Here is a 72,089-nt window from a genome sequence, read left to right as displayed (position 1 = left end):
ATGGGTACATGATTTAGACGTAAAAGGTGATACTGTAAGCAAATTAGGAGAGCAAGGAAGAGATCTATGTCAGATCTATGGAGAAGGAAAGAATTTGTGACCAAAGAAGAAATAAATAACATTATAAAATGGAAAATAGATAATTCTTATTCCTTTAAATTAAAAAGGTTTTGCAACAAAGCTAATGCAACCAAGATCAGAAAAAAAGCATGAAGCTGAGAAACAATTTTTTTCAGCCAGTATTTCTGATAAAGGCCTGATTTCTCAAATTTATAGAACATTGAGTCAAATCTATAAGAATACAAGTCATTCTTCAATTGATAAATGGTCAAAGGATATGAACAGACAGTTTTCAGATGAAGAAATTAAAACTATCTATAGTCATATAAAAATAGCTGTAAATCACTATTGATTAGAGAAATGCAAAATTAAAGGAACTCATAGGTGCCACATCACAACTATCTGATTCACTAATATGACAAAAAGGGAAAATGATAAATGTTGGAGAAGACATGGGAAAACTGGGACACCACTGCATTGTTGGTAGAGTTGCAAACTGGACATTCTGGAGGACAATTTGGAACAATGCCCAAAGGGCTATAAAACTATGCATATCCTTTGATCCAGCAATATTAATAATAGGTCTGTATCTAAAAAACATCATTTAGAAGGCAAAAGTATTCACATGCACAAAAATATTTATAGCAGTTCTTTTTGTGGTGGCAGAGAATTAGAAATTCAGAGGATGCCCATCAGTTGGGGAAGGCTGAACAAGTTGTGGGATATGAATGCAATAGAATACTATTGCACAATAAAAAATGAAAAGCAGGTGGATGTTGGAGAAACTGGAAAGACTTACCTGAACTAATGCTAAGTGAAGTGAGTGGAAGCAGGAGAACATTATACATAGTTATTGCAACGTTGTGCAATGATCAACTATAAATGACTTAGCTCTTCTCAGCAGTACAATAATCTGAGACAATTCCAAAAGACTCCTGATAGAAAATGCTATCCACATCCACAGAAGGAACCCTGGAATCTGAATGCAGATCAAAGATTAATAATCACATGTTATTTGCTCAGATCCTGAATTGCCTGGTCCATTATTCTCAAAGAGTAAAATATAACTACAGCACTTGGTGTGACAACTTTGTTAATTTTCTAATGATCTACTGAAATTACCAAGTGCAATCAGAGAAGTTTATATAGTGAAGTACTCCAGGCTCATCCATCTCTTTTACTAGGACTCCTTCACAATCTCTGGAGCTGGATATTTTTAACGATACTAGATGGTTCAGGCAATTCCATGGGCTACCATTTAACCTTTCCCACAACAACCTGAATGACCAGCTGGGTGGCACAATAGATAGAGTGCTATGGCTGAAATTGGGAAGACTCATCTCCCTTGAGCTCAATGTAAGCTCAAATCTGGCCCCAGACACTTGCTGGCTATGTCACCCTGGGCCAGTCACTTAATCCTGTTTGCCTCAGGGTAAACATCTGTAAAACTGAGTGGAGGAATGGCAAACTGCTCCAGTGTCTTTGACAAAAACAAAAAAAAACCCAAATCCAAATGAGGTCACAAAGAGTTGGACACAACTAGAAAATGACTAAAGAACAGCAAGAAAAACCTGAATAGAATTACTATAAGGATATAGAATTATATCCTTGCAGGGTACTATATGTCACCACATAGTCACTGCCACAGCATCATCTTTGTACCCTGTGTTTTCAGTCCAAAAATTGGTTTATAACCTTTCATTGGGTAGTCCTCACATGTTATAATTCCGTTTCTGATGCCTCTTAAAAGGTGAACAGGGAAGTAATGTATTCACCAGGGGCATATGGATTTGCATTTATCTTTTGTACTTTGTGAGCTCCAGGCCTAGAATTCTCAGCACACTCGCACACTCGGATTGTCAGTATCTGTGAAGCCAATCAATGATTAAAGATCTCTCCCCACCATTTGATAGGATTCAGGTGGGGCTAGTTAAGGAAAGCTTGATTAGAGAAGCTTGTTTATAGGAAGACCCACACCCTTTTGCTAACTAGGTACTAAGCCCCAGGCCAACCCACCTCTTGTTAAGTAGGTGGGAAGTCCCAGGACCACACCTTTTTTTCTAATTAGGTCATGAGAGATGTGAATCCTTTGGGCCCTGAAAAAGGGTATATATACCCAGAGGATAGCCATTGAATTTAGAATCCAGAGAACTGAATATGGAGAACTCAGAAGTCAGAGAAGGGATATTCCAGAGATTTGAAAATTGACAGAGTGCAGAAGTAAGAATTTACAAGGAGAATTCAGCCCAAGGAGAAGGAGAGAATTACCAAGAAACCAGAGAAGGAAGACTACAAGGACTCTGAGAACTGCAAGGGCTCTCAGAACTGTGGGAGGAGAGGACACAGGAAAGCAGACAACTAGGATCTGTGACTCTACCTTCTCTGGCCTCTGCCCCTGGTGCCTTGAGGAAGAGGCAATGGTTCCTGTGCTGACAGCCAGGCCCCAAAAGCAATCAGTGACATTCAAGGATGTGGCCGTGGAATTCACCAAAGAGGAGTGGCTGCAGATGACCCCATCTCAGAAAAAGTTGTACAGAGATGTGATGCTGGAGAACTATAGGAACTTGGAGTCTTTGGGATTTGCAGTTTCCAAACCAGATGTGATCTACCATTTGGAAAGAAAGGAAGCATCTTGGATGCCAGAGGCAGATATTCCCAGAAGCAGCTGTCCATGGAGCAGAGAATTTACTGGTGATAAACATCCAGAAGGTAATGAATGTGGGAAGGCCTTCAGATATAAGACATACTTGTTAAAGCATCAGAGATTTCATAGGGGAGAAAATCCATATGAATGCAGTGAATGTGGGAAGGCCTGCAGGGTTAAGACTAAACTTACAGAGCATTACAGAATTCATACTGGGGAAAAACCTTATGAATGTGATAAATGTGGAAGGACCTTCAGATATAAGATACAACTTACAGTGCATCACAGAATTCATACTGGAGAGAAACCTTATGAATGTAGTGAATGTGGCAAGGCCTTCAGGAAGAAGGCACAGCTCACAGTGCATCATAGAATTCATACTGGAGAGAAACCTTATGAATGTCATGAATGTGGGAAGGCCTTTAGAGAGAAGATGCAACTTACAGAGCATCACAGAATTCATTCTGGAGAGAAACCCTACAAATGTGGTGAATGTGGGAAGGCCTTCAGTACCAAGAAGCCCCTTGCTCTGCATCATAGAATTCATACCGGAGAAAAACCTTATGAATGTAGTGAATGTGGGAAGGCCTTCAGGAGGAAGGCACACCTTACAGAGCATCACAAAACTCATAGTGGAGAGAAACCTTATAAATGTAGTGAATGTGGGAAGGCCTTCAGACATAAGAGTAGACTTACTGTGCATCAGAGAATTCATACTGGAGAGAAACCTTATGAATGCAGCGAATGTGGGAAGGCCTGCAGGGATAAGACTCGACTTACAGAGCATTACAGAATTCATACTGGAGAGAAATCCTATGAATGTGGTGAATGTGGGAAGGCCTTCAGGGATAAGAGACACCTTACAGTGCATCGTAGAATTCATACCGGAGAGAAACCTTATGAATGTAGTGAATGTGGCAAGGCCTTCACGAAGAAGACACACCTCACAGTGCATCATAGAATTCATACTGGAGAGAAACCTTATGAATGTCATGAATGTGGGAAGGCCTTTAGAGAGAAGATACAACTTACAGAGCATCACAGAATTCATTCTGGAGAGAAACCCTATGAATGTGGTGAATGTGGGAAGGCCTTCAGTACCAAAAAGCCCCTTACTCTGCATCATAGAATTCATACTGGAGAAAAACCTTATGAATGTAGTGAATGTGGGAAGGCCTTCAGGAGTAAGGCACACCTTACAGAGCATCACAAAATTCATAGTGGAGAGCAACCTTATAAATGTAGTGAATGTGGGAAGGCCTTCAGATATAAGAGTGGACTTACTGTGCATCAGAGAATTCATACTGGAGAGAAACCTTATGAATGCAGTGAATGTGGGAAGGCCTACAGGGATAAGACTCGACTTACAGAGCATTACAGAGTTCATACTGGAGAGAGACCTTATGAATGTAGTGAATGTGGGAAGGCCTTCAGGAGTAAGACACACCTTACTGTACATCAGAGAATTCATTCAGGAAAGAAACCTTAAGAGCATAATGCAAGTAGGAATGCCTTTAAAAGGAGTACACTACTTTATGTCCGTCAGAGAATTCATCCTGCTAAGTTTTCTCATGAATTTCAGCAGTGTGGAAGGCCTTCCATTGCAATTCTATTAGATATCAAAAACTCATGATGAAGAAAACCTTACATATGTAGTGAATGTGCGGAGGCCTTCAGGAAGAAGCTACATCCTACTGTGCATCAGAGGATTCATACTGGAGAAATTCTTTATGAATGTGAGTAGTGTGGGAAGACCTTCCATCCCAAGTCAGACCTTTCTCAACTTCAAATTATTCAGAGCTTCTGAATGTAATGTACAAGGGAAGGCCTTTCACCTGAATGTATCTTTTGCTCAACATCAGAGCATTCATACTGGAGAGAGACCTTGTGAACTTAATGAATGTGGGAAGACCTTCATCCTGAAGACACTACTTGCTCAACATCTAAGAATTAATTCTGGAAAGAAACCTTTGAGTTTGGGATCACCTTTAAACTAAGGACACTTCTTTATGTCCATCAGAGAATTCATACTAGATTGGTTCTTCACGATTGTGAGGAGTAGGAAGATTCCCCCAGCTGATTAGATTGTGATTCTGAGTCCCTACATGCAGTTGAGAGATTCCTCATTCAGGCACCATGGTAGAAGGAGATATCCCTCACCTCTGTAGTGGATTGTAAAGGGTCAAAGATTTAGTGTTATCATCCCATGGACCTTCAGGGAAGGAGAGATTGTGCTCGAGGCTGAGCTAGAGATTACTGAGTTGATGGGTTTGAGAGCCCTAGTATTAACTTTGATCCCTGTGCACATAGCATTCAAGGCTCTTGGGGGTGACCTCTTGGCCATGAGATGAGCCTGAGCCTAATGTGGGATGAATAATTGTTGCCAGTGCTTGAGGATTATTTTATAATCTGAACTGTGTTCTTGATGTTGCTGGTGCTGCTTCTCTTCCTCTTCATTTGGGTAACCACTATGGAGTGTGAAGATTTGGAATCAACTTTTCTGTTTGTAATTTCTGTTTGCATTTGCTCTGAAGTTCAGGGTGCTGACTTTTTCCCTTGAACTAAGTGAATGGTATATGTGTGTTTAATTAAAGTGAGATTGTAAACCCCTTAAATTTGCTTTCCTTAGAAAAACAGATCAAAGAGGGGTGGAGCCAAGATGGCGGCTGGAAAGCAGGGACTTGCATGAGCTCCCCACCAGGTCCCTCCAAAAACCTATAAAAATGGCTCTGAACAAATTCTAGAATTGCAGAACCCACAAAATAGCAGAGGGAAGCAGGGATCCAACCCAGGTCAGCCTGGATGGGGGGGATGATAGAAGTGAGGGCAGAGCGGGGAGGAGGTAATCAAAAACAAACACTTTCGAAAGGGGACAGGGTCAAGGGAGAAAATTCAATAAAGGGAGATAGGTTAGGAAGGAGCAAAATATAGTGAGTCTTTCACAACATGGGTATTGTGGAAGGGTTTTACATAATGATACGCATGTGGCCTATGTTGAATTGCTTGCCTTCTTAGGGAGGGTGGGTGGGGAGTGAAGAGGGGAGAGAATTTGGAACTCAAAGTTTTAAAAACAGACGTTCAGAGCTGTGAGCTCTTCCACCCAGCGTGCACTTGCCTCCCCCCTGCCTCCAGGTGTGGCACCACCTCCTCTCTCTCTTAAGGGTTTAAACTTGCCACTTCTGGATGATGATATTGCTGCTCTCCTTGTCGACAATGGCTCTGGAATGTGCAAAGCTGGCTTTGCAGGAGACGATGCCCCTCAGGCCATCTTCCCTTCCATCGTTGGGTGCCCCAGACATCAGGGTGTGATGGTGGGTATGGGCCAGAAAGACAGCTACGTGGGGGATGAGGCCCAGAGCAAGAGAGGTATTCTGACCCTGAAGTACCCCATTGAGCATGGTATCATCACCAACTGGGATGACATGGAGAAGATCTGGCATCATACTTTCTACAATGAGCTCCGTGTGGCCCCTGAAGAGCACCCTGTGCTGCTCACAGAAGCCCCGCTGAGCCCCAAAGCCAAGAGAAAAAAGATGACTCAGATTATGTTTGAGACCTTCAACACCCCAGCCATATACGTTGCCATCCAGGCTGTGCTGACCCTGTATTCCTCTGGTCGTACCACTGGTATTGTGATGGACTCCAGTAATGGTGTGACCCACACTGTGCCCATCTATGAAGGTTATGCCCTTCCCCACGCCATCCTCCATCTGGATCTGGCTGGCCGTGATCTGACGGACTACCTCATGAAGATCCTGATCGAGAGAGGGTACAGTTTCACTACCACAACTGAGAGGGAAATTGTGAGTGATATCAAAGAGAAGCTGTGTTATGTCACCCTAGACTTCGAGCAGGAGATGGCCACTGCTGCATCTAGCTCTTCTCTGGAAGAGAGCTATGAGCTTCCTGATAGTCAGGTCATCACCATTGGCAACGAGAGGTTCCGATGCCCGGAAGCCCTCTTCCAACCATCTTTCTTAGGTATGGAATCCACGAAACTACCTTCAACTCAATCATAAAGTGTGATGTTGACATCTGTAAGGATTTGTATGCCAATACCGTATTGTCTGATGGTACCACCATGTACCCAGGTGTTGCTGACAGGATGCAGAAGGAGATTACAGCCTTAGTTCCCAGCATAATGAAAATCAAGATCATTGCCCCACCTGAGTGTAAATACTCTGTCTGGATTGGTGGCTCCATCCTGGCCTCTCTCTCCACCTTCCAGCAGATGTGGATCAGTAAGCAGGAGTATGATGAATCTGGGCCCTCCATTGTCCACCGCAAACACTTCTAAATGGACTGTTTGTGGTTTTTTGATTGTCTTTTTTTTTTTGTCAAAGGGTGTGACATGATAATTGCCCAAAAAACAGATGAGATTGGCATGGCTTTATTTGTTTTTTTTTGTTTGTTTGTTTGGGTTTTTTTGGGGCGCTTGATTCAGGATTTAAAAACTGAAACAGTGAAGGTGATGAGCAGTCTACGTATGTTGGAGGCAAACATCCCCAAAGTTCTATAATGAGTCTCCAGGACTTGGATTGTACATTTGTTTTGTTTTTTTCAATAGTCATTCCAAATATTGTATAATGCATTGTTACAGAGTTAAAAGCCTCTGTGAAGTTCTGTCCTCTGCTAGAGCAAAGGAGCTACGTAACAAAAATCCAGATGGGTGGGGGGGGGGGAAGGTACTAGTATTGCTTTACATGTAAATTATGTAATCCTTTAAAAAACAAAAAAAACTTTTTGTATCTTCCACCTTAATACTTGTTCCTTTTTTTTAAAATTGTCAGCCATAATGAATGGCCCCCTAAATTCCCTCCCTGCCCCCAACATAGATGTGAATGAAGACTTTACAATCTCCCTGCCGGTTTTTTGAGATTGGTGCCAGTACTTGGGGGAGGGGAGGAGCTTTACCTGTACACTGACTTAAGACCAGTTCAAATAAAAGTGCACATGTTAAAGAAAAAAAAAACAGACGTTCAAAAACAGAAAAAAAGTTTTTGCATGCAACTAGGAAACAAGACACACAGGCAATGGGGCTTAGAAATTTATCTTGCCCTACAAGAGAGGAAGGGAAAAGGGGATGGGAGGGGAGTGGGGTGACAGAAGGGAGGGCTGACTGGGGAATGGGGCAACCAGAATATATGCCATCTTGGAGTGGGTGGGAGGGTATAAATGGGGAGAAAATTCGTAATTCAAACTCTTGTGAAAATCAGTGCTGAAAACTAAATATATTAAATAAATTGAATTTAAAAAAAAAAAAAGAAAAGAGAAAGCCCCAGTAAAGACAGGACCTCCAGGGGCAGAGAGGCTCTGCCTAAGGGAAGTGCAAACACCTCCAGGTCAACTCTGCAGAACCAACAAACAACAAGCCCTAGGGGCAGCTGGGTTAAGAGTCAGTTTCAGAGTTAGATACTTTCACTTTGGTGACAGTGTGGGGGAGCTGACAGCTGAGTAGAACACTGAAGCACCTATTTCCCAGCACAGCTGTGCTGAACAGATGACTTTGAGAAGAAGGAGCTAGCATGTTCCGAGTGAGCTCAGTAGCAAAGGGGCAGGGACACCCTGCTGGTGGCGGGTACTTGCAGGAGAGTAGAGTACTTGTTTTCAGTTCCAGTGCAGAGAGGGCAGCTGTAGTTTGCAACCACTAGAGGGACCCCAGGGAACAAGATCGTTTGCTGGACAGTGAGGCTGGGGGCCCTAGCCATAGCTTAGGAGTACAAAGGAGATCCCAATGTTGAGCCCCAAGGCAGTCCTCAGAAAATAACAGTAAGAAGGACCTGAGACTTGGGGTATCATTCCCCATTCCTTGGGACTACAACTTGATTACACTAATAGCAACTAAAAACGAAACAGAATAAAAAAATGAAAAAAAAAAAAACAGATCAAAGAACCTGTGCTAGCAGCCCTCCTGTGTGCTAGTGTTATTGGCCTTACCCTCCACAGCAGCCACAAGCAGTATTGTTGTCACAGTATATTTCTGAAAGCTGACTTACATGGTTTGTTTAGAGCACTGCGGTACTAATGGTATTGTCACTCAACCCAATGAAGAGCCATAGGTGCAAGGGGAGCAGGTGGGCAGATGAAGCTGCCATGAGTAAGTCACTTAATATGGTTAAGACTTCTATCTTCCTGCACTGGCTAAACTGTACAGTTCATCTGCCAGTGATACATTAACATGAGAAGTATTTCTTTCTGATTATGGGTAAATATAAAAACTATTCTGTGGACTTCCTGCTGAAAGTGATTGTGTTTGCTGAACAGCATGAAAACAGAGCTGTGGAAAGAGCTTTCAGTGAGTGAAAAGTTGGCGCAAGACTAGTAGAAACTAAAAGACAAGCAATACCAGCACAATTTTTAACAAAAAAAGGTTTCACATCATAGTCACACACCACTTTTTTGCAAAAACATTTGGCATAAAATCTGCAATGATTATGTGGTGAAATATGGTACTGACTCCCAAGAACTCATAATATTTGTGTCCATATTATACTTCCTGTGATTAGCCATCACAAATGAGACTCAAGAAAAGGTCTTCCCTTCACCTAAGTAAGAGTACTCTCTTTTCTGGTGGTCTTCTCCTCAATACTCCCAGTAAAAAATTTGGAATATTCCTTTGGAGTTATTGAGTGTCCCTTGGAATTAACAGTAATGTAGCTGTTAGTATCTAACACTTCCTTATAGAGTTGATGTTCCCACAATGACTTGGAGCCCTCCCTTCTTCCTCCAAGTTACAATAGCTCAAGCCTTTGGGAAAACTGCCCTTAGGGGGTGGTGGTGAGGGAGTATTCAGTCCATCTCTCCCTTAAATCTTTATACAAAGACCTGGAAAGTGTCACATGAGCAGAAAGGGTGGAGGAGGAACCAGATGGTTATTGGAACAAACCAGATATGGTAGACACCTTCTGTGATGTCCTCAATTTTGATCTTAACGTAAGGGCCCTTATTGCCCTGGTCCTGGATGTCCTTATACAATTTGTTAACACCTCTATATGATGTGGACACAGTCTATGGTACCTTTTGGGTTAAGGAAAATATTAAGAGATGCTTTTCCAGTACTTTGTGAGGCCCCCTCCTGTAACTTGAGAACATCCCAAAATCCTTTCCTCCTTATCTTTAAACACCATAAAACTACATCCTCATCTGGAACATTTACAGGCCATGTGGTTTCCTGACAGAATTCTGCCACATAAGCTTAGCTCCTCTAGATACCTGTTACCTTACTTAGCCCCATTGCTACAGATCCATTGCTTTAGCATCAATAAAGCTCCTGCTGGCTAAGAGAACATCTAAGTGAATTCTTTCATGCCTGAACCTGCTCTCCCACATTCCAACTTCATCATATAGAATGACTGATCATCAAACATCTTGTTCATCCCATATTTTAAAAGTGAGACCCAAAGAACTGTATCAGAAAGAGCATCATCTCACTCTGTTTATCTAACACAAGGATAAGCAACATATCTCCTCCCATAATCCCAGGGAGTGCCTATAAGTGTGGATAGCCCTATTTGCCCCAATTACTGCTGGGTCTGCACCAAACGTCACCAGCTTATCTGCTTATGCTTTTATGGTGGTATTGATGGGGTGCTTGGGTGCCTGTGCTTGGACCCTAATTCTAACATTTCTCCTTAGCCTCTACTTGGGTGCCTCTGCCTGGACCCCAATTCCAGAACCACATCCAGTTCTAAAATCATATCTCTCCCTAGCCTAAAAATATTGTCTCAGGCAGTTCCTCTCCATTTCAAGGGCAGCATGCCCTAGCAAAATACTTATCTCTCCTCCTGATACTGTGGCCAGCTGCACCTATAGAATTTATTAGTTTGGACTCCCTGCGTATGTGCTAAACTGGCCAAGTACTAGGTCATAGAGATATTTACTACTCATTGGGCTATCATGTGCATGCTAGACCCAGATATATGTATACTCCCTTACATTCATCTTGTCTAACAAGACATTTGATGGAAGCAGCCTGGATATTTCCAGTCAGTCCTGCCTATTAATTGACTTAGTGATGTTTCAAGGCAAAAACTACACCCCCAGGTAGCCCCCCACCTTGGGCTGTTTCCCAGTGAATTTTGGATAAAATACCTGCGCAGTAGATACAAAAAGTGCATGTTCCTTTAAGAACTGACCACCCCTTAACCGCTCCTTAATCCCTCCAATAAAAATATTTAATTGACATGTTTCACCCCAAAATCTCTTATAAAAACTTTACTTGCACCCCTGTAAGTTTGCAGGCTCCCTAAGAACTCTTGCCCTCTGTAAAGCATAATAAATCTTTGCCACCATGACTTGAAGAATGCTTGGGTCCATGAATTCATTCCAGACAGCCCCAACCCTCTCTAGTACTTGGGTCCTTGAGAGATACACCCCCTCAACAACCCCAAGTGGGAACTCCCGTCTTGGGGTTCCTGGACCTCGTCTTCCTCAACCTTCAACATTTTGGTAGGAAAAGCCCACAGCTAAATCCTGACACCAACAGGTGGGGTTCTCCTCTAAATACAGGATCTAGTCACACCTACAGCTCTTTGGTTATAAGGGGAGTTAATGGTAGGGAGGCTACCAAACCCAGCTATTCTATAAGATTCACATCATCCCTCGCTGTCCTTCTTTAGCGGACTTGCCATAGAGGTAATTTATCTTTATTGGGCCAATATGCAGAACTCACCATTTTATACTTGAAAAAAGGACGAAAGTATTTAACCTTTTTGCTAGTTCTGTCTCCTCTAGGTTTAAGTACCCTATGCATGTGGAGGAGTGATTGTTTAAGCTGGACATCACCCACTGTCCATGACTGTGCTCTGTCATCCCTGGACCTGGAGTCATTCAAGTTCCAGGTGCCAGCTTGCTAATGAACTGACCTCTTGAATGGGACTCTTAAGCTCTTGGGGCAGGGACAGCCCTACATCCAATTTCAGCAGGAAGAAGCTATGGAGGATGAGACCTTCACCCTTTACACCAAGATTTTGAGCCCCATTCAGCTGAGGGGGGAATGATGATATTATCCTGTATGCTTATTTTTATGTTATCCTTGTTGTATTGTCATACTGTTAGGGCATTATTAGCACCAGTTTCCCATTGACAATCCCCTTTTCTCCTGTTACTACCAGATCCATTAGCCAGTCTCTTGCCTTCAAAATGTTGAAGTCAGGGAACCATATATTGAGGTTTACCAACATACCAGATCCTGCTAAATGAATTTGACTCAAGCCTTCATACAGCCAAATTAAAACAAAGTTTATTAAACAGTCACCATATTGGGTAGGCTCTACAGAGTCTCAGCTGTTGTGATGCTTGTGTTGATAAGCAGGCCAGATTGAATCTGAATTAGATTGAATCTGAGTGCTTTCATGGAGGCAAGATGAGGTTTATATACAGAAAGTCTATGGGAGGGATCATGGTGTGGTTCTGGGGTGATGGGAGGAGGGGTTTAGGGAGGGTCTTGAGGAGTAGTCTAGGGAGTATCTTGATGGGACTGAGGTGACTAGATATCAGATTCCAGGAATCAAGAAAATGGGATTTTGAAGGGATCAAGTGTGGGAAGATGCTGGACACAATCCAGAGGTTAACAGACAATGGAGGGCTAGGCTAGTTTAAGGGTAACAGATTTGGTCATAGATATTTTGATAAGATCAAGGGTGGGAAGTAGGTGGACAATGGAGGGCTAGGCTAGGTTAAGAGTAAATAGAGATTTGGGCCTAGGGATAAGGAAAGGCTTATGGCCTCAGGCAAACACTTCATCAAGTAGGAAGATTCAAGGAGAGTTCAAGAGGGCTCCCAGAGCCTATACCCCATCAAAAACACGAATTTTTTGAAAGTTAAACAAGAGTTTATTAACACCACAGGACAACCTCTTGCCCAATTCAAGATTCAAACCAAGGGAATAAGCATCTTCCATATGAAGGCCAAGGTATTTTGGTTAGATCATGCAATCATGAGGGGATGGGATTAGTGCTGTCTCAGCTTCTCCTGAAATAGATTGACTGTATACCATAAATTTATATTACATAATCTCCAATGGACCCTCCCTAAGCACAGGTAATCTTTTTGTAGCAGCCTAATAAACTAGTATCCCACTCACTCCAATGCCTCTTCCAAACTTTTTCATCCCTCTTGAAATTTCCCTTGACTCCTTATGCCCTCTTATCTGAGAAGCTAACTCACATTTCATGGGAAAATGAGGTCATTCATTTATTACTGATATAGATTGTGAGTCCTTTGAGTGGAGGGACTATCTTGTGCCTCTTTTTGTAATCTCCAGTACTCACCACAATATCTGACAATTTCTTAATAAATCTTGTTTGATTGATTGATTGAGAGTTCTTTCTTCTCCCTACTGCTTATCTTAAATCACCTAGATGCCTTCTCCACAATCACCCCTTCACCCCCTGTCTCACCTGAAGAGGTAAAAACCCTTGAAAATCCCTCTATGTGCACATAATCCCATTCTATGCATTTTCTCCAGTCGATTGATTCTTCTATCATCCCCAGTCTCTCACTTACCTTTGTGATGTTTACAAAGTTTGAAAGACTGATTAATTATTTTATTAATAGTGATAGCATTTTATTAATACAAGGGTCAGTGATATTCTTAAATGCCAAATACCCTTCATGGTGGTAGGCTCACAGTGTATATGCCCTTGGAAAAGTGGGTGATCCTGATGCTAGCAATCAACACTGATTGGTTAACAAGTAATAAGAGAGAATGAATATTGCAATGGGAGGCGGATCTATTAACTTTGATTATGTCATTTATTTCTAAATTACCCAGCCTTGAGCAATCTAATCAAAAAATTTATCCCCACCCAAACCTGAGTAGAACACAATGGGCAGAAATTCACCTAGTTAGATGGTTTAGGTGGGATAAATTTTTAGCAGAGGTCAGAAATGTCCTTCAAAGGCTGGGCTTAGAACAAAGAAATGGGACAGGAAAAAACCTGGACCTCCTCAATTCTCTGATTCTATTAAGAGACAGAGTCTCCTCAATGAATCACTCACTGATATGACAAGCATTTCATTAAGTATTTCTAACTAAGGGGCTTGTGAGGGAAAACAATGTATGGAAAGGAGGGAAAGATTGACTGGTGCTTTGACAAAATCAAATGGGCAGTCCCCTTTGATAAGTAGTCCTTACAGATAAAAGGAAGAAAAAGAAAAAGAAACAATAAAAAATAAGATCATCCCTTTCACAGAAGTCTCATACCCTATAGCCTTCTAATTCTTTGGAAACATCTGATGCAGCCCTCTGGTTTAGGTTTGGTGTCAGCATTTTCCAGCTGACTGGCTTCTCTGGTTCAGGTCACTGGTACATATCCTCTTCTCTGCTAAAAATCTCCTACAAAATTGGTCTGAACACAATTTTAAATTTACTTTGCCAATAGCCAAGTCAAGAGACCTTATGTCTCTATTACTAGAAAATAAAATTTGGAAACTTTTAGACCAGAGAATTTACAATTTTAGGTTGGCCAACTGTCATGTTGCTATATCAAAAAAACTTGGATACAAACCAAAAATTAGAACCCAATTTTTACACTTGGCATTGTTCATTCCCCCATTAGAAGGGTGGTATTGTGCTAAGGAATTAGTAACAGAACACTTTTTATGAGAAGATATACTTCAATACGAAAAGAAATTCATTTAAAAGTTGCCAGATTAACTTCAGTTGTAAAAAAACACTCTGAGATGGGATACATAAACACATTGAGTAATCAATTTTCAACACAATGCTTATCAACAAATTATTCATAATAAAAGATTTTAAACTTCTAGTCATATTCAAGTGAATAATCTCTAGCAAAAGTAGGTCTCTCTTTAAGTCCTGTATAAGATAGACCACAAACCATTCTTCTGTCAAAATAACTAATTGTGCTGTGATTTTTTTCATTAAAACAGCACTGAAAGAGCTATGATACTAACTTCACCAAACAATAGAATTATATCCTGGTTTCCCAAGTCTTTACATCATTGACCTAATTATCCCTATAGTATGGCGAGAAATTAAAGAACCTTAACTTAACACAGGAATATGTAACTAGTAACAGATAGAGGACAAGGCCAAATACTCATCTTCTTAGTTGATTAGAATATAGAAAGGACAAAAATTTTAGGTCAGATAGCTCAAATTTAATACCTGCATCTCACTATAGTAACTCAGATGTAGTTTAGCACTAACCTAAAAGAACTACTTAGTTGTGTTTATGCTTATAGAAATTTGCCTAAAAGAAGAATCTTGGACATAGTTGCACAGTAAGGGAATAATGCCTGCCTTACTTCATGTCAATTCCAAGAAAATGTTATATAGATGGCCAGTTGCATTGAGCCAGGCTTAAAGTCAGGCAGGTGGGATATTTTCCATTTAAGAGGAAATTTTATCCTGGAGAAATGGAGTTTGAATAATCCTACCTCGGTCCATGCAAAGACTCATTCTCCCAATCTTTCTTATGGGAACTCCACCTGTAGGCAATCTCATAGGGTTGCTGATATCATGGATCATTGACTTCACAGCATTTCATGATGATCATATCTGGAATCAGAATCAGAATGACATCAGTTATAGTCCCATAAGGTCTTAAATAGCAAATTCCAATAATCATAGGTTTCGGTGGCTTCTGTTTTCAAGAATCACATTTCCTTGACAATAAGTGTTGACTATAATCTCACATTGGTAACACTAAGAGGTTCATCATGAGAAACCACAACTTATCTCAATATAGCTAGTATTCATGGTAAGGAGATGCTTTTTCATCCTTAGGTTCAACATTACACAAATGCTTTTGCTTTTAGATACTTGATAATAAACAAGACTTGGGATGGGATATGAAAATATCATAATCCCAAATTGTATACAGAGACCAAATTATATGAAACATTGTCCATAGTAAAACATGTTCATTTATTGACTATGTCCAAATGTACATAAACATAGACTTCTGCTCTTGGAATCCCTTTGAACAATGGGGACATCTTTAAGGTGACTCTACAGTAGTTTGCCCACATTTCAGGACATGCTCTACACACATGTTCTAATCCCAGATTGAATAACAAACATAAGTTAAATCAGATTTCCCATTAAGTTTAACACAAGGGAGCTCATAAGTTACTACTCTCCACTAATATATCTGACTGTACTGAAATCCTATTCTTTAAAATATGAACAAAAGAGGTTCCTGACTTCAACCACACAACTTAGTAGATTCATATCTTTGTTTCACAGTCTTTTCTATCTTTGCATAATTATATCATTCTGAAAGAAGGAGATGCTTCAGGAACTGCATCTTATACATATATATACAAGTACTAATTCAACCCTTGCTCAGGCCATGGAATGACTATAAATTCAGATAAACAGCAAGATCTTTCCCACTTCCAGCTTATTACAGTAATTCAGATGCTTTAGTATTAGTCTAATAACTAATAGATCCAGTATTGCCATAACAAACTTCCACTGTTAGTCTACTGTGATAATAGAAATTTGCTATGAGAGTTAGAAATAGGGGCATGGTTATAACAGTGTCAAAACTCGTTTTCAAGTCCTACACCCTAAAGCTTTAGCCTTCCCAAGGTAACTTCCCTGCTTCATTCCCAGAGACAGATATTCACTAACCTTAGATCTCAGATCACGGTCCCATCGATTGCTTACTGCTAACTTATTTCTTAAAGCACCCATTTATGGTTACCCCTAAGTACATAAGAAACTTAAGAATGAAACTCAAATTGAATATTCAGGATCCCAAAAAAGTTTTCTCCTCAAGCAGTAGAGTCTTCCTAATCACAGTAGGACAGGATTCAATAGTTATCAATCCCATCAAACTATTACAATAAATAAATAAAATTCATTAGGCCTTCTAAAAATCACAGTTTTTTTTTTCACTTAAACATTTATACAAAAGATTTTTTTACTTCAACATTCCTTCTTAAAAGTATTTCTTGCTCTAATGTGAAGCAGCTGGAGAGAGATCTCTAAGCCTGCGGGGCAGGACAGGGCTTGAGCTGCCTCAGGGCCCTTGAATAGAGCTGAGATGAAAGTGAAGGCTGGCCTCCCCAAACCTTCCAAGGGCTGTGCTGTGGCTGAGCCAGAGCTTGTCGAGAACCCCAATAGAAAAAAAAAGAAGTGGAAGAAATTCTGGAAAAAATACCTAATGGTGGGAATAGAAGCTTCCAAGAAAACAGAGAATAAGGATGCCGGGGCAGTGGCAGGGGCAGCACTGCCCTGCAAAGGGCTTACAAGTATTTTCCCACAACTAGAAGGTCTTGCAGGAGCTGTTGAAACAACAACAAAAAAAACCCAGCAAATCCAGAAAATTCTGTTCCTGCCTCTCCAGGGAAAGCCAGAAAACAACAAAACACCACCACCAGAATGGCAGAAGGGTTTCTAAAAAGGAAGAACACAGTGATGCAAAACTACCAAAGGTAGAAGGCAAAATAGGCCAACCTTCCTCCAAGGCTTCTATTTCTTTAGGATCTTTGAATGATTGTTGTCCCTCATAAAAAGTGCAGGGAAACAAAGGGCACAGACATTGGAATTGGAACCAAGAAAAGAAAGAATGGTGACCTTCACCAGGAAATAGGGGACATCAAGCATGAGAAGAGGAAAGCAGAAGAATCAGTCTCTCCTCCACCCACAAAATCAGACATCTGGTTTGATGATGTAGATCCTAAGGATATTGAAGCTGCCATTGGTCCAGAAGCTGCAAAAATAGCCTGAAAAAAAGTGGGTCTGAAGGAAAGAAATCTGTCACTGGTGAAAAAAGTGGCATTTGAAGGTATGATCAAAGCCATAGCTAGGGATTGTGAGATGGTGGGAGCAGGGCCAAATGGGGAAGGAAACCTCCTTGCCTGAGTGTCCTTCTTGAACCAGTTTGGGAAGTATTTTTATGACAAGTACCATATTTCCCCATGTATAAGACACACCTTAATTTTGGGGCCTGAAATTTGAAAAAAAAAATGTATTACATAAAGTTATTGGATTTCAAGTTTTATTCATCTGCTCATAGCTTTCAGGCATCTTTTGGGCAAGTCTGGTGCATGTATTCATGCTTAGTCCATTCCGTTTCATGAACCTGAAGCACCAATTGTGTCCTCCTTTGAAATCAGTAACTTCTTTTTCATCAGCAATTCTTGCCTCATGCTGAACCATCTTTGTGCACACAGGAATTCCAATTGCCCTTTGCTCTTCAATCCATATCTTCAATTCCCTCTCTAAATCAGGGCATTTTGCTGACTTGCCTCTCATGGCCTTCTTCTGCCATGGTGTTTTCAGTAGGGTTTCTTCTTCCCGTAGCCAGTCTTGGATTGTTTTCTCAGTTGGAGGAAGACCAAACTTATGTTCAGCAGTACAATTTCCATTCATTTTTGCAAACTGGATAGCTTTTAACTTGAATTCAGCAGTGTACAAAAATCTTTTCTGAGCCATTTCTGGGCAGAACGTGGCAAAACATAACCTAATATACTGGTAACAAATGCAAAACAATGAGCCCAAAGACAACAAGAGCGAAAAAGCAGGAAATGCAAGTAAAGAAACTACAACCACTGTATAAGACGCACCCAGTTTTTAGACCCCAAATTTTTCGAAAACAGGTGCATCTTATACATGGGGAAATACAGTACTTCAAGCCAACAGAGAAAGTGACTGATTGCTGAGCATATGTTAGTGGGATTTGGCCAGCGGATGTCAAACATGGAGAAGAATACCAAGTTGTCCAAAAGGAGGTGGAAGAACTTCTTAAAGGCAGGCTCCTAGTTTGATATGCCCTGCATAATGATTTATTCTTGATCATCCCAAAAAGAAAGATACAGGCCACACAGAAATATAAACCTTCCTGGACACAAGTAAAGAGTGGAAAACCGTCTCTGAAATTGCTCAATGAGAAAATTTTTGGTATCAAATTACAGTAGTCAGAACACAGATCCAACATGCCCAAGCAGCAATGAGGCTCTAGGTAATAGTGAGAAAACATTGGGAAGGAACCATCAAAGACAAATATAACTACAAAAGAGAGAAAATGACAAAGCATAACTGAGACCTCCTTGTCACCATTTCTGCTGTCTACCCTGCCTGTTGGCTTGTTCCTCAACAATGTAGTCATGCCCCCTGAAGAAACTAAACAGGGGCCTTCCTGAGCCAAGAGAGGGGCAAGGTATTCAGACAGCTTACCATATCTCTTATCAGTTGATTATGTAGCCCTTGGAGTTGGCACAAATGACACATTCCCAAAGATAGTCACTTTTTGAAGAAACTTTCAAAATTGTGGCTCTAGGAAATGTATACTACTAAAGGGGAATTTGATCCTCTTCGGATACTGTAGCTCTTGCCCAGGAGCTCACAGTTTTTTGTTTACATTCTTTTCCCGTGTTCCAGGAATCATTGTTAATATCACAGGCATAATTAGAGTGTAGGTGAGGGAGTCTTTTTGAAGGGATGGCATTTTCTCTCAGCACTGAAAATGAAGGTGTGTAGTTCCTAGTAACCTATTTTCAAAATTAAATAATTTCATCAGCAAAAAAAAGTATTTCTCAGAAAAAAGTATTTCTCTTTCTCAAAAGCAGTTTAAAATTTATCCTGATGTTAAAAGGCAATCATTATAATTTAATGAAGTAAATTAGTTGGAAACCTCTAAGCTTACAGATATATTTTATCCAACTTTAAAGCAAAAGCAAATCCTTAAAATTGCAGTTTAGTAAAACTAAGTTGGTGTAAAATGCCTTTAAGTATTAGAAATAAATTCCCAAAGTATCACAACAAAATAAATTCCAAATTACCACAAATTCTTATTTACCACTACCACCCCAATCAAAAAGTGTTTACATTGGGGAGGAGATTCAGTTTTTCTATGTGAAGCAGTGGCAAACAATATAACCAATTAAATAAGCCTTACCACTGTTGTGCCCTGCCCCCCCCCCCCAGTTTACCCTCCATCTTGCCCCAGATATCAGTTTGTGTTTTTTCCTTTTAAATAACCTGATCCTACCCCTGCTCAGGGCTGTTCGATTTGAGTCTTTATTCCAAACAGTCACACGCTTGATTTATATCTAGGTCTCACTTGCTCTTTTTGGCACAACACCACAATAACAAAGTTTACCAGATCTTTAAAATTTTACTCAGTATCTTTTTCTTCCTTTTACCTTCTCCTCGAGTGTAAACTGGCCTAAAATACATCACTAGAAATCAAGAAAATAATTACCTTATAGAGTCCCCATAGATGGAATATGTGATAGTTCAATCCAGCCTTCAGAAAAACAATGCTGGTCAATTGCTATAAACCTACAAATTAACTTACGTATGTATAACCTCAGATGAAGCTCACTTTACCTCACAAATAGACTTGAAAATTACAATCCCATTTTGTGCATCAAGTGTTTGTATCCCATTTATTCAGTAGGAATTTCACAACACAGCAAGGTCTTTCACGAGGTTGATAAGAATTTGTGACTAGATGGTTCCAAGAATCCTAAGTTTATAAAGGAGATTTTTAAGGCCCTTTTTTGTATGGTTTCCCATACATTAATCAATTTTCCTTTTTAAAATACCTATGTAAATACTTGATAGATTTAAACATTATAACAATAATATAACAATAACTCAAAATAACTTAGTTAACAATCTCATAATTTTCATAGGTGATAGCCAAATAATTTTAAATGAAATTTCCTCTTAAATATAGGCAAAACTGGAATTTTAAGTACTTCAGAATATGATAGTATGTGGTCAGCAAAGCCGAGAAAATGACCTAATAGATTCCTAACCCATTTTAAAACTTCTTTTAACAGTACAATCATTATTCTAACAACATCCAGATTATAAGAGAAGTTGCTTTATTTTTCTTTTCTTTTTTTTTTTTTGATCTCTCTCTGATTTGGAGAAATTTATCAATAACAAGATTCTCTGCTAAACATTTTGGGGAGGCAGAGGAGAAAAATTCTCTTCTTCTTCTTCATCTTCTTCTTCTTCTTCATCTTCTTCTTCTTCTTCATCTTCTTCTTCTTCTTCTTCTTCTTCTTCTTCTTCTTCTTCTTCTTCTTCTTCTTCTTCTTCTTCTTCTTCTCCTCCTCCTTCTCCTCCTCCTCCTTCTTCTTCTCCTCCTCCTCCTCCTCCTCCTCCTCCTCCTCCTCCTACTTCTTCTTCTTCTTCTCTCTCTCTCTCCCTCTCTCTCCCTTTTCTTTCTCCACCTGACTCTTCCTCTTTTTTAATAGTATTTTATTTTCCCCAATTACATGTCAAGAAAATTTTTAGCAATGCTATGGAGTTCCAAATTTTTTCCCTCCCTCCCTTTCTCTTCTCCTCTCTTCTAAAAATGTTAGGCAATTTGATATAGGTTATACATGTGCTACCATGTAAAACATATTTCCATGTCAGTCATAGTTACGAAAGGAGAATCAGATCAAAAGAGGAAAAAAAGCATGAGAAAGAATAAAGTTGGTGGAAAAAAACCATGCTTTGATCTACATTCAGAGTCCATTAATTCTTTACCTGAATGCGGACAGCATTTTCTTTCCTGAGTCCTTTGTATGTGTCTTGGATCATTGTGTTACTGAGAAGAGCTGAGTTATTCATAGTTGATCATCACACAATGTTGTTGATACTGTGTACACTGTTTTTATGGTTCTGCTCATTTCACTTTACATCAGTTCATAGAAGTCTTTCCAGGTTTTTCTGAAATCTGTCTGTTCAAGAAGTTGCTTTCCTAACAATATAAACAATAAAATAATTTAGCAAATTTCACAATATAAAAGAATATAAAAACATAATAATACCATAAGCAATATTACGTACTTAAAACTTGAAACAAAACCCATTACCAATCAAGTGGTCTCAATTTAGTCGAATGTATTTCCAAATTACTGAAACAGAAAATTGTTCATCTCATCACCATTGCCATTGTATATCAATTACATCTCAAAGTCCATGTGAAGTTGTCAATCATGAATCAATTACACCAAATTAAAGAAAGAACACAAGACGGTGGACAGAAACCAGGAAGTTGCCTGAGCTCTCCCCAGTTTCCCTCAGAAACAACCTTAAATCATGCCTCTAAAAGAATTCTGGAGGGACAGAATCCACAAAAAGACAGAATGAAACAATTTTCTATCCCAAAGGAACTTAGGACTTCAGAAAATGTCTGTCTCATTTGAGTAAAAGGGACGCACAGCCTTGGTGGTTTCTGAGCAAGCCAGTAGGAGGTTATAAGCCACAGAACAGATCAGCAATCAAGAACCCACAATTCTGTCTCAATAGGCCAGTGTCACAGCAGACCAGTTGTAAGGCTTCCAGTCCCAGTGCAACAGGTGAATTGAGAGCCCTGGAACCCAGGGCACAAAAAGTATGACTAGGTTGGGTCACCCCAGTGCAGTGGACAAGGCACCTGTACCCCAGCACAAGAAGCTTGGGAAAGTGCCCCCTGTGCCCAAGGAGCAGAGCTCAATTTTAACAAATGAGCAAAACCCAGAAAACAGCCCTGACCATAGAAAACTATTCTGGCAACAGGGAAGATCCAATCAAAAACTCAGAAGAGGACAGCAATGTCAAAATGCCTACTTGGGAAAACTCAAAGAGGAGTGTGAATTGGCCTCAAGCCCAAAAAGCCTTCTTAGAAGAGGTCAAATAGGATTTTAAAAATCAAATAAGAGAGATAGAAAAAAAATGGGGAAAGAAATGAGAGGTAAGCAAGAGAAAATCTACAGTTTGGAAAAGGAAGGACAAAATTGATGGAAGAAATTATATTTCCTTAAAAAATACAATTGGCCAAAGAGAAAAAAAATCCACTGAAGAAAACAACTCCTTAAAAAGTAGCATTGGCTAAATGGAAAAGCAGTACAAAAGCTAACTAAAGAAAATGATTCATTACAAATTAGAGTTGGGCAAGTGGAAGCTAATGACTTTATAAGACATCAAGAATCCGTCAAACAAAATTGAAAGAACAGAAAAAATAGAAGAAAATGTAAACTACATCATTGGAAAAACAGCTGACCTGGAAAATAGATCCAATAGAAGTAATCTAAGAATTGTTGTGTAGAAAATAACAGCAAGACAAGACCTGAGTTCAAGGTAAATTTAAATATGGATTTATTGGCCAAGCGCGCAACTACCTGGAGTACATACTCAAAGTACACTCAAATCAGGCAATCCCGAACTGAGGGACTACAATGCTTATAAAGGCAAAAACCACAATTACAGAATTTGGGAGGGTTGCTAGCAGAAGCAATGATGTACAGAAGCAAAGATCAGCCATTGGTTAGATCCATAGCTCAGGGCTAATTTTAGGAATATGGCACAAGGATTCAGGGGTGCGACCATCCTGTGACAAGGGGGTCCCTCTTAGATCGTGATCAGTTTCCTATAACTGGGTGGAGGGTACCAGGTGGAATTTCCCAGAAAGTAACCCCTACTTGATCAGCTATAGTCTGAGTGGAGGGACCTGGCTTGGTCAGCAGAGTAGTTGCACCATAACCCAGGGTGTGGGGCTATTTGGTAACAGGGGGTTTCTACTTAAGATAAACTTATACTCTACCCTGAAACTGGTCCTTGCACATAATACTGATGTAGAGAGAATATACAGAATGCTGATTCAGGAAAAAGGGGGGTCAGGGGACTAGCCTTGGGCAATCTACCCTGAACTATGCCTTAAGCTGTTTCAAGCCATTTCAGGGTGTAGGGCACAGACAAAGACAAGAATATAAAGGGGATTAATGGTGGGCTTCAATTTGAGTGTAACAGAATTGTTGGACTACCTGAAAGCCATGATCAAAGAAGAGTCTGGACTCCATCTTCCAAGAAATTATCAAAGAAAATTGCCCTGATATCCAAGACAATCCAAGACAATTCCAAAAGACTCACGATGGAAAATGCTATGCACATAGACAGAAGGAACCCTGGAATCTGAATGCAGATCAAAGATTAATAACCACGTCATTTGCTCAGATCCGGAATTGCCTGGTCTGTTATTCAGAAAAAGGAAAAAGTAACTACAGCAGTTGGTGTGGCAACTTTGTTTAGTTTCTAATGATCTGCTCGAAAACACCAAGTGCAATCTCAGGAGTTTTTATAGTGAAGTACTCCAGGTTAATTCATCTCCTTTACTAGAGTTTCTTCCCAACCTCTGGAACTGGATATTTTTATTAACTGTACTACATGGTTCAGGCAATTCCATGGGCTATATCATTTAACCCTACCCCCAACAGCCTGAATGAGCAGCTAAGTGGCAAATAGATAGAGTGCCATGGCTGAAATTAGGAAGACTCATCTCTGGCCTCAGACGCTTACTGGCTATGGGACCCTGGGCAAGTCACATAACCCTGTTTGCCTCGGTTCCTCATCTGTCAAAATTAAGTGGAGAAATGGCAAACTGCTCCAGTGTCTTTAACAAAAACAAACCCCAAAATTCAAATGAGGTCACAAAGAGTTGGACACAAATAGAAAATGACTGAACAACAGCAAGAAAAACCTGAATAGAATTACTATAAAGATATAAAACTGTGTCCTTGCAGGGTTCCATATTTCACCACATAATCATCGCCACCCCATAATCATTGCAGCCTGTGTTTTCAGTCCAAAAATTGGTTTATAACCTTTCATTGTGTAGTCCTCACATGGCATAATTCTGTTCATCATGCCTCTTAAAAGGTAAACAGAGAAGTAATGTATTTACCAGTGGCATATGGATTCATATTTATCTCTTATACATTGTGAGCTTCAGGCCTAGAATTCTCAGCACACCAGCATTGTCACTATATGTGATGCTAATCAGTGATTAAAGATCTTCAATGCCCATTTAATAAGCCTTAGGTGAAGCTAGTTAAGGAAGCTTCATTAGAGGAGGCTTGTTTCTGGAAGGCCCACATTCTTTTGCTAATGAGGTGATAAGCCCCAGGCCCACAACTTTTTGCTAATTAGGTGTGAAGCCACAGGTCCACACCTTTGTGCTAATTAGGTCATGAGAGTTGTGAATCCTTTGGGCCCTGAAAAAGGGTATATATACCCAGAGGATAGCCATTGAATTTAGAACTCAGAACTCAGAGAAGTGATAATCCAGAGGTTGGAGAATCTACAGAATGCAGAACTGAGAATTCACAAGGAGAATTCATCCCAAGGAGAAGGAGAAAGAGAGAGAGAGAGAGAGACAGAGAGAGAGAGACAGAGAGAGAGAGAGACAGAGAGAGAGAGAGAAGCCAGAGAAAGAGAAAGAAACAAGAGAGAGAAGACTACAAAGACTCTGAGAACTGCAAGGGCTCTCAGAACTGTGGGAGGAGAGGACACAGGAAAGCAGACCACTAGGATTTGTGACTCTACCTTCTCTGGCCTCTGCCCCTCTTGCCTTGAGGAAGAGGGAATGGCTCCTGTGCTGACAGCCAGGCCTCAAAAGCAATCAGTGACATTCAAGGATGTGGCCGTGGAATTCACCAAAGAGGAGTGGCTGCAGATGACCCCATCTCAGAAAAAGTTGTACAGAGATGTGATGCTGGAGAACTATAGGAACTTGGAGTCTTTGGGATTTGCAGTTTCCAAACCAGATGTGATCTACCATTTGGAAAGAAAGGAAGCATCTTGGATGCCAGAGGCAGATATTCCCAGAAGCAGCTGTCCATGGAGCAGAGAATTTACTGGCGATAAACATCCAGAAGATAATGAATGTGGGAAGGACTTCAAAGATAAGACATATTTGTTAAAGCATCAGAGATTTCCTATGGGAGAAAATCCGTATGAATGCAGTGAATGTGGGAAGGCCTGCAGGGGTAAGACTCAGCTTACAGAGCATTACAGAATTCATACTGGAGAAAAACCATACGAATGTAGTGAATGTGGGAAGGCCTTCAGATATAAGACTGGACTTACAATGCATCACAGAATTCATACTGGAGAGAAACCTTACGAATGTAGTGAATGTGGGAAGGCCTTCAGATATAAGAAGGAACATACAGTACATCACAGAATTCATACTGGAGAAAAACCTTATGAATGTAGTGAATGTGGGAAGGCCTTCAGATATAAGACTGGACTTACAATGCATCGTAGAATTCATACTGGAGAGAAACCTTATAAATGTAGTGAATGTGGAAAGACTTTCAGGATTAAAATACACCTGACAGTGCATCACAGAATTCATAGTGGAGAGAAACCTTATGAATGTAGTGAATGTGGAAAGACCTTCAGATATAAAAGGGAACTTACAGTGCATCATAGAATTCACACTGGAGAGAAACCTTATGAATGTAGTGAATGTGGGAAGGCCCTCAGGGGTAAGACAGAACTTACAGTGCATCAGAGAATTCATACTGGAGAGAAACCTTATGAATGTAGTGAATGTGGAAAGGCCTTCAGATATAGGATTCAACTTACAGAGCATCACAGAATTCATACTGGAGAGAAACCTTATGAATGTAGTGAATGTGGAAAAGCCTTCAGATATAACACACATTTTAAAAAGCATCACAGAATTCATAGTGGAGAGAAACCTTATGTATGTAGTGAATGTGGCAAGGCTTTCAGAGACAAGACACAATTTACAATGCATCACAGAATTCATAGTGGAGAGAAACCTTATGAATGTAGTGAATGTGGGAAGGCCTTCATTACCAAGAAGCCCCTTGCTCTGCATCAGAGAATTCATACTGGAGAGAAACCTTATGAATGCAGCGAATGTGGGAAGGCCTGCAGGGATAAGACTCGACTTACAGAGCATTACAGAATTCATACTGGAGAGAGACCTTATGAATGTAATGAATGTGGGAAGGCCTTCAGGAGTAAGTCACACCTTACTGTACATCAGAGAATTCATTCAGGAAAGAAACCTTAAGAGCATAATGCAAGTAGGAAGGCCTTCAGAAGGAGTACACTACTTTATGTCCATCAGAAAATTCATCCTGCTAAGTTTCCTCATGAATTTCCGTAGTGTGGGAAAGCCTTCCACTGCAATTCAAATCTTATTAGATATCAAAAATTCATGTTGGAGAAAAAGCTTGTGTGGGTAGTGAATGTGGGGAGGCCTTCAGGAAGAAGCCACATCTTATTTTTCATCAAAGGATTCATACTGGGGAAATTCTTTATGAATGTGAGTAGTGTGGGAAGACCTTCCACCCCAAGTCAGATCTTTCTCAACTTCAAATAATTCATAGCTTCTGAATGTAACGTACAAGGGAAAGCCTTCCACCTGAATGTATCTTTGGCTCAACATCAGAGCATTCATATTGGAGAGAGACCTTAGGAATTCGATGAATGTGGGAAGACCTTCATCCTGAAGACACTACTTGCTCAACATCAAAGAACTAATTCTGGAGAGAAACATTTAAGTCTGGGATTACCTTTAAACTAAGGACACTACTTTATGTCCATCAGAGAATTCATACTCGAGTGATTCTTCATGAATGTGAAGAGTAGGAAGATTCCCCCAGCTGACTAGATTGTGATTCTGAGTCTCTAGATGCAATTGAGAGATTCTTTATTTAGGTACCATGGGAGGAGACATCTCTCCCCTTTTTGGAGGCCTGTAAAGGGTCAAATATTTAGTGCTATGATCCCATGGACCTTCACTGAGGGAAATATTATGCTGGCTGAGTCAGAGGTTACTAAGTAAATGGGTTTGATAGCCTTAACTTTGGTCCCTGGGCACATGGCATTCAACACTCTTGTGGGTGACCTCTTGGCCATGAGATGAGCCTGAGCCTAATATGTGATGAATAAATATTGTGCATGCTTGAGTGTTATTTCATAATCTGAGCTGTGTTCTTGATGTTGCCGGTGCTGCTTCTGTTCTTATTCATTTGGGTAGCCACTATGGAGTGTGAAGCTTTGGAATCAACTTAATTAAAACTAAGTACCTCAATGGCCTGTGGCAGATGGTGATGCAGTGTGATTTCTAAATTGAAATGCAGGTAAATAGCACAATTTACTATTACCTTCTCATGGTGGCCAAATGTCTTGTCATAATGGCAAGCAAAGTGGGACTTTTTGCTGTTTTTTCTTTTGGAGTGCTTCTCAGCACTAAGGCAATCAAGTGCCTTTGATTGAGTCTAAACTTTGTTTGAATAATGAGTTTTTGATTGAATCAAGAATCCTTGATTGGAAACAGTACATATACTCTGAGGGTAGCATTTTGCTTTGGGGCTCACTCATAGGAAAAGTGTTTGTGTGAATTGGCCAGATGAGATTCTGAGTAGCTATTAAGAGCCCCCAGACTTGGACTACCCAGATGTTGGTACTTCTCTCTCTCTGCAAACTATGTATCTATTACTATGGCCGGACAGTTAGAAGCTAGTCTATTGATTTGTGATATTTTCTCTGTTTGTAATTTCTGCTTGTATTTGCTCGGAAGTTCAGGGTGCTGACTTTTGCCCCTGAACTAAGTGAATGATATATACATATATGTTTAATTAAGTTGAGATTGTAAACCCCTTAAAGTTTCTTTCCTTAGAAAAGCAGATCAAAGAACCTCTGCTAGGAGCCCTCCTGTGTGCTGGTGTTATTGGCCTTACCCTCCACAGCAGCTGCAAGCAGTATTGTTGTCACAGTATATTTCTGAAAACTGATTTACATGGTTTGTTTAGAGCACTGCAGTAATAATGGTGTTATCACTCAACCCAAAGAAGAGTCATAGGTGCAAGGGGAGCAGGTGGGCAGATGAAGCTGCCATGAGTAAGTCACTTAATAGGGTTAAGACTTGCATCTTCCTGCACTGGCTAAACTGTATGGTTCATCTGCCAGTGATACATTAACATGAGAAGCATTTCTTTCTGATTATGGGTAAATATAAAAACTATTCTGTGGACTTCCTACTGAAAGTAATAGTGTTTGCTGAACAGCATGAAAACAGAGCTGTGGAAAGAGTTTTCAGTGAGTGAAAGGTTGGTGCAAGACTGGTGGAAACTAAGGGATAGTCAATACCAGCACAATTAAGAAAAAGTTTCACATCCAGGCTGGGCTGAGGATACACGGAACATGTGGCACTGGAGCTCGGCCTGGAGGGGCCTCTGGGGGGTGGCCTGCAAGCCCCCACTACCCCAGCTTCCCTGGGGCCCAGCCTCCCTGGGGCCCTGGCTACACAGGGAGCAGCGGCCCCAGGCAGGTGCCCCTCTCCCACAAGCTGCTGGACTCCGAGGACAACCACCCGCCCCTGGTCTTCCTGCCTGGATTGTTTGGCAGCAAAACTAATTTCCTGACCATTGGCAAGACCCTTCAGCAGCAAACAGGCAGAAGGGTGCTGATAGTGGATGCCCAGAACCACGGAGAGAGCCCACACAGCCCTGATTCCAGCTATGAGGCCATGAGTGCTGACGTGGAGGCCCTCCTGCCCCATCTTGGCCTGGCCCCCTGCATCCTCATCAGACACAGCATGGGGGACAAGACAGCCATGATACCGGCCCTGCAGAGGCCAGAGCTGGTGGAATGCCTGATCTCAGTGGACATCAGCCCATTGCCGACCACAGCCATCTCAGACATCTCTTCCTACTTGATAGCCATGAAGTCAGTACAGATACCCAAGGAGCTGCCCCTCTCTCAAGTGCACAAAGTAGCAGACCAGCAGCTCAGTCCTCTCATCAAGGAGGAGAGCCAGGCGGCTGCTGAGTCAGGATGGAGGACACAGGACTCCACTATATGGCAATTCCTCCTTACCAATCTGGTGAAAGCCAGCAGCAGGCAGTTCAAGTGGAGGGTCAACATTGAAGCCCTGATCCACCAGATGGACAAGATCTTCGACTTTCCTCAGCTCCAGAAATCCTACCCTGGTCCCACGCTCTTCCTCAGATGTGCCAAGCAGAAATTCATCCATCCTGATCATTTCTCCGAGATCAAGCATCTGTTCCCTCAAGCCCAGATCCTGTCTGTCACAGGGGCCGGCCACTGGATCCACGCCGACCAACCCCAAGACTTCATGACCAGTGTTAAATGCTTCCTGGCCTAGCAGTTGGTCGTCTCCCATCTCCACTAGCTCAAGCACTCCCAGCACTCTAGGGACCAGGGAGCCCCTCCTACTGTTGAAGGAAGCTCAGCACCCTGGCTCCTGTCCACTTTATAGTGGGCACCACAAGCAATGTTTCAGACTTTAACCAATAAAGCTGTTACCAGCCTTCAAAACCAAAAAAAATGTTTCGCGTCATAGTTGCACCCCATTTTTTTTTTGCAAAAACATTTGGCATACAATCTGCAATGACTATGTAGTGAAATGTGGTACTGACTGCCAAGAACTCATATTATAATATCCATCCCCATATTATACTTCTGATTAGCCACCACAAATGAGAATAAGGAAAAGTTCTTCTGCCCTACTCCCTTCACCTAAGTAAGGGTGCTTTCTTCTCTGGTAGTCTTCTCCTCAATACTCCCAGTAAAATATTTGGAATATTCCCTTGGAGTTATTGAGTGTCCCTTGGAATTAACAGTAATGTAGCTGTCAGTATCTAGCAGTTCCTAATAGAGTTGATGTTCCCACAGTGATTTGGGCCCCTCCCTTCTTCCTCCAAGTTACAATAGCTCAAGTCTTAGGGAAAACAGCCCTCATGGGCTGGTGGTGAGGGAAAATTCATTCCAATTATCTCTTAAATCTTTATACAAAGACCGGGGAAGTTCCACATGATCAGGAAGGGTGGTGGAAAAACCAGATGCTTATTGGGACCAACCAGATATAGTAGAAACCTTCTGTGATGACCTCAGCTTTGGTCTTAATGTAAGGGCCCTAATTGCCCTGGTCCTGGATGTCCTTATACAATTTATTAACACCTCTATATGATGTGGACACAACATATGGAACCCTATGGGTTAAAGAGAATAATAAACTGCTTTTCCAGTACTTTGTGAGACCCCCTCTTGTAAACACCTGTAAAAAATGGCTCTGAACAAATTCTAAAGCTGCGGAACCCATGAAATAGCAAAGGGAAATAGGTCTCCAGCCCAGAAAAGCCTGGATGGTCACTGGGAAGGGTCTAACAGACAGTGCTGGGAATGGAGCACAGCCCAGCATGGGCCACGCCAGGAGAGACCAGACCTGGAGTCAGCTGGCGCGAACAGGCCTTAGGGTCATGATCATTGAGCTGTGCCAGTTACCAGACTTCTTAATCCACAAATGCCAAAAACAGGTTAGTGGGAAACTGCAGGATCGAGGTTAGAGAGGTCCAGCCCCATCCCTGGGGATGGCAGAGGTGGTATAGCAGCAGCGGCGGCAACTGCAGGAAGCTCCTGAGGCTGCTTCCTGAGTCCCTGGCTCACATGGTGGGAGGAATCTAGCAGTGGATCAGAGTGGGAGTGCAAGGAGTGCTTTGTGGCCACAAATGAAAGTTCTCTTGCTGTGCCCTGGTTGGATCTGGATTGTGGTCCTGGTTGGTGGTTCTTGGGGGAGGAGAAGCACAGCTGTGACAGAGCTTGCAGTGATGGTGGAGTAGAAGTAGCTCTGAAAACAGCAGTGCTTGGACCCTAAAGCTTGGGACAAAGTACTCTCTACTCTATAAGCGGTCAAACCCTGACAAAAAGCTCAAGGGTCAAGTAGTTGGCTGGGAACATAAACAGGCAGCGAAAACAAACTCAGATTCAAACTCAGACTCAAACTCAAACTCTAACTCTAGACTCCCTGTTTGACAACAAAGAAGATCAAAACATACAGCCAGAAGAAAAGTCAAAGAGCCTACATCAAAAGCCTCCAAGAAAAATATGAACTGGTCTCAAGCCATGGAAGCGCTCAAAAGGGATTTGGAAAAGCAAGTAAGAGAAGTAGAGAAAAAATTGGGAAGAGAAAGAGAGTGATGCAAGAAAACCATGAAAAACAAGTCAATGACTTACTAAAGGAGACCCAAAAAAATACTGAAGAAAATAACACCTTAAAGAATAGACTAACCCAAATGTCAAAAGAGCTCCAAAAAGCCAATGAGGAGAAGAATACCTTGAAAGGCAGAATTAGCCAAATGGAAAAAGAGGTCCAAAAGACCACTGAAGAAAATACCACCTTAAAAATTAGATTGGAGCAAGTGGAAGCTAGTGACTTTATGAGAAAACAAGATATTATAAAACAGAACCAAAGGAATGAAAAAAAAATGGAAGACAACTGGAAAAACCACTGACCTGTAAAATAGATCCAGGAGATATAATTTAAAAATTATTGGAGTACCTGAAAGCCATGATCAAAAAAGAGTCTGGATGCCATCTTCCAAGAAATTATCAAAGAAAACTTCCCTGATATCCAAGTACCAGAGAGTAAAATAATCATTGAAAGAATCCACTGATCATGTCCTGAAAAAGATCCCCAAATGAAAGGTCCAAAGCATATTATAGCCAAATTCCAGAATTATCAGGCCAAGGAGAAAACACTGGAAGCAGCCAGAAAGAAACAATTCAAATATCAAGGAGCCATAATCAGGATTACATAGGACTCAGCTGCTTTGACATTAAAGGACCAGAGGGTTTGGAATATGATATTCCAGGAGGCAAAGGATCTTGAATTACAACCAAGAATCAACTACCCAGCTAAACTGAGCATAACGTTGCAGAGGAAAGGATGGACATTCATTGAAATATGGGACATTCAAAGTTTCTTTTTTTATTTTTTTTTGTTGTTGTTGTTTTTGGGCAGGGCAATTGGGGTTAAGTGACTTGCCCAAGGTCACAACATCCAGGTTACAAGCTGGAGGGCTCTTAGCTACAGCTGCCTGGAGTCTCCACGTCATGCACCACCATGAGTGAGAGCCCCTGAGCAAATGGCTCTGTCTTCTCTTATACCATTTCTGATGTCTTCAAAAGTCATCTGAATGACCAGAACTTAGGCTTCTATGATTGGCTCTCGAGTTAGCACCTCCCCTTAGTACCCTGGGAGCTTCACACCCAAATAGGCTTAGCACCTAATAGCGGTTTGGGCCTGGGGCTTACTACCTAGTAAGACTCAATGAACTACACTGAATTAACCAAAGGAAACAAAAGTCAAACTCTTCAAGGGCACTTGGTTGAACTGAGTGCTAAGAGCCCATTTTGCTTACCAACACAGAGACACATTTGAAGCAGAGAGATACACACAGAATAAAGATAAAAGGCTGGAGCAGAATATATTGTGCTTCAGCTGAAGTAAAAAAAAAAAAAAAACAACAAAAAACAGGGATACCAATGCTGATCTCAGATAAAGCAAAAGCAAAAATAGATCTAACTAAAATAGACAAGAAAGGAAACTACATCCTGCTAAAAGGTACCATGGAAAATGGAATAGTATCAATACTAAACAAAAATGTACCAAGTGGTACAGCATCTAAATTCTTGAGAAGTTAAGTGAGGTTCAGGAAGAAATAGACAAGAAAACTGTACTAGTTGGGGACCTCAACCTTTCCCTCTCAGAACTAGACAAGTCTAACCACAAAATAAACCAAAAAAGGTAAGTAGAAAAGTTAAAGATGATAGAGCTTTGCAGAAAATTGAAGGGGAATTGAAAGGTTAAGGTTTTCTCAGTGGTACATGGCATGTACACAAAAATTGACCATGTACCAGGGCATAAAAGCCTCACAATCAAATCCAGAAAGGCAGAAGTATTTAATGCATCCTTTTGAGATCATGATGCAATAAAAATTATGTGTAATAAAGGGCCATGGAAAGATGGGCCAAAATGGATTGGAAACTCAATAATCTAATCTTAAAGAATGAGTTCATCAAACAACAAATCATAGGAATAATCAATGATTTTATCAAAGAGAATAACAATAGTGAGACAGCATACCAAAACTATTAGGATATAGACAAAGCAGTACTTAGGGGAATTTTATATCTTTAAATGCTTACATGAATAAAATAGAGAAAGAGGAGATCAACGAATCAGACACTCAACTAAAAAGCTCAAAAAAGAACAAATTCAAAATCTCCAATTAAATACCAAATTAGAAATTCTGAAAATGAAAGGAGAGGTTAATAAAATTGAAAATCAAAATGATTGAACTAATAAATAAAACTAAGTCAGGGTTTTATTGGGGGGAACCCAAAAAAATAGATAAACCTTTGTTAATTTGATTTTAAAAAAGAAAGAAAAAAGCCAAATTACCAGGCTCAAAAGTGAAGTGGGTTAATTCCCCACCAATGAAAAGACAATTAAATCAATAAATCAGAGGTATTTTGCCCAACTATATGATAATAAATCTGACAGTCTAAATGAAATGGATAAATATTTACAAAAATATAAATTACCCAGATTTACAGAAGAAGAAATAAATAAGCAGTAACTACAGTTTTAGAAAAATAAACTGAAGAAGCCACCAGTGAACTTCCTAAGAAAAAATCTCCAGGGGGCAGAGCCAAGATAGTGATGTAAAAGCTGGGACTTGATTGAGCTCCCCTCAAACTCCTTCAAATACCAGTAAAACATGACTCTAAACAAATTCTAGGGCTACAGAAACCACAAAATGAGAGTGAGGCAGATCTCCAGCTCATGTCAGCCTGCAAGGTTCATTGGAAGGGTTTGTTGCACTAGGCTGGGAGTAGAGCACGGCCTAGTGTGGCCTGTGCCAGCACAGAAGGGGCTGGAGCAGCCCTCAGTGGCCTGAATCCACTGGCAGTTGTGGTAGTCTCCAGACTTCTCAATCCACAAACACCAAGACATCATAAAAGGTCCCTGGGAAAACTCTGTTGAACTTGGGTGAGAGAAGAGCACAGTCTGGCCCCAGCCCCGGGACATGGGAGGTGGCAGCAGTGGCAGGGGCTGCTTTCAGAGTTCCAGCCCACAGTCAGTGGTGGTGAGATTCAAGCAGTGGTAGCTTTTGGGAGATGGCCAGACTTTTGTGCCTGATGCCTTGGGGAGGGATTTGGGTGGAAAGACTCCATCAGATCACACCCCTGGGGTCACAAAAGCTTGGGGAGCTACTCAGGGACAGATATTATATCCCCCACCTAGATAACATCCTTACCAGCACAGTCACCAGATGCATGTCCTGTGCCCAAGTGAACGCAAAACAGGCAAAGACAGCCATGCTGGGCACGCTGGGTGTAAGACTATGGGGAACACAACCTGGGGAACATTGAGAAGTAGATTTTACTTAAGTCAAACCACCAACAACAGGTTTTAAATATCTCCTAGTCTTTGTTGACACCTCCTCGAGTTGAGTGGAAGCCTTCCCTTCTAAGAAAGAGACAGCCCTGGTGGTTGTAGGGAAACTCTTGAATGCATTGATCCCTCATTTCAGCCTTCCCCTTAGCATTCATTGGCTCAGATAATGGCCCTAGCTTTGTTGTCAAAGTTTATCAGGGTGTGGCCAGAGCTTTAGGGGCAGACTGGAAATTGCATTGTGCCTACAGGTTCCAGAACTCAGGTCCGGTTGAAGGAACAAACCACACCCTTAAAGAGTTTCTGTCTAAACTTCTCCTGGAAGCCCTTGACAACTGGGTCACTGCTCCCTCTGGCCTTGCTCTGCAGCCAATGCACGCCTAATAAACTTGGTTTGACCCCTTTTGAAATTCTTGTCCGGAGGCCCCCTCCTATTCTTCCTCCTTATGCCTCCTTCATTAAGTTCCTACAGGGCCTGCAGCACATGCAGTCTCAGCTCCATAAATCTGTCCGGGAAGCCCTGCCTGTTCCAACTTCTGACCACCTCCACTGCTTCCAGCCTGGGGCTGATGAGGGCACAGTCTCTGGGAACCCCTTGAATCCTTGAACTCTCCTTGAATCTTGCCACTCGACCTGGCCTTGGCCTGAGGCTATAACCATTAAGCCCAAATGCCTACCTTGCCCAGTCCTCTATTGTCAGCTGTTTCCCACCCTTAATCCTGTTTCCCATCCTTAATCCTGATCAAAATATCTATACCCTAGCTCTGCTAACCCAGCCCTTGATGGGTTGTCATTTCCATATAGCCTTCAGCTATTTCCCCCACCCGGGAGTCTGACCTCATCCTTAAGTCCCTCCCTAGACCCCTCTTCTGGTCACCCCAGACCACCCCTCAATCCCTCCCACAACCTTTGTGTATATAATCTCCATCTTGCCTCCATGAGGTTGGTCAGAACCAATCTAGCTCAGATGGGTCTGGCCCTTTTTCCCTACAGGCGTCGCAAGGGGTGGTTTCTCTCGGGGCAGGCTTATTTGGCTAACTCTTAATAAACTTTATCCTTTCCCTTGGCTGAGAAAGCTTGAGTCGAATTCTTTCGGCAGGACCCGGCGTGTTGGTACTTTGGGGTGTCGAGCACCTCTCACCCCAAACCCTCATCAGGGCCTCTCTGCTAATCCAGAAACATACAGCCTCTGGTCTCGAGCCTAGGTGGAAGGGCCTTTATTCTGTCATCCTGACCACCCCGTCTGAAATCAAGGTTGACTCCATTCCTGTATGGCTCCACCACAGCTGTATGAAGGCAGCTGCATCTGCACAATGGAAGGCAGAGCCCCTCAAGGACCCCCAAAGGCTAAGACTGTCCGAAAACTCTTCTTGATCCTCCTATTACCCCTCGCTGTGGTCCCTCACAATCCCCATGCCCCCAAGCCAAGCTCTACTTGGGTAATCACTACAGGGAACAAACAGTCCTGAATACTTTCCAAAACCCTGAAGACATACCATCCCCCCACTCCCAGCACAATTAAAAAAAAGTTTCACATCCAGGCTGGGCCGAAGCAGCAAGGAGCATGTGGCTCTGGAGCTGGGCCTGGAGGGGCCTCTGGGGGGTGGCCTGCAAGCTCCCTCTGCCTTCCAGGTGGCCCAGCCCACACCACACCGACCACACACCGAAGCATCAGGCCCAGGCTGGTGCCCCTCTCCCACAAGCTGCTGGACTCCAAGGACAGCCACCTCCCCCTGGTCTTCCTGCATGGATTGTTTGGCAGCAAAACTAATGTCCAGACCATCGGCAAGACCCTTCAGCAGCCAACTGGAAGAAAGGTGCTGATAGTGGATGCCCGGAACCATGGAGAGAGCCCACACAGCCCTGATTCCAGCTATGAGGCCATGAGTGCCAACGTGGAGGTCCTCCTGCCCCATCTTGGCCTGGCCCCCTGCATCCTTATCGGATATAGCATGGGGGGCAAGACAGCCATGATACTGGCACTGCAGAGGCCAGAGCTGGTGGAATGCCTGATCTCAGTGGACATCAGCCCATTGCCGACCACAGCCATCTCAGACATCTCTTCCTACTTGATAGCCATAAAGTCAGTACAGATACCCAAGGAGCTGCCCCTCTCCCAAGTGCACAAAGTAGCAGACCAGCAGCTCAGTCCTCTCATTAAGGAGGAGAGCCAGGTGGCTGCTGAGTCAGGATGGAGGACACAGGACTCCACTATATGGCAATTCCTCCTTACCAATCTGGTGAAAGCCAGCAGCGGGCAGTTCAAGTGGAGGGTCAACACTGAAGCCCTGATCCACCAGATGGACAAGATCTTCGACTTTCCTCAGCTCCAGAAATCCTACCCTGGTCCCACACTCTTCCTCAGAGGCACCAAGTATAAATTCATCCAGCCTGATCATTTCTCCGAGATCAAGCATCTGTTCCCTCAAGCCCAGATCCTGTCTGTCACAGGGGCCGGCCACTGGATCCACGCCGACCTACCCTGAAGACGTACAATTCCTCACTCCCAGAGACTCACCTATCAGGTCCCCTTGCTTGCCCTTTTGTCACCTGTTCATAAGACACTTAACAGTTCTAACCACATGCTGCGCAAAAATTGTTGGATCTACGTTAAGCCCTAGCCTCCTTACTATGTAGGGGTGGCACTAAATGCCTCCATCAACCCTACTTCCAACAGGGAGAATTGTAAGTGGGACCAACCACGGCTCACCCTTGGGCATGTTCAGGGAACAGGCCTTTGCCTCACATCATCTAGCACCACTTTGTCGGGTTCTCAGTGTGGCTCCATTTGCAAACAAACTCAGGAGATTCAGGCCTCCAGCTCAGACTAGTTCCTGGCCCCTCCAGAAGCCTGGTGGGCGTGTCACGACAGCCTTACCCAGTGTGTTTCTGCTACCATGTTCCTCAGACACCAACAAAACCCTGTGCATCTTGGAGGCCATAATTCCCCAGGTCTCCCTCCTCCTGAGTGAGGAAGGCTGGTGCTATTTTTCCCCCAAAAGGCAACCGAGTTACTGTCAAAGGTGAGTGGTACCACTCCTCATCCCCATCTTACTGGGCCTAGGGCTTGTGGGCTCTGCCACCACTGGGACTGCAGCCCTAGGCAAAGGGGATCTCAGCTATAAGTGCACAGATAAACGTTGACCTCTACCACATAGAGCAGTCCATCTCAGTCCTAGAAAAACAAGAGGACTCTCTGGCAGAGGTGGTCCTCCAGAACTACAAAGGGCTTGACCTTCTTTTTCTTAAGCAGGGTGGCCTATTCACGGCCCTGGGAGAGGCTTGTTGTTTCTATGGTAACAACTCTGGGGTGGTGCAGGAAAGCCTGAGGTTGGTATGCCAAAATATTGCCAATAGACAGAGGGAGCTAGAAACCTCTGAGAACTGATATCAGGCCCTATTCCGTACATCCCCTGGGCTCACTACTCTGGTGTCAGCCCTGGCTGGTCCCCTCCTCCTCCTTATTATAGTCCTGGTTGTGGGCCCCTGCTTCATTAATTGTTTTCTGAAATTTGTCAATTCCCGCATAAATTCTGTTAAGCTGCTATTGGTCAGGGATCCCCATTACCAGTTTGCAAATTCCAGTCCCCCTGATTCTTATGATGAATCCCCTGAAATTGTGTCAAGGGATTGATGCACTTCAAAAAAGAATTGGGGAACATTGTGCCCTATCCCTTGCTTTACCCCTCCCCCACCCCATCCTGCCCCACAGTTTGTGCTCCTTTCTTCACAGAAATAAAGTCACACCGTGGGAACCCCTCCCTCGGTAGAAAGTAACCGCCCAACGCATAATTTTGGAAAATTGCCCAGAGCGCAGTCACCCTCCCTGTTCTGGAAGTTGCTACCTAACCACTTTCCTTATAAGGCTCTAAAACTAGGTATTAACCAATTGCTTTTCTCTGCTTCTATAAGTTCCTGCTTCTGCAAGATCTGACCATGGCAGTTTGTGGTATTTCCCTTTAAATTCCCTGACCCTATCACTGCTCAGGGGTGTTCGATTTGAGTCTTTACTCCAAACAGTCATGTGCTTGAATAAATCTACTTCAAAATTTATATCTGTGTCTTGCTCGCTTTTTTCGGCGTAAAACTATTAGTACAGTTGACTACATCAATAACAAAACTAACAGAAATAATATAATTATCTCAATCGATGCAGAAAAGGCTTTTCACAATACACAACAACAATTCCTATTAAAAACATTAGGAAAGCATAGGAATAAATTAAGTTTTCCTTAAAATGATAAGCAGTAATCATCTAAAACCATCAGCAAACGTTGTATGTAATAGGGATAAACTAGAAGCCTTTCCAATAGGATCCAGGGTAAACACAAGGATGCCCATCATCACATCTATTATTTAGTATTGTATTTGAATTATTAGCAATAACAATAAGAAATAGAAATTGAAGGAATTAGAATAGGCAATGAGGAAGATACTGTCATTCTTTGCAGATGATGTGATGGTATATGTAGAGAATCCTAAAGAGTCAAGTAAAAAACTAATTGAAACAAATAACAACCTTAGCAAAATTGCAGGATATAAAATAAACCCATATAAATCATCAGCATTTCTACATATTACCAACAAAGTCCAGCAGAAAGAGCTAAAAAGAGAAATTCCATTTAAAATAACTATAGACAATCGAAAATATTTGCAAGTCTACCTGCCAAGACAAACCCACAAACTACATGAACACAATTATAAAACTCTTAGCACAAATAAAGTCAGATCTAAACAATCGGAAAAATATCAATTGCTCATAGGTAGGCCAAACTAATCTAAAAAAATGACTATTCTGCCTAGATTAATTTACTTATTCAGTGTCATGCTAACAAACTACCAAAATATTCTAGCAAACTAGGAAAAATAATAACAAAATTCATCTAGGAGAACAAAAGCTCAAGAAAAAAAGGAATTTATTTTAAAAAATGCACAGAAAGGTGGCCTAGCTGTACCATATCTAAACCTAGTGTATAAAGTGGCAATCATCAAAACTATTTGGTACTGGCTGAGAAATAGAGTGGTAGATCAGTGCAACTGATTACGTACATAAGACAGTAGTCAATGACTATAGTAATCTACTATTTGATAAACCCAAAGATTCCAGCTTCTGGGATAAGAACTCACTGTTTGACAAAAACTTCTAGTGAAACTGGAACATAGTATGACATAAACTAGACAAAGACCATCATCTCATACCAAGATGAGGTCAAAATGGTGTAACAACAATGTTTCTAGCAGCTGCTGTGAGGTTGTAAGACCAATAACAGCAGCACATATGTGGGCTGTTAGCACAGCTTCTTTCAAATGCTTTTCTAAGGAAAGCAACTTTAAAGGGTTAACAACCTTACTTTAATTGAACATACATATATCATTCACTTAGTTCAAGGGAAAAAGTCTCTGAACTTCAGAGAAAACACAAAGAGAAATTACAAACAGAAATTATATAAACAGATCAAACAACACAAATCAGCAGAGAGGACTTCTAGCTGTCTGTCGGTAGTAATAGATACATAGTTACCAGAGAGAGAATCACCACCATCTTGGTTTTCAAGGTGGGGGGCGGTGCATTGGTAACTAAGGTAGGGCCAAGGAAGGGAGATCTGATTATATCTTCACTCCCAAGTAGGCCCAAAACTCCTAGCTACTAGGTGCTAAGCCTATGTGGGCATGAAGCCCTCAGGGTCCTAAGGGGAGTTGCTAAGACCAGAGCCAATAGTAAGAGCTTAAGTTCTGGTCCCTCAGATGATGTTTGATGATGGCTAAAGAGTGCATAAAATGGGAAGGGAGAGCTATTTGCTTACGGCTCTCAATTGGCTGTGTGCTGATGTGGAGACTCCAGGCAGATGTAGTTAAGAGCCCTCCAGCTTGTAAACCAGGATGTTGGGACTTTGTTAAACTCTGGTAACTATGCATTGAGATTTGAATTAGACAAGGTCTATCTGTTGATGTTTGTAATTTGTTTGTATTTGCTCCGAAGTTCAGGGTGCTGGCTTTTCCCCCCCAAACTAAGTGAATGATATTTGTATACTGGATTAAAGTAAGATTGTTAACTCTTAATGTTGCTTTCCTTAGTAAAGCAGATGAAAAGAACCTGGGCTTGCATCATTCAATGAGTTAGTTGTTGTTGGTTTTAAACCCTCACAGCAGCTGCTAGCCAGATTGTTGCAACAGGGGGAGGGAGAGGAGAGGGGACTTCTTAAGGGCTATCCAGAGTTTCCACTCAAACACTCTTCCAATGAGTGAGCCCCCAAGCAAAACCTCTCCTTCCTCAGTTCTGAGAGTTCCTAGCTTAACTGCTACCTGTGTGGGACAACAGACCACTGGCTCAAATAAAAAAACAGAGGTGTCTTGGTTTTCTCAAGGTAGAAACAAAACAGAAGCTTTATTTGATCAAGTCTCACAAGAATTGGGCATCTCCCACTACCAGGGCAGAGATGGTAGTGAAGAGAGGCAAGGGGGAGAAGGCAAGCAAGGGGATATATATCCTTGTACAAACAATTCTAAGAAATCCCACCCCAGAGGCTGGACCTCTGTCCCCATTTGCGGGGACAGGTGGCCTCACAATCTAACCAAGAATAAGTTTTACCCAATACCAGGACAGAAACTACAGAATTACCTTATAAGGAAACTTTAATGTTAAGATGGCGGTTTGTGAGTAGGCTAGGGGAGGGGGAGAGGGGAATGCCACCTGATTTCCCCAAAATCATATGATTTACAGGAAAACGAAACTTAGGCCTAGTGAGGTCTACATCCTAACTAAATTTGTACTATTTGAGTATCACCTTGCCTGGGTTATTCATAGGGAAGCTTTCACAATCTTGTATTCCATTCACAGCTGAGGTGATATCTACAAATCTAAAGAAGAAGGGAGAGAAAGACATTCCTAAAGGCTAAATAATCAGATTCCCACAGACTCAAATGTATCCCATTTCCCTTTTCTCTAAATATTGATTCTCAAACATTAATAATATATATATATACACACACACACATACATATTCCCTGTGAAGACTTCACACTTTATTCTCTCACTATCCCACACATACCTCTCCTGATCTAATTAGCAAAAGGGTGTAGGCCCTCCTACAAACAAAGATAAGATTCAATCAAAGGCACTTGATTGCCTTAGTGCTGAGAAGCACTCCAAAAGAAAAAAAAACAAGAAAAAGGCCCACTTTGTTTGTCCTTACAAATGGGTAGATAATTTGGACATAAAGGGTGATACTGTAAGCAAATTACGAGAGTAAGGAATGGAGCTATGTCACATGTATGGAGAATAGAACAATTTGTGACCAAACAAGGAATTAAAAAACATTATGAAATGCAAAATATATCATTTTGATTCCATTAAATTAAAAAGTGTTTGCCACAAAGCTTATGCAACCAAGGTGAGAAGGAAAGTAGAAAGCTGGGAAACAATTTTTCAGCCAGTGTTTCTGATAAAGGCCTGATTTCTCAAATTTGTAGGACATTGAGTCAAACCTATGAGAATACAAGTCGTTCTCTAATAAGTCATCAAAGGATATAAACAGGCAGTTTTCAGATGAAGAAATTAAAACTATCTATAGTCTTATAAAAATTGATCTAAATCACTATTGATTAGAGAAATGCAAATTAAAGGAACTCTGAGGTGCCACCTCACACCTATCTATTTGGCTAATATGACAAAAAGGGAAAATGATAAATGTTGGAGAAGCCATGAAAAAACTGACACATGACTGCATTGTTGGTAGAGTTGTGAACTGATCCAACCATTCTGGAGAGCAATTTGGAACAATGTCCAAAGGGCTATAAAACTGTGCGTATCCTTTGATCCAGCAATCCTACTAATAAGTCTATATTTAAAAGAGATCATTATAAAGGAAAAATATTCACATGGACAAAAATATTTATAGTAGTTCTTTTTGTGGTGGCAAAGAATTGGAAGTTCAGGGGATACCCATCAATTAGGGAATGGCTGAACAAGTTGTGGGATATGAATATAATGGAATACTATTGCACTATAAAAAATGATAAGCAGGTAGATGTTGGAGAAACTGGAAAGACTTACATGAACTCAGTGAAGTGAGTAGAAGCAGGAGAACATTATAATTAGTAACAACAACATTGTGCAAGGATCAACTATAAATGACTTAACTCTTCTCAGAAGTACAATAATCCAAGACAATTCCAAAAGACTCACGATGGAAAATGCTATGCACATCCACAGAAGGAATCCTGGAATCTGAACGCAGATCAAAGATTTATAACCATGTCATTTGCTCAGATCCGGAATTGCCTGGTCAGTTATTCTGAAAAAGGAAAAAGTAACTACAGCGGTTGGTGTGGCAACTTTGTTTAGTCTCTAATGATCTACTGGAAATCACCAAGTGCAATCTCAGGAGTTTTTATAGTGAAGTTAATTCATCTCCTTTACTAGAGTTTCTTCCCAACCTCTGGAACTGGATATTTTTATTAACTGTACTACATGGTTCAGGCAATTCCATGGGCTATATCATTTAACCCTACCCCCAACAGCCTGAATGAGCAGCTAAGTGGCAAATAGATAGAGTGCCATGGCTGAAATTAGGAAGACTCATCTCTGGCCTCAGACGCTTACTGGCTATGGGACCCTGGGCAAGTCACATAACCCTGTTTGCCTCGGTTCCTCATCTGTCAAAATTAAGTGGAGAAATGGCAAACTGCTCCAGTGTCTTTTACAAAAACAAACCCCAAAATTCAAATGAGGTCACAAAGAGTTGGACACAAATAGAAAATGACTGAACAACAGCAAGAAAAACCTGAATAGAATTACTATAAAGATATAAAACTGTGTCCTTGCAGGGTACCATATTTCACCATATAATCATCGCCACCCCATAATCAATGCAGCCTGTGTTTTCAGTCCAAAAATTGGTTTATAACCTTTCATTGTGTACTCCTCACATGGCATAATTCTGTTCATCATGCCTCTTAAAAGGTAAACAGAGAAGTAATGTATTTACCAGTGGCATATGGATTCATATTTATCTCTTATACATTGTGAGCTTCAGGCCTAGAATTCTCAGCACACCAGCATTGTCACTATATGTGATGCTAATCAGTGATTAAAGATCTTCAATGCCCATTTAATAAGCCTTAGGTGAAGCTAGTTAAAGAAGCTTGATTAGAGGAGGCTTGTTTCTGGAAGGCCCACATTCTTTTGCTAATGAGGTGATAAGCCCCAGGTCAACCCACCTCTTGTTAAGTAGGTAGGAAGTCCCAGGTCCACACCTTTGTGCTAATTAGGTCATGAGAGTTGTGAATCCTTTGGGCCCTGAAAAAGGGTATATATACCCAGAGGATAGGCATTGAATTTAGAACTCAGAGAACTGAGAATAGAGAACTCAGAACTCAGAGAAGCGATAATCCAGAGATTGGAGAATCTACAGAATGCAGAACTGAGAATTCACAAGGAGAATTCATCCCAAGGAGAAGGAGAAAGAGAGAGAGAGAGAGAGAGAGAAGCCAGAGAAAGAGAGAAACAAGACAGAGAAGACTACAAGCACTCTGAGAACTGCAAGGGCTTTCAGATCTGTGGGAGGAGAGGACACAGGAAAGCAGACCACTAGGATTTGTGACTCTACCTTCTCTGGCCTCTGCCCCTCTTGCCTTGAGGAAGAGGGAATGGCTCCTGTGCTGACAGCCAGGCCCCAAAAGCAATCAGTGACATTCAAGGATGTGGCCGTGGAATTCACCAAAGAGGAGTGGCTGCAGATGACCCCATCTCAGAAAAAGTTGTACAGAGATGTGATGCTGGAGAACTATAGGAACTTGGAGTCTTTGGGATTTGCAGTTTCCAAACCAGATGTGATCTACCATTTGGAAAGAAAGGAAGCATCTTGGATGCCAGAGGCAGATATTCCCAGAAGCAGCTGTCCATGGAGCAGAGAATTTACTGGCGATAAACATCCAGAAGATAATGAATGTGGGAAGGACTTCAAAGATAAGACATCTTTGTTAAAGCATAAGAGATTTCCTATGGGAGAAAATCCGTATGAATGCAGTGAATGTGGGAAGGCCTGCAGGGGTAAGACTCAGCTTACAGAGCATTACAGAAATCATACTGGAGAGAAACCTTATGAATGTAGTGAATGTGGGAAGGCCTTCAGATATAAGACTGGACTTACAATGCATCACAGAATTCATACTGGAGAAAAAGCTTATGAATGTAGTGAATGTGGGAAGGCCTGCAGGGATAAGACTCGACTTACAGTGCATCGTAGAATTCATACTGGAGAGAAACCTTATAAATGTAGTGAATGTGGAAAGACTTTCAGGATTAAAATACACCTTACAGTGCATCACAGAATTCATAGTGGAGAGAAACCTTATGAATGTAGCGAATGCGGAAAGGCCTTCAGATATAAAAGGGAACTTACGGTGCATCATAGAATTCACACTGGAGAAAAACCTTATGAATGTAGTGAATGTGGGAAGGCCCTCAGGGGTAAGAGAGAACTTACAGTGCATCAGAGAATTCATACTGGAGAGAAACCTTATGAATGTAGTGAGTGTGGAAAGGCCTTCAGATACAGGATTCAACTTACAGAGCATCACAGAATTCATACTGGAGAGAAACCTTATGAATGCAGTGAATGTGGAAAAGCCTTCAGATATAACACACTTTTTAAAAAGCATCACAGAATTCATAGTGGAGAGAAACCTTATGTATGTAATGAATGTGGCAAGGCTTTCAGAGACAAGACACAATTTACAGTGCATCACAGAATTCATAGTGGAGAGAAACCTTATGAATGTAGTGAATGTGGGAAGGCCTTCAGTACCAAGAAGTCCCTTGCTCTGCATCAGAGAATTCATACTGGAGAGAAACCTTATGAATGCAGCGAATGTGGGAAGGCCTGCAGGGATAAGACTCGACTTACAGAGCATTACAGAATTCATACTGGAGAGAGACCTTATGAATGTAATGAATGTGGGAAGGCCTTCAGGAGTAAGTCACACCTTACTGTACATCAGAGAATTCATTCAGGAAAGAAACCTTAAGAGCATAATGCAAGTAGGAAGGCTTTTAGAAGGAGTACACTACTTTATGTCCATCAGAAAATTCATCCTGCTAAGTTTCCTCATGAATTTCCGTAGTGTGGGAAAGCCTTCCACTGCAATTCAAATCTTATTAGATATCAAAAATTCATGTTGGAGAAAAAGCTTGTGTGGGTAGTGAATGTGGGGAGGCCTTCAGGAAGAAGCCACATCTTATTTTTCATCAAAGGATTCATACTGGGGAAATTCTTTATGAATGTGAGTAGTGTGGGAAGACCTTCCACCCCAAGTCAGATCTTTCTCAACTTCAAATAATTCATAGCTTCTGAATGTAACGTACAAGGGAAGGCTTTCCACCTGAATGTATCTTTTGCTCAACATCAGAGCATTCATACTGGAGAGAGACCTTATGAATTCGATGAATGTGGGAAGACCTTCATCCTGAAGACACTACTTGCTCAACATCAAAGAACTAATTCTGGAGAGAAACATTTAAGTTTGGGATTACCTTTAAACTAAGGACACTACTTTATGTCCATCAGAGAATTCATACTCGAGTGATTCTTCATGAATGTGAAGAGTAGGAAGATTCCCCCAGCTGACTAGATTGTGATTCTGAGTCTCTAGATGCAATTGAGAGATTCTTTATTTAGGTACCATGGGTGGAGACATCTCTCCCGTTTTTGGAGGCCTGTAAAGGGTCAAATATTTAGTGCTATGATCCCATGGACCTTCACTGAGGGAGATATTATGCTGGCTGAGTCAGAGGTTACTAAGTAAATGCTTTTGATAGCCTTAACTTTGGGCCCTGGGCACATGGCATTCAACACTCTTGTGGGTGACCTCTTGGCCATGAGATGAGCCTGACCCTAATATGTGATGAATAAATATTGAGCATGCTTGAGTGTTATTTCACAATCTGAGCTGTGCTCTTGATGTTGCCGGTGCTGCTTCTGTTCTTATTCATTTGGGTAGCCACTATGGAGTGTGAAGATTTGGAATCAACTTAATTAAAACTAAGTACCTCAATGGCCTGTGGCAGATGGTGATGCAGTGTGATTTCTAAATTGAAGTGCAGGTAAACAGCACAATTTACTATTACCTTCTCATGGTGGCCAAATGTCTTGTCATAATGGCAAGCAAAGTGGGACTTTTTGCTGTTTTTTCTTTTGGAGTGCTTCTCAGCACTAAGGCAATCAAGTGCCTTTGATTGAGTCTAAACTTTGTTTGAATACTGAGTCTTTGAATGAATCAAGAATCCTTGATTGGAAACAGTACATATACTCTGAGGGTAGCATTTGGGGCTTTGGGGCTCACTCATACGAAAATGTTTGTTTGATTTGGCCAGATGAGACTCTGAGTAGCTGTTTAGAGCTCCCTGACTTTGACTACCCAGATATTGGTGCTTCTCTCTCTCTGCAAACTATGTATCTATTACTATGGCCAGACAGTTAGAAGCTAGTCTATTGATTTGTGATATTTTCTCTGTTGGTAATTTCTGCTTGTATTTGCTCTGAAGTTCAGGATGCTGACTTTTGCCCCTGAACTAAGTGAATGATATATATATATGTTTAATTAAGTTGAGATTGTAAACCCCTTAAAGTTTCTTTCCTTAGAAAAGCAGATCAAAGAACCTCTGCTAGGAGCCCTCCTGTGTGCTGGTGTTATTGGCCTTCCCCTCCACAGCAGCCGCAAGCAGTATTGTTGTCACTGTATATTTCTGAAAACTGATTTACATGGTTTGTTTAGAGCACTGCAGTAATAATGGTGTTATCATTCAACCCAAAGAAGAGTCATAGGTGCAAGGGGAGCAGGTGGGCAGATGAAGCTGCCATGAGTAAGTCACTTAATATGGTTAAGACTTGCATCTTCCTGCAGTGACTAAACTGTATGGTTCATCTGCCAGTGATACATTAACATGAGAAGCATTTCTTTCTGATTATGGGTAAATATAAAAACTATTCTGTGGACTTCCTACTGAAAGTAATTGTGTTTGCTGAACAGCATGAAAACAGAGCTGTGGAAAGAGTTTTCAGTGAGTGAAAGGTTGGTGTGAGACTGGTGGAAACTAAAGGATAGTCAATACCAGCACAATTAAAAAAAAGTTTCACATCCAGGCTGGGCCGAGGCAGCACGGAGCATGTGGCTCTGGAGCTGGGCCTGGAGGGGCCTCTGGGGGTAGCCTGCAAGCCCCCGCTGCCTTCCCAGGGGCCCACCCTCCCTGGGGCTCCGGCCGCACACAGAAGCAGCAGCCCCAGGCCGGTGTCCCTCTCCCACAATCTGCTGGACTCCAAGAACAGCCGCCAGCCCCTGGTCTTCCTGCCTGGATTGTTTGGCAGCAAAATTAATTTCCAGACCATCGGCAAGACCCTTCAGCAGCAAACCGGCAGAAAGGTGCTGATAGTGGATGCCTGGAACCATGGAGAGAGCCCACACAGCCCTGATTCCAGCTATGAGGCCATGAATGCCGACGAGGCCCTCCTGCCCCATCCTGGCCTGGCCCCCTGGGTCCTCATCGGATATAGCATGGGGGGCAAGACAGCCATGATACTGGTGCTGCAGAGGCCAGAGCTGGTGGAATGCCTGATCTCAGTGGACATCAGCCCATTGACGACCACAGCCATCTCAGACTTCTCTTCCTACTTGGTAGCCATGAAGTCAGTACAGATACCCGAGGAGCTGCCCCTTTCTCAAGCATGCAAAGTAGCAGACCAGCAGCTCAGTCCTCTCATCAAGGAGGAGAGCCAGGTGGCTGCTGAGTCAGGATGGAGGACACAGGACTCCACTATATGGCAATTCCTCCTCACCAATCTGGTGAAAGCCAGCAGTGGGCAGTTCAAGTGGAGGGTCAACATTGAAGCCCTGATCCACCAGATGGACAAGATCTTCGACTTTCCTCAGCTCCAGAAATCCTACCCTGGTCCCACGCTCTTCCTCAGACGTGCCAAGCAGAAATTCATCCAGCCTGATCATTTCTCCGAGATCAAGCATCTGTTCCCTCAAGCCCAGATCCTATCTCTCGCAGGGGCCGGCCACTGGATCCACGCCGACCAACACCAAGACTTCATGACCAGTGTTAAATGCTTCCTGGCCTAGCAGTTGGTCATCTCCCATCTCCACTAGCTCAAGCATTCCCAGCACTGTAGGGACCAGGGAGCCCTTCCTACTGTTGAAGGAAGCTCAGCACCCTGGCTCCTGTCCACTTTATAGTGGGCACCACAAGCAATGTTTCAGACTTTAACCAATAAAGCTGTTACCAGCCTTCAAAACCAAAAAAAATGTTTCGTGTCATAGTTGCACCCCATTTTTTTGCAAAAACATTTGGCATACAATCTGCAATGACTATGTGGTGAAATGTGGTACTGACTGCCAAGAACTCATATTATCCATCCCCATATTATACTTCTGATTAGCCACCACAAATGAGACTCAAGAAAAGGTCTTCTACCCTACTCCCTTCACCTAAGTAAGGGTGCTTTCTTCCCTGGCGGTCTTCTCCTCAATACTCCCAGTAAAATATTTGGAATATTCCCTTGGAGTTATTGAGTGTCCCTTGGAATTAACAGTAATGTAGCTGTCAGTATCTAGCAGTTCCTAATAGAGTTGATGTTCCCACAGTGATTTGGGCCCCTCCCTTCTTCTTCCAAGTTACAGTAGCTCAAGTCCTAGGGAAAACAGCCCTCATGGGCTGGTGGTGAGGGAAAATTCATTCCAATTATCTCTTAAATCTTTATACAAAGACCGGGGAAGTTCCACATGATCAGGAAGGGTGGTGGAAAAACCAGATGCTTATTGGGACCAACCAGATATAGTAGAAACCTTCTGTGATGACCTCAGCTTTGGTCTTAATGTAAGGGCCCTAATTGCCCTGGTCCTGGATATCCTTATACAACTTATTAACACCTCTATATGATGTGGACACAACGTATGGTACCCTATGGGTTAAAGAGAATAATAAACTGCTTTTCCAGTACTTTGTGAGACCCCGTCTTGTAAACACCTGTAATAAATGGGTCTGAACAAATTCTAAAGCTGTAGAACCCATGAAATAGCAAAGGGAAATAGGTCTCCAGCCCAGAAGAGCCTGGATGGTCACTGGGAAGGGTCTAACAGACAGTGCTGGGAATGGAGCACAGCCCAGCATGGGCCACGCCAGGAGAGACCAGACCTGGAGTCAACTGGCTGGAACAGGCCTTAGGGTCATGATCATTGAGCTGTGCCAGTTACCAGACTTCTTAATCCATAAATGCCAAAGAACAGGTTAGTGGGAAACTGCAGGATCGAGGTTAGAGAGGTCCAGCCCCATCCCTGGGGATGGCAGAGGTGGTACAGCAGCAGTGGTGGCAACTGCAGGAAGCTCCTGAGGCTGCTTCCTGAGTCCCTGGCTCACATGGTGGGAGGAATCTAGCAGTGGATCAGAGTGGGAGTGCAAAGAGTGCTTTGTGGCCACAAAGGAAAGTTCTCTTGCTGTGCCCTGGTTGGATCTGGATTGTGGTCCTGCTTGGTAGTTCTTGGGGGAGAAGTACAGCTGTGACAGAGCTTGCAGTGATGGTGGAGTAGAAGTAGCTCTGAAAACAGTAGTGCTTGGACCCTAAAGCTTGGGACAAAGTACTCTCTACTCTGTAAGTGGTCATACCCTGACAAAAAGCTCAAGGGTCAAGTAGTTGGCTGGGAACATGAACAGGCAGCAAAAACAAACTCAGATTCAAACTCAGACTCAAACTCAAACTCTAACTCTAGACTCCCTGTTTGACAACAAAGAAGATCAAAACATACAGCCAGAAGAAAAGTCAAAGAGCCTACATCAAAAGCCTCCAAGAAAAATATGAACTGGTCTCAAGCCATGGAAGAGCTCAAAAGGGATTTGGAAAAGCAAGTAAGAGAAGTAGAGAAAAAATTGGGAAGAGAATGAGAGTGATGCAAGAAAATCATGAAAAACAAGTCAATGACTTACTAAAGGAGACCCAAAAAAATACTGAAGAAAATAACACCTTAATGAATAGACTAACCGAAATGTCAAAAGAGCTCCAAAAAGCCAATGAGGAGAAGAATAACTTGAAAGGCAGAATTAGCCAAATGGAAAAACAGGTCCAAAAGACCACTGAAGAACATAGCACCTTAAAAATTAAATTGGAGCAAGTGGAAGCTAGTGACTTTATGAGAAATCTAGATATTATAAAACAGAACCAAAGGAATGAAAAAAAAAATGGAAGACAACTGGAAAAACCACTGACCTGTAAAATAGATCCAGGAGATATAATTTAAAAATTATTGGAGTACCTGAAAGCCCTGATCAAACAAAGAGCATAGACATCATCTTTCAAGAAATTATCAAGGAAAACTACCCTGATATTCTAGAACCAGAGGATAAAACAGAAATTGAAAGAATAAACCAATTGCCTCCTCAAAAAGATCCCAAAAAGAAAACTCCTAGGAATATTGTTGCCAAATTCCAGAATTCCCAGATCAAGGAGAAAATACTGCAAGCAGCCAGAAAGAAACAATTTGAGAATTGTGGAAACACAATCAGGATAATACAAGATCTAGCAGCTTCTACATTAAGGGATCAAAGGGTTTGGAATAGGATATTCTGGAGGTCAAAGGAGCTAGGATTAAAACTAAGAATCTCCTACCCAGCAAAACTGAGTATCATGCTCCAAGGCAAAATATGGATTTTCAATAAAATAGAGGACTCTCAAGCTTTCTCAGTGAAAAGACCAGAGCTGAATAGAAAACTTGACTTTGAAAAACAACAATCAAGAGGAGCATGAAAAGGTAATCAAGAAAGAGAAATCATAAGGGACTTACTAAAGTTGAACTGTTTTGTTTACATTCCTACATGGAAAGATGATGTGTGGAATTCATGAGACCTTTCTCAGTATTAGGATAGTTGAAGGGAATATATATATATATATATATATATATATATATATATATATATATATATATATATATATATATATATATACATATATATATGGAGAGACAGAGACAGAGTGCATAGGCATAGGGTGAGTTGAATATGAAGGGATAATATCTAAAAAAATAAAATTAAGGGGTGAAAGAGAAATATATTGAGAGAGGGATAAAAGGAGAGATTGAATGGGGTAAATTATCTCACATAAAAGTGGCAAGAAAAAGCAGTTCTGTGGGAAGGGAAGAGGGGGCAGGTGTTGGGGAATGAGTAAGTCTTGCTCTCATAGGATTTAACCTGAGGAGGGAATAACATACACACTCAATTGGGTATCTTACTCCACAGGAAAGTGAGGGGAAGGGGACAAAAAAGGGGGGATAATAGAAGGGAGGGCAGATGAGGGAGGAGGTAATCAAAAGCAAACACTTTTGAAAAGGGACAGGATCAAGGAAGAAAATTGAATAAAGGGAGACAGGATAGGATGGAAGGAAATATAGTCAGCCTTTCACAACATGAGTATTGTGGAAATATTCTATGTGATGATACATGTGTGACCTAAGTTGAATTGCTTGCCTTCCTAGGGAGGATGGGTGGGAAGGGAAGAGGGGAGATAATTTGGAACTCAAAGTTTTAAAAGCAGATGCTCAAAAAAAGTTGTTTTTGCATGCAGCTGGGAAATAAGATATATAGTGAATGGGGCATAGAAATCTATCCTGCCCTACAAGAAAGTAAGGGGAAAGGGGATGGGGGGGAGTGGGGTGACATAAGGGTGGGCTGACTGGGGAATGAGGCAATCAGAATATATGCCATCTTGGAATGGGAGAGGGTAGAAATGGGGAGAAAATTTGTAACTCAAAACCTTGTGGAAATCAGTGTTGAAAACTAAAATACTGAATAAAAATGATAAAATTCAAAAAAAAGAAATAAAAGAGAAAGAAGAGATTGGTGCTGAATTTAATATGTCCAAAAATAATGACAACCATTTGTGATTCAAGAAATTAAGTAATTAGAAATAAGACATACAAGGCCTAGGACTAAAACTTGGCCTTTGAAATAAACAGGCTTATCCTGTTTAATCCTTTATCCTACATATATTTATGCCTTTACAAATGCAAAAGGGGCACAACTGTCCCAGGGTGATGTGCAAAATGGGCTCTTAGCACTCAGTTCAACCAAGTGCCCTGGAAGCGTTTGGCTTTTGTTTCCTTTGATTAATTCAGTGTATTTCATTGAGTCTTACTAGGTGAAGCCCCAGGCCCAAACCCCTATTAAGTGCTAAGCCTATGTGGGTGTGAAGCTCCCAGGGTACTAAGAGGAGGTGCTAACTCAAGAGCCAGTCATAGGAACCTAAGTTCTGGTCATTCAGATGACATTTGATGGCATCTGGAATGGCATAAGAAGAGAAGACAGAGCCATTTGCGCAGGGCTCTCACTCTTGGTGGTGTGGAGACTCCAGGCAGCTGTAGCTAAGAGCCCTCCAGCTTGTAAACCTGGATATTGTGACTTTGTTAAATTTTGGTAACTGTGAATTGGGATTTGATGTTCATGATTTGTTCGTATTTTATATTTTGCTCTGAAGTTTAGGGTGCTGGCTTTTTTCCCTGAACTAAGTGAATGATGTCTGTATGCTGGATTAAAGTAAACTTGTCAACACCTTAACATGGCTTTCCTTAGTAAAGCAGATCAAAAGAACCTGGGCTTTTTAAGTGTGCTGGTAGCATGCTTGTTGTTGGCCTTGTGTTGGTCTTTCACCCCCACAATAGCTCCTAGCCGGATTGTTGAAACAGGTGATTTTCTTAAAATTGCTAATTTTGTCCAGTTCTAACAATAAGCAAAGAATCTGGGATGCCATCATATACCTTCTCATATGGCTTTTTCTTTTCCCCATTGAATATCATTATACTTGTACACAGACCTTTCCTTTTGCCATGTTAGTTTCCAATCCTTTTTTTGTTGTTAAACATGGCACTATGAGTTCAATTTAAATTAGGAAAATCAAGCTGCCTCTTCTGTTTCAATTCGTCATCATCATCACCAACTGAAATAATTCTAGCATAAAAATATGTTTTGTACTACCTTGTCATTTTTTTTTGGTGATGATATATGGAGCAGAAAGTAAATAATGGCAGAACATGGAATTGAACTTTATAGTAAAAATAGCCTAAATATCTGCTTCAAAATCTCCTTTGGGGATTGTGCAGCCCTTTATCAGCAAAGATCAGGATTTAGAGTAAAACTATATTTAAATTCTTTTTGGATGCAGGATATAGTATGTGGTCCATAAAAGGAAAATTACATTGTCCAGTAGATATAGATTGTTCACATAATATATAATTACAGAAATATAAAAAAAACCTTACCTCAAATATCCTGAATGTAATAAATAATTAAAATTGAATAAGGAAACCCTAATCTTGACATTTTAAAAGAACAAGTAAATCTGATAAAACAGACAATCTTGGTGAGAAAAATGGAGAGCTTTATTGTTGTCACATATTAACTACATTCTATTCATTCTTCAAATTCAAACAAGTAGAGATGGAATGCTCAATGATACTATTAAGGGCCATTAAAAAAGAAAGGGCAGATTGAATTTTTCCCCCTTTCTTTTATTTGGGCTAAGGAAAAAGCAAATACACAGCCAAAAAAATTTCATTAGCATTTGCAACCTTTTTTTTTTTAACCTTGATTTAAAACAAAACAAAACAAAAACAGTTATCTTGCATAATGTCATCTGGCATAATACAAGTCTAGCCTGAAAGCATCAAGAGATCTTCAGCTGAATTAACTGGACTGAAGCAACTGGCCCTCCCAGTTTTATAACTAGCCATGAAGTACTGGGAAGCCTATCTCTGGTGAAAAAGGTTTCCCTCTTTCACACTTACTGGCTCATTAACAATCCCTGGGGAATTTTTTTAAATTTTTACATCTTCAGGTGAGGGGAAACATAAAAAGAAGTGCTTGATGTATGATAGGAACCTATATACTTTTATATAGTTGATACTGATTTATAAATTTTTTAGTGTTCTCTTCACCAAATTGTAAATACCATATTCCACCTCTCTATTTGTGAGAAATCTGTATAACACATGCAATATTTATATGTTTGGGCCACCTTTGTGTGCTTTTTGGGGCACAGGATAATTTTTGGAAGATTTGCCTTTTTTCTTTCTCTGATATTGTGATCTTTGGGTTTATTTCTTCCTCTGATATTGGATTATTTAAATGATCAATTTATCTCTGAATCAGCTTTGATAATTTATATTTTTGAAGAGTATCATATATATTTTTTCAATGACCTATTTTGCTAAAAATTAAAAGTATGTCCATTAATTCAGGAATGGCTAAATAAATTATGGAATGTGAATATAATATAATACTATTGTATCATAAGAATGAAGAAATAGATTATTTCAAAGCAACATGAGGTGTATATGAACTTACACATGGGTGTGTACAAATATCCCAAAATATCGAATCAATATTAACTAATAAAATCCTCAATACATTAAGAAAATTATTCATCAGCACAAATACCTGGCAGTGACTTAGTCAGACTCCTTCACTCTTACAAAAGCAAAAATAAAGCAAACAAAAAAATTAAAATCCAACTCAAAAATACTTGAAGGAGAAAATAGCTCAGAAGTCAAGTGAGGAAGCCCAAGACAAACTACTGGAATTAGAAGAAAGTGACTGAATCTAAGTCCTAAAGGAAAAAAGCTGAATATAAACTCAAATAAAAGACTTGGGTTAGATGTCCCATGATAGTTTAGGGTCCATAAGTTGAACAGAATGAAATACTCTTAATCCATCTGACAGTTAACAAATGGAGGTCTTCTAGACCTGGCAGGGCAGAAAAAGGATATCAAAGATAAAGTGTTAATTCACTAGAACAGAGATTCCTAATCTTGTTCACAAAGTCAATCTCTTATCACAAGCCTCAGGGAAAGGCCCTCACTGTTTGTGTACGTAAGTGAACAGGAAGCATCATTAATACAATACATTCCCAAAGTGTCTATCACACAGATTTCTCCAAACTTAAAATGTTGTTTAAATGTACCTAGATACAATTCTATAGGATAAAAATAAACTTTGCCATTTATCACTTATTAGGCATAATATGGCAGAATGTCCTAGCTAAATGCCATTTAGATATGAAAATATATAATGAAGGGCAATCTTAGAGGATAATGCTCTTCTCCATTTCATTTTTTCCTCATCTCCTATTTTCATTTGACTTCAAGCAGTTTCTCTGTTAATCTAGTTTTTTTTTTTTGATCAAGTGCCCAGTGGATACAGAGTACAAAGTTACAACAGATAGTTCAGTTTCTGAAGGAAAACATCAATATGACATCACACTATTTAAAATGAAAGTTAGTTGCAAGTAATGCTGACAGAAAAGAATTTGTTTGGATTCCTTTAGAATGTTAGAAAATAGGCTACATGAAGGTTGCTAGGAAGAAGTGGCTGTAAATAGCACTTCATTTTTAAAAGCAAAGTTTTATTGATCTTTTAACATCACCAACAGTATACTCCCCACCTCCAACCCAGGGAGTCATTCAGTTCTAACATTCTATATGTTATGAGACGAAATGTCACTTTTGACTAACATTTCATCATATATCACACCTGGGGGTACCATTAATTCTCAATTAGCTTCAGTAATGAGAGTATCGTTAGTGTGGCCATTCAAATACAGCTATTTTTTCCCAAACATTGCTTTTTCTTTAGGACTGGTTTGTCTTCTTGATACCTTTTCATTAGACTCTTCCATGTATAGGATCAATAGTAGTGACCCTCTCATAAAATTTAGCACATCACAGGAAATTGGGCCTGTCAGATATAAGAAGGCATATAAGGGATAAAGGAATGATTCTTAGGGATACACTGGAGGAGTCAACCCTGCAATCCTTTGTATCAACAGGTACAGAATGATATAGTAGAAAGAGCACTAGTAGACACAGGGTTGGGTCACATGGTTCAAGTCTTGGGTCAGCCACTTAAAAGCTCCACTATTCCATCCTTATTGTCTGCTTAACCTCTCAGGGAATCAATTAATTTATCCATAAAACAAAAGAGTTGTAGAAGATGAACTCTAAGGCCTTTTTCAACTTCAAATTCTTATAATGATGAGTTCTCAATTTAGATTTAATGCACTTAACAATTGATCTATGTTTGCATAATCAGAAACTGACCAAAACTATGTCTTTAGGGCTTTTAACAAAAGCTGTTAGAGAATGAAAAGTACCTCCCTTTGTTTGCTTCCCATTCTTTTGATGTTACAGCATATGCACATTGTGTCAATTATGACAAGCTGAAGGTTGTCACTTTTGATAAGCTCACTATGGAGAGCATATGTCTTCTATAGTACACTTCAAATGAGATTACTTTATGACTCAAAAACCAACTGACACCCTCAAAATGAAGAATGATGAAAAATTTCAAGTTCTGTTTGTGTCCAGTATTCAAGTATCTCAGTTGGAACACCAATAAATTGTTTATTTTACCTAACATACAGAAAGTGATAACAGACTTAATGTCATATTTTGCTCTCTTTTTTTATCTCTGGACATTTTCTCCCTTCTACTGAGTTTTCATACTGGTTTTATCACGTTATAATCTCTAACAATATTCCACCCTCATCCCCAGTGGAAAAAAAATACAGAATCTGAATGGAAGTCCAATTTCTATCATTGATCCATTGGATTAAGGATTTTTGTGAACAATTTTATTCCAGGAACATAGAGAGATTCATTACTTAGCCTTATTATATCTTAAGGCTGTTCACTGTGATTTCAGATCTAAATGTGAGTGTAAAAACACAGCTCTGGTGAAAAACAGAGTATAAGTTCTACTATCAAGAAGATAAATGGGGAGAGAAGAGGTTAGAGGGAGAGAGAGGTATGCACATATGTATATAGAAGGGGAGGAGGCTGATTCTGATCATCACTTATTTATCAAAATAAAGTATAGGTACATACATAAAAAGAAAGAGTACTACCTAAGAAATTTCAACACAAGTAATATAAATAGGATATGATAATTCTACATGTCACAAGTTCAAGTTGTTAAGAAAATTCTTAAGTTATTAATAAAATAAACAAAATTTGGCATATTTAAAATCATAACCCAATTATAATTTCTAGATAGCTATTACCATCTTCATCCCATGGCCAAAATAATCTCTTTTATAAATAAATCTAGTCACACTACATCCAAACTTAAAATTCTGCAGTGTTAAAATTAAAACTCCTCTGCAACAATTAAGGGCTTATAAGACTTTCCTTTTTTTAAATTTGACTTATGTTGTAAAATTAAAGAACATTTATTGTCTCCTTGCCTCATTCTCCCATAACTGAAAAAAAGCAAATTTTGTAACAAACATGCAAAATCTGTCAAATAAATTCCAGTGTTGTCCATATCCACAAATAAGACTCATTTGATATAGAACCTTCACCTTTTTCTCAGGAGGAATGTGATAGATCATTTTGTTAATTACAATTCTTAAGTCTTGAAAGGGTTGACTTCTGATGCCAAGATGATGTAAATTAGGCAGGAATTTCCCAAAGCCCTCCCAAATTCCTGTCCAAAAAACTTTAAAACCACTTCTTACCAGTGCTATAGAAAAGGTCTGTCTCACTGGGGTTAGAGGGGAAAGAGGACCCAGAGCAGCAATAGGTTTGCCACACAGCAAGAGGCCTACAGCAAAGCTCCAAGTACCAGGGCAATCTAGCAAGTCCTACCCCAACTCCCCACTCTCCTCCCTGCTCCAGCCCCCACAGGCCAGAAGTCCTCAGGCAAGCCAGTAGTCTGTGCAGCACAGTGAGGCCCTACCACAGTGAAACCACCCCCAGGACAGGTCACCAGGGAGGACTCACCAGCATTGCAGACTAGTAGCAAGGCCCTGCCCTAGGGATGGCCAGCAGTGAGACCAAACACCCAGGGCCAATCAACAGTCAGACCTCACCCCCAGGGCCTGCCAGCAGAGAGACCTTGCTTCCATAGCAACCCAACAGCAAAGCCCTCCTCTTGGGACAGGCCATCAGTGAAACATCACACCCAGGGGAAGCCAACAGGGAGACCCTGCCTAGCACAAACTAGCAGAACGGCCTTTCAAGACAGCAGCTAGGTCTTGAAGCCCAATGAGAGCCAGCCACAAGGCCCCAAGACCCAGCACACAAAGCTTGGGACAGTGCAGGAGCAGAGGCTAATTCTCACATAAAAATACCAAGTCACAAGATAAGCAGAAAAAAAAATGAGCAAAAAAAGAAAAAAAAACTTTGACTACAGAAAGTTCCTGTGGTGAAAGGGAGGCACAAATCAAAGCACAAACTTAGAAGGAGACAACAATGTCAAAATGACTACACGTGAAGCCTCAAAGAAAAATGTAATTTGGCCTCAGGCCCCAAAAGAACTCCTGAAAGAAATTAAAAAAGGATTTTTAAAAGGCAAATAAGAGAAGTAGAAAAAAAATTGGAAAGATAAATGAGAATAATGCAAGAGAAATATAAAAAAAGAGTCAACAGTTTAGTAAAAGAAACAAAAAAATATGGAAATATGTATACAAAAATTCACTAATCCTAAAAAATAATTGGGTCAAAGAATAAGTCAGAGAAACAATCAATAATTTCATTAAAGGGAATGACAACAATGATACAACATATCAAAATGTATGGGATGCAGCCAAAGTGGTGAAAATTTATATCTCTAATTGCTTACATCAATAAAATAGAGAAAGAACAGATCAATAAACTAAACAGGCAATTAAAAAATAGAAAAAGAATAAATTATAAATCCCCTATTAAACACTAAATTACAGATTCTGAAAATCAAAGGAGAGATTAATAAAATTGAAAGTGAGAAAATTATTGAACTAATAAAACTAGAAGCTGGTTTTATGGAGAAAAAATAAAATAGATAAACCATTTGTAAATTTGATTTTTAAAAAGAAAATAAAATTATCAACATCAAAAATGAAAGGGGTGAATTAAGCACCAATGAAGAGGAAACTAAAACAATTTTAGGAGCTATTTTACCCAATGATATGCCAATAAATTTGACAATCTAAATGAAATGAATGAATGTCCACAAAAATACAAATTATCTAGATTAACAAATGAAGAAATGTAATGCTTAAATAACCCTGTCTTAGAAAAAGAAATTGAACAAGGCATCAATGAACTTCCTAGGAAAAATCTCAAGGGCCAAATGGGTTTGTGACCTGGCCCGCAGGTCACACAATCGTGGGTTAGCGAAGCTGGAGAGGTCCGGGGGAGCTAGGCTCGAGGGGAACCTAATGGCTCTAAGGGCCAAGAGGCTCGGGAACGGGATCACGGAGAGGAAGGAGACTAGACGCGCTGCTGGTGAAAAAATGTCTCTCTTTATTGTTCCTGGTAAGGGTTTTTATGAGCATGTTATCAGAATGCCACGTCCCCAGAGGGGTGGCTATGCATAGGACGCAGGCCTGCGTCATATCCCAGAAACGAGAGTTAGCCAGGAAATGAGAGCTAAGCGAGAAATGAAAGCTAGCGAAGGGAGGGGGCGCGGGTCAGGCAGAGGGGAGGGGTAAGGCGATTTTCCAGTCTCCGGCATGTCCCCCATTTTTATTTTAAGGAAAGGGTGACTGGCCTGTCTTAGGCTATGCAACTTGGGTCTGATAATGAGGTGAGAGCGTCTGGTGTACAATGGATTTTGAGAGCCCGCCCTTGATCACTGTCTTAGGTCATCCAGGCGGGGTGTTTACAGTAGGGTACTACAGCCCTGCGACTTGCGCCACTGGAGGTTGCCCGTCATGGTGATCAGAGGGTCTTACGGCCAGTTTCAACCAGACCTCAACCATCCTTCATTCAGGGTTGCAATAATCCCGTCATGGGCTCAGCCACAGCCGTCCTTCAGAGGGTCAGCAGGACTGTTTAAATGGAGAAAGAAGGGTGGGAAGAGTGAATTCAAAGGTCAAAAGATAAGAATTTGGTGACAGAGCTAAGGCGAAGCTGGTCGGGCAAAAAGGGAAAGAGGTTAATTGGCTTTATTTGCACAAGGCACAAAGGTTTGTCTTCCAACGCCGATACCAGGGCTCCTTTAGAAGGTCTTCCGTGAATTGTAGTCGCTCTTCCTGCTGTTCAGTGGTGTCTTGTTCCTGTAGTCTGCTGTAAAATATGTGGCTCTTCCTGGCAATGGCTGCATGTGTCAGTAAGGCTAGGGGCATTGGGGTGCCCAGGGTCATACAGAGCCAGCAGTCTTTTGCAAGGTCAGGGTTGGTAATATTGAGCGCCTTATGAGTTGAAGCAAGAATGTCATAGGTCTGGACATCAAGATCCACACCCCGTCCTCGAGGTAGAGCTAGCGGGTGGTATTGTAAAGGGGGATACATGGCTTTGATAATTTCGTCCACGCGCTCTTTGACCTCCATTTCTCTGATTTGATCAGTAGGGCCCCCGCCATCAGAGACGTGAATGGGTGCGTGGAGTGACCAGCAGACATTTTTCCCAATGTTAATTTTGTCACAAGAGGCTTGGGCATATTTGGTAGTTGGACCTGAGATCTGAATAGGGCCCCAGTCGCCTCCAGTGCTCCCCCCATACGCTCTTTGTTGGCGGGCGGTGAGATAAGTGCCTGATTTGCCTGTACATTGCTGTGTGCTAGTGTAGCACGAGGAATGAAGGGCCTGGAGGTAAACACAATCAGAGGGACAGGGTCCAGGGATGCCATTATTCTGGGGGATAATTTTGACTTTTCTTACGCATTGGTAGGATTGTCTGGAGATTCCCGTGCCGGTGTGGTGGTACTGGAGGTAAGCTATCTTGTCACCGCAATCAATGGCTCGAGTAAAGGCGGGAGGCATAACAGTGATGATGCCGCCTTTACAGTCACAGGGGGCTCCGAAGAGGGCATGGCGCAAGTCTGTGCCAGGGGGAGGCCCGAAACCGGCGTCGGTCTCCGCGAACAGGAGCAGGGAGATCAGCAAAGTGGATATCATTTTCTAAAGAAGACAAGAAAAGAAATAGCTTCGTCTCAGGGTAAGGCAGGGCCCTGGACTCAGTGTTTAATGATGGCATTATCTACTAACTTAAGCAACCGTTCAGGTAGCCATCTGGCGTTTTGTGCATTGGAATCATATATACAGGCATGTCCCTTGCCCCATATAAGGACTGGATCAGGGCCATGCCACTGATGGGTGAGGGGATCCTTCCATTTCACTTGGGCATAATCATGGGCTGACGATGGGTGCCAAAGGCGATCTGCGGCGGATATGCCATGAGCGTCCAATGTAAGAAAATTTAGGTCTGACCCCGATTGCAATTTAGATATCATTCTTTTCAAAGTCTGATGGGCTCTCTCAACAATACCTTGTCCTTGGGGATTATATGGAATACCTGTGATATTTCTGATGTTCATATATGCACAAAACTGTTTAAAGGATGAACTAACATATCCCGGTCCATTATCAGTTTTGAGAATTTTGGGTTTAGGCCCTATGGCTAATGAGGCCACAATGTGATTGATTACGTGCTTGGTGGCTTCTCCCGTTTGTAGGGTCGCTATGAGGAAACCACTAAAGGTATCTATGGAAACGTGGATGTATTGGAGTTTACCAAAAGGTGTGAAATGAGTGACGTCCATCTGCCACAGTTCCCCGGGAACCAGGCCTCGGGAGTTCACTCCAAGGTGAGGTTCAGGCAGGAGCACCAGACATCCTGGACATTGTTTGACAATCTGTCTAGCCTGTTCTCTGGTGATTTTATAAATTTGACTTAAGCTGTGGGCATTAAGATGGTGCAACTCGTGTGCCTTGGTGGCAGTCTCTATGGGGGAGGGTTGCAATACAGAGGCGAAAACCAAGTGCTTGGAAGCCGCATCAACAGTATCGTTCCCTTTTGCCAATGGTCCAGGGAGGTCAGAGTGCGCTCTGATATGGCAAATGAAGAAAGGCTGTGCTCTTTCTCTGATCAGTTTTTGTATTTGAAGGAACATAGAGAATGCATTGGTGGAAGGTTTTATATAAGGAACAGTTTCAAGCTCGGGGATTGAATTAGCAATATAAGCACTATCCGTGTATATATTCATTGGGTCTGGTACATGTTCAAAGACCCAAAGTATAGCGGCAAGCTCCACTAGTTGGGCTGACTTATAAGGTGTATGAAAGGAAGTTAGATTTGAGTCTATAGATATGGCAGCAGTTCCTGAGGAGGACCCGTCAGTGAAGACTAGACGAGCATTTTCTAGAGGATCTTTTTTAGTGATTCTGGGGAAGGCCACTGGATTGTCCCTAAGAAATTGGATCAATTTGTCAGGAGGGTAGTGATTATCAAGGATTCCCTGATAAGATACAGAGGAGATGGCCCAAGTATCATCATTCTGTTGAAGCCATGACAGTTGTGCAGAGGTGTAAGGGCAGACAATGTGGTCGGGGTCTTTTCCAAAAAATTTGACTGAAAGAGACCTGCCTTCCTGAAGGAGGGAGGCAGTAAGAAGCGGGTAGGTGGGTAGCACTTTGGTGGGTGTTGCAGGACCATGGATCCAATATAGGGGCAGGTCCTGCCATAAAAGGCCCGTAGGGGAGAATGATATAGAAAAGATAAAAAACCAGAGTTTTTTCTGGGGGTTATAATATCCTATTTTTTGGGCCGAAATAGCATGATTTATTTTTTGTAGGGCAGCCTCACCTTCTTTAGTCAGAACACGGGGCGAGGTTGGGTTGGAGTCACCTTTCAGAATGTCAAAGAGGGGTTTCAAATCTCCTGTGGTGATTTTAAGGTAAGGGCGTAGCCAATTAATATCACCCAATAACTTTTGGAAGTCATTCAGCGTGTGCAAATGATTTGTCCGTATCTGAGCTTTCTGTGTTATAATATGAGAGGAATGCAATTCGAATCCAAGAAAAAAGAAAGGGGAGGCAAGCTGGACTTTATCCGGGGATATGTATAATCCCCTATCTTTTAAGGCAGTTATTAGCAATGTGGTGATCCTAAGTAATTCCTGCTCGCAGGGCCCAGCAATAAGAATGTCATCCATATAGTGAATGATATAAAGTTGTGGAAATTGTAAGCGAAAGGGGTCGATTGTCTGGGCAACATACTTCTGGCAGAGGGTAGGGCTGTTGGTCATGCCTTGTGGGAGAACTTTCCATTGAAAGCGAGGAGAGGGTCCTACGCAATTGGTAACTGGGACAGTGAAGGCGAATCTTTTGGAGTCGTCGGGGTGGAGAGGAATGGAAAAGAAGCAGTCCTTGAGATCTATTACAATTTTTTGGAAACCTGCCGGGATTGCTACGGGTGCAGGGAGACCCGGTTGTAGCGATCCCATGGGGATCATGGTGTTATTGACCGCCCTTAAATCATGGAGCAATCTCCAGGCACCTGACTTCTTTTTAATAACAAAAATTGGAGCATTCCAAGGAGAGTTGGAGGGTTCTATGTGACCCGCAGTCAATTGTTGTTGAACTAACATTATTGCAGCCTCTAGTTTTTCTTTAGGGAGGGGCCACTGGTCAATCCAGACGGGAGTCTCAGATCTCCATGTAATTTTATCCGCCTGTAGGCTGGGGGGACCAGTGGCCCTTATGAAAAATGTGTCTGGAAACCAAGGCCGGAGCGGTCAGGGTGAGATTGTATATGTAAAAGTTGAGTGATGCCTTGTTTATTTTTTCCTAGTCCTTGGCGAGGTAAAAAGCCTTGACTTAGCATTTGCTCTGTAACAACTGAGCTAGGGCTGCACATGATAACTCCCATTTGTGAGAGGATATCTCTTCCCCACAGATTAACGGGGAGGCATGGGACTACAAAGGGATGGATTGTTCCTCTATTACCCTCTCGATCTTCCCATTGCAACAGCTGTGTTGATTGCATAGTGTTGGAACTTTGCCCTATACCTTGTAAGTGGGTCAGGGAGGGCTGTAACGGCCAGGCAGGTGGCCAGTGTGCCTCAGAAATAACAGTTGAATCAGCCCCGGAATCGAGTAGGCCCATAAAGGATTTTCCCTGTATTTTAAGCATTAGTGTGGGCCTCTCTTGGGACAAGGCTTGGGCCCAGTAAATGTCTGAGGACCCGGGTACAACAAAGTAGCAAAGTCAAGAACAGGGAATAGAGCCTTTGTTGCGACATGTATTTTAATTTCTACAGTTCCTATGTATATGATTTAATTTATTTGAGGACTTTAGGGGAAAGGCACATCAGAATAAAAGGGCCTAAAGAAGAAAAGGCTGCTTGTACACAGGGCAATTATTTTGAAAAGAAGCCAACTCTCTATAGTATATTCGCAGCCAAATCACTTTTTAAACTTTTCAAGTCACAAACTTAGGAAAATCACAGCAAGTTAGAAATACCTATATCTATTGAGCTAATTCCTATTTTAGGAAGTATTTCTGTTTCTCAGGAATGTAATAAGCAACAGTCTTTTGGGTAACATATGTTCAGATTGGCTCTCATTCTCTGGTCATATTTCTCTATTTTGGAAGCTTTAAGCCATTTTTAAATTTAAACAGGAACAAGGGTCACTAAATTGCACATAAGGATCTCTGTAGTTGTATATTGAAAACTACTATTAACTCTATAGATTTAATACCGTTATGTCATTAAATATTTTCCAACTTTTTTATCTATACTAGTCTCATGGTGATTCTCATTCACCACACAGGAATTAAAACATCTTTGTATATACTTCTGACATAGAGCTGGAATTCTTAACCCCCCAAGGAGTCTACGGATTGGAGGGGGATACAGAATATCTTTCGTCATATAAACTGATTTTCCTTCACATTCATACGTGTATTATTATTTTGAGAATGGTTTCCTATGCTTCACCAGATTATCTATGGTTAACAGAATCTGCTAAATCAAGATCTTAATGGTTCTAATTTTCTCAAGTAAATTTTACTTCTGTGTTTACTCCTTAAAAAGCTTTTTGGAAGTGAGAACTTTGAATTTGCCAGTCTAAGGTGAGTGGGACTCCGGAAAAGATCCAGTGGTACCATGTCCCTTTCTCCTCATACTGGGGAGCTCAAAGTGTCTCTTTAGTAGAGATTCATGCATATTCCGAATTTGCCTTAGTGCCAAATGGTATGAGAAATTCTGACTTTATCTTAAGCATCAAATCAGGAGTAACACATTTGAATTTCAGGGAAAAGGTCCCCGCCTCCTTTCTTGTCTCTCCACATTCCAAATTGGCCAGATCTGGGATGGAGGGAGACAGAAAGAGCATATATATATATATATATCATTTTTTTTAAAACAACTTCCCAAAAGTTTCCACCTTGCACTCTCAAAACCTCTATTCACACTATATGTGCAAATAGATTATGCCTTTTTTAAACCTCCTTCACACGTCTCTTCCCTACATGGTTAAACTTTCTTGCCTTTCCTTTCTGGTGGACTTTGATGAAAGCCCCTGTAAAACTGCACATACTTTATTTCTTTCTAATTCTGACCTGACACTCCTCTTTACCTTTCCATCACATAACTTAAACAAGAAAACATTTTTCTCTCTCTTTCTCTCTCCCCCGCCCTCCCGCTCCTCTGCATGCCAGGAGGAGTCAGGGAGGGAGAGAAAGCCAGATAGTGGACATTACAGGGTGTCAGATTACACACACACAGAAGCACAGATACAGACAGACACAGACACAAAGATACAGAAATCCAAAAGCTTTTTGTTTTTCGTTTTCCCTGGGAGAGCTTTTCTCAAAACACCAGGAAAAATCCATTCCAAGCAGCGCGAGAAAGTGGCGCGAGACAGGATTCCGCCTGAACGAGTAGCTGGCGGGCACCTTTGTCTCCTGTTGATCCCTCAATAATGTCATTAATTAAGGTCCAGAGGGAGAAGGCATTTATGGGAACTGACTCGGGACGTTCTTGTTTCAATTTCTCATTAAGATCTCTCCCTACTTTCTGCCATTTCCCCGGGTGTATATCTGGACCATTAACAATGAACCAGGGACATACCTTATCTATAAAAATAAAAAACTTTAAAAGGTCTTTTTTCTTTATCCTTATTCCTCTCTCTTTGAAGCTTTGTTTTAAATCTTTAAGAAAAACCTGTTCTTTGGATAGTGGTGATCCCATGATGTCGATAGACGCGAACACTTACCTTAATGGGGTTTTCGGGGTCCGGACGAGGGGGCGGGGGCGTCTATCGGGTCCCTGTCCAGCGTTCGAGCCCCACGCTTGGGCGCCAATTGACCTGGCCCGCAGGTCACACAATCGTGGGTTAGCGAAGCTGGAGAGGTCCGGGGGAGCTAGGCTCGAGGGGAACCTAATGGCTCTAAGGGCCAAGAGGCTCGGGAACGGGATCACGGAGAGGAAGGAGACTAGACGCGCTGCTGGTGAAAAAATGTCTCTCTTTATTGTTCCTGGTAAGGGTTTTTATGAGCATGTTATCAGAATGCCACGTCCCCAGAGGGGTGGCTATGCATAGGACGCAGGCCTGCGTCATATCCCAGAAACGAGAGTTAGCCAGGAAATGAGAGCTAAGCGAGAAATGAAAGCTAGCGAAGGGAGGGGGCGCGGGTCAGGCAGAGGGGAGGGGTAAGGCGATTTTCCAGTCTCCGGCAGGTTTGCAAGTGAATTCTACCAAACATTTGAAGAACAATTCATTCTAATACTATATAATCTATTTGGAAAAATAAATGAAGAGGGAATCCTATCAAATTCCTTTTAGACACAAATATGGTGCTGATACCTAAACCAAGAAGAGCAAAAGGAGAGACAGAAAACTCTATGCCAATTTCCCTAAAGAATATTGATGCAAAAAAATTTTAAATAAAATACTATCAAGATTACAGCAATATATCACAAATATCACATGCTATAATCTGGTAGAATTTAGACCAGAAATGCAAGCCTGGTTAAATATTAGGAAAACTAGCAACATAATTGAACATATCAATAATAAAATAAATAGAAATTATGCAATTACTCCAATAGATGCAGAAAAGTCTTTGACAAAAGACAATGCCCATTCTTACTAAAATCACTGGAGAGCACAAGAATAAATGCAGATGACTTTAAAATTATAAGTAATGTTTATCTAAAATCAGCAACCATTATCTGAGATAGAGATAAGCCAGAAACCTTCCCAATATAATCAGGGGTGAAGCAAGAATGCCCATTATCAACACTATTACTCTATATTGTACTGAAAATGCTAGCTATAGCAATAAAAGAAGAAAAGGCAATTAAGGAATTAGAATAGGCGATGAGGAAACAAAATTATCACTATTTGCAGATGATATGATAGTATATTTAGAGAATCAACTGAAAAAACTACTTGAAATCATTAACAACTTTAGCAAAGTTTCAGGATACAATAAAACCACATAAATCATAAACTTTTCTATATATTGCCAACAAAGCCCCCCACAGCAAGAGATAAAAAGAGAAATTTCATTTAAAATAACTGTAGACAATATAAGTAGTTTGGAGTCTACCTGCCAAGAAAAACCTAGGAACTATATGAACAGAATTACAAAACACTTTTCGCACAAAGTCAGATTTTAAAAAAAATTGGAAAAACATTAATTGCCCCTGGATAAGCCAAGCCAATATAATAAAAATGACAATTCCATCTAAATAATCTATTTGTTCAGTGCAATACCAACCAAACTACTAAATAATTATTTTATAGAGCTAGAAAAAATAATACAATTCATCTGGAAGAACAAAAGTTCAAAAATATCTAGGGAGTCAATGAAAAAAAATGTGGTTTGCCTAACCATATCATATCTCATACTGTACTATAAAGCCATAATTATCAAAATGATCTGGTACTGATTAAGATATAGAGTGATGAATCAGTGGAAAAGATTAGGTGCACAACACTTTGTAATAAATGACCATGGTTATTGAGTATATGATTGAAACAACAATGTTCCTAGCAGCTGCTGTGGAGGTATAATGCCAACAATACCAGCACACAAGAGGGCTGCTAGCACAGGTTTTTTGATCTGCTTTTCTAAGGAAATCAATTTTAAGGGGTTTATAATCTCACTTTGATTAAACATACATATATCATTCACTTACTTCAGGGGAAAAAGTCAGCAGAGAAAACACAAACAGAAATTACAAGCAGAAATTATATAAATAGAGCAAATAATACAAATCAGCAGATAGGGCTTCTGTCTGTCCATAGCAATACATATATAGTTACCAGAGAGAGAAGAACCAACATCTGGGTTTTCAAAGCTGGGGCCGCTCCTTACCAGTTACCCAGAGTCTTATCTGGCCAAATCACAGGAACACTCTTCCAATGAGTGAGCCCCAAAGCAAAATGCTAACCTAAGAGTATATATACTCTTCTTTAGGGTCAGAGGTCATCAACAACCATGAGACTCAAACTCATGTGGCTTAGGCTTTCTTGTGACTTAAGCAGGTCATCAAAGATTCTTGATTTAATCAAAGGCAAGGCTCAATCAAAGGCACTTGATTGCCTTAGTGCTGAGAAGCATTCCAAAAGAAAAAACAGCAAAAAGTCCCACTTCACTTGCCATTACAATGATAAAACTAAAGATCTAGGCTTTGGGGACAAAAACTCATTATTTGACAAAAACTGCTAAGAAAATTGGAAAGGAATATGACAGAAACTAGGTATAGACCAATATCTCACACCATATATCAAATTAAGATCAAAATGGGTACATGATCAACACATAAGGGGTGATAACAAGCAAATTAGGAGAGTATTGAACAGTTTACCTGTCAGATCAATAGATAAGGGAAGAATTTAGGACCAAACAAGATAAAGAAAGTATTATGAGTTGTAAAATAGATCATTTTGATTATATAAAATTTTTAAAAAGTTTTTGCACTAACAAAACCAATGCTAGCAAAATTTGAAGGATAATGAAGGGAGTGAAATTGCAGCAGTATCTCTGATAAAGGCCTCGTTTCTCAAATATATAAGGAAATGAGTCAAATTCATAAGAATTCAAGTCATTCCCCAGTTGGCAAATGTGAAAATGCAGTTTTCAGAAGAATAAATCAAAGTTATATGCAGTCATATGAAAAATGCTCTGTCATTATTTATTAGAAAAATGCAAATTAAAATAACTCTGAGGTACCACCTCATACCTAACAAATTGGCTAGTATTACCAAAAAAAGGAAAATGTGGGAGGGGATGTGGGAAAACTAGGACACTAAAGCACTGTGGTAAAGTTGTGAACTGATCCACCATTCTGGAGAGCAATTTGGAACTATGCCCAAAAGTCTATAAAACTGGGTTATGAAACCTTTGATCCAGTAATACCACTGCTAGAGCTATATGCCAAAGAGACTTTAAAAAGAGGAAGGGGAAGGGAAGGACTTACGTATACAAAAATAATTATAGCAGCTTTTTTGTGGTGGCTAAGAATTGAAAATTAGGGGGATGCTCATCAGTTGGGAATGGCTGGAAACCTTATGGTATATGATTGTGATGGAATATTATTGTGGTATAAAAAATGACAAGCCAGATGGCTTCAGAAAAACTTGTAAAGCCTTACGTGAATTGATGCAAAGTGAAGTGAGCAGAACCAAGAGAACATTATAAACTGTAACAGCAATATTGTACAAGGAAGAATTGTGAATGACTTAGTTATTCTAAGCAATACAATGATCTAAGACAATCCCAAAAGACTCATGATGAAACATTCCATCCACCTGCAAAGAAAGAACTGATATTGTCTGTATACAGACTGAAGCATATTATTTTTCACTTTCTTTTTGTCTTCCACTCTTTTTTAAGAGTCTTCTTATATGAAATGACCAATATAGAAATATTTTGCAAGATTGTACAAGTATAACCCATATCAAATTACTTGCCATCTCAGGGAGGGAGTAATGCATTAAAAAAAAACTCTTTCTTGCCTCTTTTATGTCAGATGATGTACTACATTCTACCTCTCCCTTTCTCTTTCTCCCAGTACATTCCTCTCATAACTTAATGTTATGTTTTAGGTATCAACCCTTTATATTCAGCTCACACTGTGCCTTCTGTCTACACATACACACACATACCCACACATGCATATGTACATATATACACATATATACACATACACATATACATACAAACCTACATGAATATGCAGCACACATACTAACTACTCTAACTACTCTAATACTGAGAAAGGTCTCTTTAGTTTCAAATACCATCTTTCCATGTAGAAATGTAAACAGTTCAAATTTTAAAAGACCCTTACGGCTTCTCTTTCCTGTTTACATTTTCATGTTTTTCTTTATTCTTGTATTTGAAAGTTGAATTTTCTATTCAGTTCTGGTCTTTTTGACAAGAATGCTTGAAAGTTCTTTATTTCATTGAAATTCCATTTTTTTCCCCTGAAATAGTATACTCAGATTTACTGAACAGGTGATTCTTGGTTTTAATACTATCTCCATTGATCTCTGGAATATCATATTCCAAGCCCTCTGATCCTTTTGTGTAGAAGCTGCTAAATCTTGTGTTATCCTGATTGTATTTCCACAATACTTGAATTGTTTCCTTCTGGCCACTTGTAATATTTTCTCCTTGACCTGGAAACTCTAGAATTTGACTACAATTTTCCTAGGAGTTTTCCTTTTGGGATCTCTTTTAGGAGGTGATTGTGGATTCTTTCTATTTTTATTTTACCCTCTGGTTCTAGAATATCAGAGCAGTTTTCCTTGATAATTTATTGCAAGAAGATATCTAGGCTCTTTTTCTATCATGGCTTTCAGGTAGTACAATAATTTTTAAATTATCTCTCCTGGTTCTATTTTCCAGGTCAGTTGTTTTTCCAATGAGGTATTTCACATTGTCTTCTATTTTTTCATTCTTTTGGTTTTGTTTTATAATTTCATGATTTCTCATAAAGTCATTATCTTCTATTTGCTCCATTCTAATTTTTAAGGAATTATTTTCTTCAGTGAGCTTTTTAAAAAAATTTAATTGGATTTTTTATTTTTAGTTTACAGCACTCAGTTCCACAAGTTTTTGAGTTCCAAATTTTCTTCCCCTCCCTCCCCTCTCCCTTGCCCCCAAGACAGTATGAATCTGATATGCATTCTACATATACTTTCGCATTAAACTTATTTACATAATAGTCAAGCTGTAAAGAAGAAATACGATCAATGGAATGAATCATGAGAAAGAAGAAACAAAACCAAAAAAAAAAGAGAAAAAAGAAAAAAAAGAGAGCAAATAGTTTGCCTCAATCTGCATTCAAACTCTGTAGTTCTTTCTCTGGATGTAGATAGTTCTTTCCATCACAAGTCCTTTGGAGCTGTCTTTGAACCTTGTGTTGTTGAGAAGAGCCAAGTTTATCAAAATTAGTCATCACAGAAGCAATATGACTGTGGTTGTGTACAATGTTCTCCTGGTTCTGCTCCCCTCACTCAGCATCAGGTCATGTAGGTCTTTCCAGGTTATTATGAAGTCCGTATCTTCCCCATTTCTTATAGCACAATAGTATACCGTTACATTCATATGCCACAACTTGTTTAGCCATTCTCTGATTG

At 40.9% G+C, this 72,089-nt stretch overlaps 5 protein-coding genes and 3 pseudogenes across 5 annotated transcripts; all 8 read left to right on the top strand.

The window, feature by feature from the left end:
- Window positions 1–2,477: 2,477 nt before the first annotated feature.
- On the top strand, window positions 2,478–4,193 carry LOC118851129 (zinc finger protein OZF-like). The gene has a single exon (XM_036760667.1). It carries the CDS (start codon window positions 2,478–2,480, stop codon window positions 4,191–4,193), a length of 1,716 nt encoding a protein of 571 aa, XP_036616562.1.
- Window positions 4,194–5,913: 1,720 nt separating this feature from the next.
- LOC118850576 lies at window positions 5,914–7,001 on the top strand (annotated as a pseudogene).
- Window positions 7,002–16,725: 9,724 nt separating this feature from the next.
- On the top strand, window positions 16,726–18,722 carry LOC118849628 (annotated as a pseudogene).
- A 6,307-nt stretch (window positions 18,723–25,029) lies between these two features.
- Window positions 25,030–26,493, top strand: LOC118851128 (zinc finger protein 501-like). The gene has a single exon (XM_036760665.1). The coding sequence runs from the start codon at window positions 25,030–25,032 to the stop codon at window positions 26,491–26,493; it is 1,464 nt and encodes a 487-aa protein (XP_036616560.1).
- Window positions 26,494–28,631: 2,138 nt separating this feature from the next.
- Window positions 28,632–29,595, top strand: LOC118849505 (annotated as a pseudogene).
- Window positions 29,596–36,253: 6,658 nt separating this feature from the next.
- Window positions 36,254–37,175, top strand: LOC118851127 (protein ABHD11-like). Its single transcript, XM_036760664.1, is given in 2 exon segments — window positions 36,254–36,330; window positions 36,332–37,175. Coding segments are annotated over 2 exon segments (921 nt in total).
- A 4,767-nt stretch (window positions 37,176–41,942) lies between these two features.
- Window positions 41,943–45,717, top strand: LOC118851126 (zinc finger protein 501-like). The gene is made up of 2 exons (XM_036760663.1): window positions 41,943–41,952; window positions 44,378–45,717. Exons 1-2 carry the CDS (start codon window positions 41,943–41,945, stop codon window positions 45,715–45,717), a joined length of 1,350 nt encoding a protein of 449 aa, XP_036616558.1.
- Window positions 45,718–47,854: 2,137 nt separating this feature from the next.
- On the top strand, window positions 47,855–48,810 carry LOC118849825 (protein ABHD11-like). Its single transcript, XM_036758841.1, is given in 2 exon segments — window positions 47,855–47,885; window positions 47,888–48,810. Coding segments are annotated over 2 exon segments (954 nt in total).
- The last annotated feature ends 23,279 nt before the right edge of the window (window positions 48,811–72,089 follow it).

This window comes from Trichosurus vulpecula, chromosome 5 (assembly GCF_011100635.1).
Source record: "Trichosurus vulpecula isolate mTriVul1 chromosome 5, mTriVul1.pri, whole genome shotgun sequence".
NCBI lineage: Eukaryota > Metazoa > Chordata > Mammalia > Diprotodontia > Phalangeridae > Trichosurus > Trichosurus vulpecula.
The sequence above is the reverse complement of the archived record's forward strand: the minus strand, read 5'-3'. Positions and strand labels throughout refer to the sequence as shown.

Bases quoted from the DNA above. Each gene is read 5' to 3' on its own strand.
- LOC118851128 (XM_036760665.1), top strand. From the start codon at position 25,030: ATGGCTCCTGTGCTGACAGCCAGGCCTCAAAAGCAATCAGTGACATTC.
- LOC118851129 (XM_036760667.1), top strand. From the start codon at position 2,478: ATGGTTCCTGTGCTGACAGCCAGGCCCCAAAAGCAATCAGTGACATTC.